General features: G+C 38.5%; 4 protein-coding genes across 6 annotated transcripts; 2 read left to right on the forward strand and 2 right to left on the reverse strand.

The window, feature by feature from the left end:
* Nucleotides 1-3055: 3055 nt before the first annotated feature.
* Nucleotides 3056-9613, reverse strand: LOC103695889 (protein DETOXIFICATION 18-like). Its single transcript, XM_008777331.5, has 7 exons — nucleotides 9227-9613; nucleotides 7078-7622; nucleotides 4720-4806; nucleotides 4559-4615; nucleotides 4233-4471; nucleotides 4039-4157; nucleotides 3056-3465 (listed from the first exon to the last, which is right to left on the reverse strand). Exons 1-7 carry the CDS (start codon nucleotides 9473-9475, stop codon nucleotides 3337-3339), a joined length of 1425 nt encoding a protein of 474 aa, XP_008775553.4. The 5' UTR covers nucleotides 9476-9613; the 3' UTR covers nucleotides 3056-3336.
* Nucleotides 9614-23557: 13944 nt separating this feature from the next.
* LOC148702482 (MLO-like protein 4) lies at nucleotides 23558-24453 on the forward strand. The gene is made up of 4 exons (XM_088705209.2): nucleotides 23558-23671; nucleotides 23874-24115; nucleotides 24202-24307; nucleotides 24388-24453. Exons 1-4 carry the CDS (start codon nucleotides 23558-23560, stop codon nucleotides 24451-24453), a joined length of 528 nt encoding a protein of 175 aa, XP_088561335.2.
* Nucleotides 24454-26426: 1973 nt separating this feature from the next.
* Nucleotides 26427-27982, forward strand: LOC103695892 (protein MIZU-KUSSEI 1-like). Its single transcript, XM_008777336.4, has one exon. The coding sequence runs from the start codon at nucleotides 26606-26608 to the stop codon at nucleotides 27479-27481; it is 876 nt and encodes a 291-aa protein (XP_008775558.4). The 5' UTR covers nucleotides 26427-26605; the 3' UTR covers nucleotides 27482-27982.
* Nucleotides 27983-40380: 12398 nt separating this feature from the next.
* LOC103696415 (Transducin/WD40 repeat-like superfamily protein) lies at nucleotides 40381-59817 on the reverse strand. Of its 3 annotated transcripts, XM_088704337.2 has the most exons (13): nucleotides 59678-59817; nucleotides 59473-59606; nucleotides 57081-57233; nucleotides 56504-56634; nucleotides 50769-50976; nucleotides 50430-50610; nucleotides 48167-48267; nucleotides 43123-43305; nucleotides 42667-42722; nucleotides 42473-42530; nucleotides 41153-41273; nucleotides 40944-41066; nucleotides 40381-40866 (listed from the first exon to the last, which is right to left on the reverse strand). In XM_088704337.2, the coding sequence occupies exons 1-13, from the start codon at nucleotides 59793-59795 to the stop codon at nucleotides 40748-40750; spliced, it is 1686 nt and encodes a 561-aa protein (XP_088560463.2). In that variant the 5' UTR covers nucleotides 59796-59817; the 3' UTR covers nucleotides 40381-40747. The 3 variants fall into 3 exon arrangements, with proteins under 3 accessions (XP_088560463.2, XP_088560464.2, XP_088560465.2); XM_088704338.2 differs by lacking the exons at nucleotides 40381-40866; nucleotides 40944-41066 and having other exon boundaries at nucleotides 41150-41273; nucleotides 42396-42530; XM_088704339.2 differs by lacking the exons at nucleotides 40381-40866; nucleotides 40944-41066 and having other exon boundaries at nucleotides 41152-41273; nucleotides 42420-42530.
* Nucleotides 59818-60948: the final 1131 nt, after the last annotated feature.

Raw genomic sequence — 60948 nt, forward strand, 5'->3', positions numbered from 1 at the left:
CTGTTTCTCTCTGTCTGTTGCTTGCTTTTTTTTAAGTTTCTTCTTTATGTTTTTTAGTTATGCTTCATTTAAAATTGGTAGGCTAATCCTTGGAAAAAGAAAGAAAAATCTGGAGATGTACCTTATTAAAAGAAAGTGTTAAAGGTATGTTGGGTTTAGAGGAACAGGCAATAGAGAAGTGGGGTACCAAGGGAAGTTGCCACAAAACTGAAGCTCCAACTGCCAAAGTTAAGCTTTGATTTTCATACAAGTATCAAAATGACTTTAGCAACTAAGATATCTATAACAATCGAGGACCTCGGGCTAGTAAAAAGGTATTATTTATATTTTTGATCCTACATAAATATCTAAGATCTACCCAATATATAATTGTTGTGAGACTAAACACACGATCCTCACAACATCTAAATTTTTGAAGCATTTCAAAAGAAGTAAATGGATACCGACAATTGCGAGCACATATATTGAATCAAAGTTGTCCATAGTGGGACTCGCAAATAACTTGATGATGCAGTTTGAGGATCTTGCAGTAGGATTGCAGAGATAAGCTTTTTTTTTTCTTTCTTTCTTTCTCTTTTTTTTCTGATTGATACAGAGATAAGGTTGTAACTAGGCCTCATTGTTCATCTTCCTAGTATTTTTCATGGTGTAGGTTACATTACAAAATGTATAAAACTAATTGAGGAAGGAGCTTATAACTTAGCTAGAAGATACATGCATTATAAATGACACTACATATAAATACAGTGTCATGAAACTGTGGTTTGCTAAAAACTGAGTGATGCATGTAATGCTTGCGCTTATTGATAACTTGGGCTTAATCTAACATTAACTTTTGGGTAATTTGGATATGACCCAAATAATGGAAGGCATATGTAGTTGAAGCTGAAAAAATGTTATGAAGCTTTGCTTTTATCTAAAAAAAAGAATGAAATATGATTTTAATCCCAGACTGAACTGGGAGAGCATGTGCTTGGCACAATGGATGGGTCATACATCCAAGAATATTAATCAAGGCTTGCAACCTCACTATGGCAAACACAAAACGGAAACATAAACAGACCAACCCAACCGAGTCTGGTTTGGGTTTAACTGGGTTTTTTGCAGTAGATGCATTGATGCTCTTTAAGATATACAACATGTCTTGCTTTATTGTCCTCTTTCTGAGGAAGTCCGCGCTGAATTAAGCATTGTTTTGAGTATTTCATTTCATTGGTATTCTTGGAAGGAGTTCTCATCACCACTTCAATTTGGCCCAGCAGGTTATAAATAGTGGATATTAAACCAAACTTAGTAGTTGTCTCAATTGAGTCAATCTATATGGCTTCCTACAAGACATCCTATGTGGCCTGGTCAAAGCATCAAGAAGTCAATAGTTTAAGTGAAATGTCATGACAAGTAAAAAGTCATATGAGTTGAGTCATTTAATAAAGTGATAATCATGAATATTTTTGAAGTTTCCATGTAGTCATGTCTCTTTAATATTCTACATGGTGTCTGCTAGAGTCTATAAACAATTTAATGCTAGTTTTAATGATGTCTCTTTAGTGTTCCCAAGGGGTGTTTTGCAGAGTTCCATTGCAAGTATTAATAATTGTCTCTTAGGGCTTGTTTGGTTAGAGATAATCTGGCATAAAAGAAATAAAAATCCTATATCAGATTAGTATGTTTGGTATGAAAACTGGATGAGAGAGATAGTAAAATAAATTGCGGATCCTATATGTATTTTTCTGATGAGAGAGAGAAGATAAAACAAATACCATAGAGGGGTAATATTTGTTTTTCCATGCTAGATTACCGAGTAGAGATAATATGAAAATATTATTTTTTGACAAAAATACCCTCACTTATATTATATTAATATTATATTAATTATATTATATAATTAATAGTAATTATATTACTATATAATATATTGATATATTATAAAATATATTGATTAATCATATTTATAAATAATAGTATATTTAATATATTAATATATTTATTAATAATTGACATATTTACTTATATACTAAAACATACTAAATTTTATTTATAACAAGAAATACTTTTTCTAATATATGTATAATTAATTTAAAAATATTTACTAATTTATCTAAATATATTCCAATATTGAAATAGCAATATTGATAACGTTTATGTAAGTGAGCAATAAATGGCAAACAAATAGACCAAAAAAAATTATTACTTAAATTTTTTATACAAGGGTTTTATTGAAAATTTGACAACATTCCTCTATAAGATTGCCTCTAACCAAATATAGTAATATTTTTCGATGCCATTTTTCAGAGTAATTTTTTCCTCAATCAAATATGGTCAAATTTATTTTCCTCTATAATCGCTTTTTTAGATAAATAATTCCACAAATCATTATATTATCTCACAATTTGACATACCCCAACTAAACGAATCCTTAGATGTTCTACTACATTTATGTAAAGAGTGTATCAAGAGTCACCATGTAACTATATAAAGCCATGTAATGGTTTATCTTGTGAGCAAGTAAGAAGAGCTTAAGGACTATACTCCATCTACCCTCTCGTACTCTCTCCCACCATATCAACTCGAGTGATATTAGAACATTGATGCTGCCGTTGCCTGCAATATAGTGGGATCAGAGCTAAAGTGTGTGAACCCACCATACATCCAGACCCAACCATAAGAACTTTCTTTGTTATGCAATGTCACCTGCAACATTTGGATGGCTATGAATGAAGTCTTTGAGGGTAATCCTCCTCTCAGCCAAATTATGAACAAGCTCTGGCGGTCACCAATGAACTTCACCAACTGAAACGAAGTCATTCTACTGCCAGTTCTTCTAAACATACCTTGGCTCACTCGGGACACATCGCTGCGTCCCTCAATCATTGTTTGCATTCCCTGCAGCCAGTTATATTAAAAATTAATTTTGATGGAGTATTAATTGTGCTGGGGCAAGCTTCATCAGGCAAGACGATCATTGATCTGTTGTTGTGACTGCTGGTTTCTATTTCTCTGAAGTCTGATCAGTTATAGTGGCTGAGCATGGGAAGGAATTATAATGCAAGCAAGGTAGTTAAATGCTGCTGCAGTTTGGCTGGAAGAAGATTCAAGCACTGTGTGGTGCTATTGTTTGCATACATATAGTAAACCAAAGAACACATTTGCCTTTTGGCGCTAACAGCCTTGCTAATTGATAAACACTTGATTTTACACGTTCGCTGCTCTATCATAAAGCGCGATCATATTCTGAAATTGAAAATGCTCAATCCTTAAAAGAATAGGCATTCATTGGCTTATTATTAGATGATGCAAATCTCTAGCATCATTTCATGAGTTCTATAATGCCTCTAGCTAAACAAGCACATAATTTTGTTCATCCTTCGCTAGGAGGTCCAATCTTGTCCATTTAGTGCGCAGAGTGATCACTAAGAGGGAGCAAGCCTGACAGAAGAGACCACAGATCAAACCCATCCACAATCCCTGCACCAAGAAAACTTACTTCAGAAGCCTTCCAACATTTTAAGCTTAACTGGAAACCTAGAGATCATGTCGACTGATCATGAAAAGAAAAGGATGCATTTTTGCAATATTACGCATCGCAAAAGGATGTGGAATGTTATGCAAGTCTTATTAGCTTCATGAAAGTCCATATAGGTTATCAATGGTACGTATAAATATGTGCATGTAGTATAAGCAACAGGCTGATCAGGTAGACCTAGAAACTGCCAGCTTGCTTACTGGTGAAGTTTCTTCCTATCAAAGCCCTGGAATTGACTCCAGCCTTTTTTTTGTGCGGAGGCTTTAATTAGTGGTATCATAGGAGGGGCACCCTCTAGCCTCTTCTATATCCTTTGAAATGCTGACCCTTATCCGAGGTTTTACTTACACAGCATGGTTGTGAATGCGAGAATATGACCAATCAGATGTGGAGTTGCAGCATTGCAAGGGTTAAAATTTGAGAAGTGAAAAAGAAAATACAAGAACACAATGTATATCATCCTCACAAATGTATATCTATTGACCAAGTTCGGATAATAAACAAAGTCTACTCACCTTATCATAAAATCCCAACTTGAATCCAAAAAGAAGAGCCAATGTCATGCCAATTACATAAAATGCTACTAAGTTGGTCCAGGCTGCCAAGTGCTGCCAACCACAGCCTCTAGATACTCCTGCAAAACATTGCATAAGAGAAATCCTGAAACTTCACAGCTATGACAAACAAAAAATAATTGCACAGTAGTTACCAGATAAAACTCCTTGAGCTGAGTCCAATACTATAGACACTGTGAGTAGTGGAGTCATGTAAGCAAATGCCCTTATAATATCATGACTGCTGCTGAACAAGCTTGCCCATATATTATGACCAAAAACTAGTAGAAGAACAACTGTCAAAGCTAGAAGGATCGAGAGTTTCAGTGTCACAGCAACAGCATTTTTAGCCTTCTCTGTATTTCCAGCGCCTATCTCATTTGACACACGCGTGCTGGAACAAAATTTACGCATTCAATAAATAGGTAAACATTGTAAAAGAAAACTATCTAATGTAACTGAAGAGAGTTGCTTGATGTACCTTACAACTGCACTGAATCCGTATGTGATCATGTACGAGATTGCTTCTGTGTTCACGCTGGATCACACGTGCCACTTAGTTCCGACTGTCTATTGTTGGATTTGCCCTATAATCGTATTCAGAAAGATGACTTCAAAATTTAGAGGGATAAGAAATCATACCACATTGCTATTACTGAAGTACTCAACTCTGAGTTTGGCATCAATCCAGCAAGCAAAACAAGGATCTCGAAAGCGCAATATTCAAGGCTGAAAAAAGAAGAAAAACAAGAGTTTGCTGTTTGAACCATAAGCAAAGGAGCCATGGAAAACCAAATAGCTAAAAATGGAGAGAAGAAGAAGCAATGGATAAAGTAGTGCATATAGGGTATTCCGGTTGTTATGAGTTATGTATTTCTGCACTATGCCTTCTTTTTTGTACTATGCCTCTTTTTGGTTCTATGCCTTTTATTTTTCTTTTTGTGGGAGCAATATGCAGAATTTGATCCTAGACCTCCTCTGCGAAAACCCTTAGAGGAGAGGTGCCAACCAATAGCTGTTGACGCCATAAAGGTTATTCCATTTAACTGCAGTGTACATGCTGTAGTAGCCATAATTTTGCCTTTGTTTCCCGAGCAGATGTTAGAATTAAAGGATGTAAAATGTCAGCTTAAGCTGCTGAATAAAGAACAACAATCCCATTTTCAATCTTCAACTCCTTCCCTTACTTCATTCAAAATGGATCATAATGGTATTGTTTCAATCTGGCTGAGAAACGAGATGGCCAAAATGTTGCAAATCTTGGAATAAGTTTAAAATAACTCCTCTAACCTAGGAAAATTTACGTATTGTTCATCCTGAAGTTCAGAACCAGTTGGTAGCAAAATCTTACAAAAGCTTTAATGTTCTTTATCGAAGAAGAATCTTTTGAAGCGATCTCTCCACAAGACGAGTTGATAGATATCAAGAAAGAAATCATCAGTTTTAGATTCTCTGCATCACATCGTTGTCCCAAAGAAGGAAACTCATCCATTATAGTACTTGGTCCTCTCTGAACCCACAATAAGATTTAAGCATGAGTGACAAAATTCCATCCAAGAAAAGATGGAAATTGATGAAGATTTTTGAGTCCATTGGTTACATAAAAAAGAAAGCAGACATACAGATATTTGAAGTATATAATGAGCTTGAAACGAGAATTCGAACCATCATTTGTAAAACATTTTTTCCTTCAAGTAAAATTTATTAGTAACTCATGTTAGCCGAATTCTATTCCACTATTTTTATGTCCTTAGTAAATTTATGTTCTATTTTCACTCATAAGAGATAAGCATACCCTCTTTATCCTGGAATTGAGAGAATATCTAACATTTTTTATGTCAGTTGCAGTTAATCATGTATCATGTTCTACATTTATAAGAGAACTAGATAGTTAGGAGCTCTATGTGGATTTGAATGCATTTTTTCATATTTTTTAGCTTGTTCTTTTTTTCATGATCATCTAGCAGAACTGAAGAAAGAAACCTGATCTATCCTCTGTAATAACACAAAATCTGTCCAATTCTCTCTTGGGAAAGATTCAGGAGTGGGTCATGGAAAGTGATGCAAAGTCTTCTATGGAGTATAACCATAAATTTCCGTTCCCATGCCACTGCAAGCTAGTTTAAATCCTGTCAGCAAATTTGTTAGGTGATTAATAAATATTTTGCCTCCTGCTAGCAAGCTTTTTGCAGCTTTTTACTGACTTCAATATTTCAGCAACAATCTATATTCTCTTAAAATTTCCATTTGTGATCTATCATAGAGATAGAGCCTTCAAACTTGCTTGAATATTCTATTTCTACTCTTCTTACTTTTCCAGTGGAGCTCTGCTATTCACACAATCTCATGATGACCATGATGTTTGTGCATTGAAATAAATTATTCAACTACCCATTACCTCAACATTGGCTTAGCATATTTAATCTTTTCTTTTCTTTTTAAGTAAAAAGCTTACCTTGTTACTCAACTAGAGGTCTTGTCTTTAGCACAACAGCAGATGCTATAGATTGCATTTGTCATACTAAACTACATAATTTTAATTAATGACATCTCTACATAAATGAATCATTATATGCTACAGGTAAAAGATTAGATACAGAGATCATGATTCATTTATAGTTGATCACAGTATCCGAAATGTTCAGATATCAGAAGATACCAATAGACAAGACTCATGACTTCATATCCTAAACAAGAAGAACTATGTTATCTTCATAAGCCCTCATTGTCCAAAGTTCAGAATTTAGTCCCGGGTAAAATCAATTTTTCTTCACATTACTTTTCTGTGCACTAATCATGCCATCTGATCTAAATGATCCCTAAACAGTTCAAGCTCCTAATCTATATACTAAAAGTCTACCAACTGATTTGGAACAGACCACAAGATTGTATATAATTTTCTTTTGCAAAAAAAAAAAGGTCCAATCCAAGAAATTTACATAACATTTAAATATAAAGTGATGCTGATCTAACATATGCAAGACAGTTCTGCTAACTAACCAGACCATCACTGCCGAGGGAACAGCCAACCTCAAGCTAGAAATTACATACTGAAAAGATTCCATCGAGAGCCCTTCCCAAGTGCGCTTGAACTTCTCTGAGTAATTGATATAGGGTGCCAGCATCAACAATGATAACCATAATGATATGGAGCCAGCAAGCGAAGCTCCTTTGAATCCAAGGCCCAGGACATGGATCAGTAAATATGTTATCCCAACATGGAAAATTAGTGGGAGTACTGAACACACAACCAGAGCCATCACTACTGTTTGAGTCTGGAGAAACCTCATAACGCATTGCAAGAAGCCATAGGCAAAAAGACCTGGAATCAGATATCTCAGATAGAGGCCAGCCATTTTTGATACTTCTGGTTCTTGATGCAGCCAGATCAATAAGGTCTCTGAATAGTACCATAAGATGGATACTAAGATCGAAAAGAATGTAGCTATAAGAACTGATGATTGTAGGTATATTCCTAGCATCCGATACATCTTTGCACCATATGCTTGACCACAAAGTGTCTCGAGAGACCCACTTAAACCAGTCTGAAACAGAACATCACAGATGAGCAAAGAGGTAGTCAGCCAAGAAAGCAGTAATATTATTTTCTTTCAAACCATGTGATTCACTTTTGCAAAAATTTGGCAACTTGTATAAAGAACCAATCCAATAAATCTACAAAGGGACAGTAATTTGAAGCAGCTGCACTTGAACAGAATATGTAAGCAGCAAAGCAGCAAAGTGAAAAATTACAAACCACTTGAAAAGAAAGTTATGGGTTCTAAGAAAGTCACAATATCATCAAGTATATTATATCTTGTGCCTTGCATTATAATGATTACTATCAATAGTGTCAATTGTCACACCAACTTATTATGCCAGTATTATTTTGTAGATGTACAGTAGGGTCCACCTAGTAATTAGCTTTGCTGAGGCTTGATGAAAGGATTAAATGTGTTTGACCTTTTCTATTGTGAAGGAAGAGAAGAGACGTTTAATTGCTTGATGTCAAAACATTTGTTTAATCTTTAATTGTGTAAACTGAAATCTAAAGTCAATTATATAAACTCTAAAGCAGTTATTGTTGACTTGTTTGGACTCCTTAAGCTAAACACAGTAGTTGGAATCTGTGACCAAATTTCCATATTCTTATGTTGCTAATCCAAGACGAGTTGCTTCAGGTTCGCATTTTATGCAGGATTATCTATTCATAACAGTATGTGGCTAGCTATTTTATCGAATTATGTCATTAGCTTCTGCTGTCATTTTCCATTTTTTTCATTATTCCAGCTAATTACATCTGTTATAGCAGTCAATTATCTTAATGTAGAAAAAACCAACAACTGCAGTGCACAGCATATACCGGGATTCGTTCTCTGTCCCGAGATATACTGAGATTTTGGCAGCTGCTACGGGAACTGAGATACTCAAAATTAACTATTATTTTAGAATCTCATTTGAATATTTATTATTGAAGCAATAGTTTAAGATTGTAAGAAACTTGATTAAAAAAAAAAAGTCTGCCCATATTTGAATATTATATCTGCTGATATATTGGAACATTACCGGTTTATATCTGCCTGATATCAATACAAATGGATATCAATGTTGCTCGCTTGTATCCACACAACTTAAAATTATAAGCATATCTAAAAACTCTCCGAGATAAATTATATTTATATCTAATAATTTGAAAAACTTAAGCTTACCCTCTCTTCCGAGGTTCATTTTTATTCAATACTTTGACTCATAACTCAATAGAATGTTAGCCAAACCATTAAACTTAAATAAAACCTAAATACCATTTAATTTTTTTAAAAAAATAGCCAAAATAATCTTAAATGAGATTAATAGCCACCAAGAATATAAAAAAATGTGTGTATCCTCCTTTCCACTCAAGAACAGCTTCGACTTTTATATGAAACAAATGATTTCTAGATGTAAATATAGGTTTTAAATACTATTAGATGTAAGTCTAATAAATGTAAACCACTGGAAAGATTTTGTAATTTATCTAAAATTACTTTTTTTAAAAAATTAAAAAAAACGAGTTAAACTATCAAAGAAATAAACCAATATACATGGAAGCATTAAATTCTTGAGTTAACTCATGGCCGTCAGTGAAAAGGCTGGAAGAAGAGGTGGGTACCATGAGAGCTATGCCGGTGACGGTACCCCAGGAATTGCCGAGGGTGGCGCCGGCCAGCTCGAGGTCGCCGAGATGGCCGGCGAACATGACCGAGACAAGCGTGACGGCGTAGTAGGACATGCTGGTGATTATCATGGGCAAGGCGAACAGCAGCTGATTCTTGGCCTCCTCCTCGTCCAAAATTCTTCTCCACCATCCCTCTCTTCTCCTCTCTCCTCCACCAGACTCCAATAAGGGAGACGAAGACATGGCCCAGATCGTCCTCTCCTCTCCTCTCCTGGAAGGGGAGTAAGAGATAGCTATGAGATGGAGATGGGTAGGAGAAGGACGCCAGACAAATGGGATGAGAAACAAAACTGGAAGACTTAACGCTCAGTGATGACTAGGAGACTGGTTCTAACACTTCTCTTGCAGCCTTTCCTTGTGGACCTTGTGGTGTTTTTTTTTTAGAGAAAAAACAAAAAACAAAAACCTTTTCTCTCTCCTCCACCTACCCCTCTCTCTCTCTTTCTAAAAGGTACGTGCCAATGCGCGGCGATTCATGGTTAGCACGACAACGATGCTGCGAAGCTCCAATTCGTAACGCAAGAAATTCCTACGGCCACGTTTGGGACACGTGATGCCGCTAAGAGAAAACAATTAATGCGAAAACTCTCGTGGGCGCTGCGGCACGGTGGTTGCCTTCATTTTTCATGCACGTGCATAATAATTGAACTGACTATTGGCACGTGCTTCGGAAGATCTCCTCGCTGCCTTATCCCATTCGATCCGATCTAATATCCTGATTTATTTTTTAATTTATTCAGATTTATTCTTTTCTTTCGGAACCGGAGCGTTCGAATTTTTGTTTTTTATCTCAGATGTTTTTGCTGATTTCCTCTCCTGGGTAAAGAGTCCATGCTTTTTGACATTTTTTGGCCTTTGTTCCTCTGATTTTCATCTTACGCACTGAGGTTGTACGCCCACTTTCGTGATTGATCATTTGTATCAAAACAAGTAATTTAAAATTTAAATTAAACAAATTTTAGAAAAATATTTATAAGATTAATTGCTTACCCTAGACAAAGTTCATAGATAGCAAAAGAATTCCTAATTGAAATAGGTATGGGACACTCACTTGAAGAGGGTTACTCCTATATATACGTACATACGCATGCACAGGCATATATATTGAAAATATAAATTTCAAATCTAGGAATTTTCCTTCTAGATTTTGCCATCAAAAATCCCTTTTCTCTAAATTACCTATATAATCCTAGCTATATACAAATTAAAAATAAAATTATAATTATAATTTTATATAAATAAAAGATTTTTTCTAATTACAAGAGTTGTAGTAAATATATTATAAAATCTCAGCTTCTGATATAAAAAAATAAAAACTGATTACTAATATTTAAGGAAAGGATCACAAAAATTACAATAGAAAGTAAATAGAGAAAAATAAAAATATCAACTATAAACAAATATAGCAAAATATAATAAAATATTTACTTTTTTATGAGATTATACTAAAAAAATCATTTCTGTTTGTTGTTCTCTACCACCATTTTGTGATGAGATATAAATTAAAAAAAAAATGTAAAACATGCGTATCACATGCTAGGGTGCAACGAGAGTAAAAGTCATTTTATGTTTTGTCGTTCTTTTTATAATTTTCAATATCTTTCTCTCTCACTCACCAATCCATGATTCATAGTATTATATTTAATTTTTTTACCATATTATTAATTAATATTTATTTTAATGCAATATAAATGATAGAATTCAAGTTGTTATTATAAAAAAAAAGTTATTAATAATTTATATTATGTAAACTAGGGCTTGGCATAAGAGTTACACCTTTTGCTTAGCAACTAGATATTCAGGATAAAAAATTTTGATGGTGCATCCCATAAGATCCGGACATGGGAAATTATAGTTTAGGTTGGTCTCTAATCCTTACTCTTATTACAACAACAACAACAACAACAATCTAAAATAGATGATGTAATTTATGATGTAAGTTGACCTATAATTAGATTTTGACACATCATTTAAGACTATCAAGGGCACTCTTTCTAACAAACAACCAGAGAGTGTAATAGGATTCTAAATGATTTCTAGCTAAGCAAAAAATTCTATATAACATAATCAAGAAATTGTATAACTAAAATGCAATATATAGTCTTGCTCTTCATGGAAAGCATTATGTATGGTCATGAAAACCAATAATTGAATTTTAAAAATAAAAAGCTAAAACAATGCTTGATGGAACCATTTTATGGGATGATTTTCATGGGATAATCAAATTGTGATCTTTCATCAACATAATATTATATTCAAATATCTTTCAAATTTTCATAGTTTTAATAAACTATAATATAATTATTATATTATTATATTATAAAATAATTACTATAATAATTATATCATTATAAAATAATTTGCTATTATATAGTTATAAATATTATTATCATAAATATATATTTTTAATGCATAATAATTATTATGTAATATATATTTAAGTATAATTATGATTTGAATTATATTTTTACATAAAGATTATAATAAGAATCTTCAAGATAAAACTATAAAAATAATAATTAATCATGTGTATTATGGGCATAATAATAGTTATATTATTAATATTATAGTTATAATTATCATAGTAATATAATATTATAAAATTTATTTGATGATATGATAATATGTATTTTTAACAGTAATCTATATTTTATCATGTATATACTAAAATAATTAATACATATAGAAGATGTTAAAATTATATAAATATTAAACTTTAACATGGGGAGAGTGATGAGGGTTGAGGACTTCTCCCAATTGCAACCAATCCTATAATTGGAACGGTAACCAATCTTGCCTACAATTCAAAATTACATAATTTGGATTCATGTTTTGTAATTTAAATATAGTTTGCAGCTATAATTGTAAGCATCCCAACAGTTGTTTTGGACATGTATCTGTCATTCACTTGACGCATCTGCAATTGCAAGTAGTCCAATTGCAAGCAAACAAATATATAACATCGTATTGACACGTGAGGAACACAAGGGATGAAACAATTTTAATGTATTGTTGAATCTTTATGTAACTCATGGAAGTCATAAGCTGCAAGACCAGATGCATACAAAATTGATCAAATAACAAAATTAATTAGTTGTGACACCGATCACTAGGTTATATCTTTGTGCCTTTTTATCCAATGGCAAGTTGTCGCTTATCCTTCAAAGATAAGTCCAGTTTTGTCCACTTACACCCAAGAGTAATCACTAGAAGGATGCAAGCTTAATAGAAGGGAACCACGTAGCAACCAATCCATAATCCCTTTACCAAGAACTTATATACTTTGAATAAACAAAAAAAATTGCATGGCTCATCCCATCATCTCTTAACATAATAAACAAATTTACCAAGTTCTACTTTAATAAAAATCAGTAGACACCAAGAAACACTTGAATCTAATTATGAAAAGATATTATGCTCCTTACACAATATTACAAGTTTTAAGAATGATATAAAACAATATAGAAGACAAATTACTTGATTGGAATTCAGTGAATATTTATGGCAGTATAGGATATGTTAATCAACTCAATCTAACATTATTTGTAAAAAGAAAAAGTGCAACTAGACAAAATGATTTGTATGCCACAAGGACACATCTCAATTTGAAACCTTAGATGTCAAAATAGGAGCATCCATGTGATGGAAAGAAGAAAATGCTGCAAACTTTAGCATGAAGTCCAAACTTGAATCAAAAGAGAGCCAATTGCATAAAAGGTTGCAAAATTAATCAGTTGTGACACCGATCACCAAGTTAAATCTTTGTGCCCTTTTATTCAATGGCAAGTCATTGCTTATCCTTCAAAGATAGGTCCAACTTTGTCCACTTGCATCCAAGAGTAATCACTAGAAGGGTGCAAGCTTGACAGAAGGGGACCACGTAGCAATCCAATCCATAATCCCTTTACCAAGAACTTATATACTTTGAATAAAGAGAAAAAAATTGCATGGCTCATCCCATCATCTCTTAACATAATAAGCAAATTTACCAAGTTCTACTTTAATAAAAATCAGTAGACACCAAAAAAACACTTGAATCTAAATATGAAAAGATATTATGCTCCTTATGCAATATCACAAGTTTTAAGAATGATATAAAACAATATAGAAGACAAATTACTTGATTGGAATTCAATGAATATTTATGGCAGTATAGGAAATGTTAATTAACTCAATCTAACATTGTTTGTAAAAAGAAAAAAGTGCAACTAGACAAAATAATTTGTATGCCACAAGTACACATCTCAATTATGAAATCTTAGATGTCAAAATAGGAGCATCCATATGATGGAAAGAAGAAAATGCTGCAAACCTTAGCATGAAGTCCAAACTTGAATCAAAAGAGAGCCAATTGGATAAAAGGTTGAAAAATTAATCAGTTGTGACACCGATCACTAGGTTAAATCTTTGTGCCATTTGTTCCAATGGCAAGTCGTTGCTTATCCTTCAAAGATAGGTCCAACTTTGTCCACTTGTGTAATGTCCGGGCCCAGAACCTACTAGGCCCAATAAGAAATGGGCCCAGTTAAGGGTTGGGCCCAAATTTCACTGTGGGCAGTGCTGTTATCATATTTAAAAAAAAAAAAAAGAAATAAAAACGAAGGGATAAGACCGACAGGGAGGGGTGACCCTCACCCCTGCTGACAGCCGCTGCCGGCGCGCCGGAGACAAGGGGAGGCGGCGGCCAGTCCCGGAGCAGGAGGGAATGGAGAGGATGGGACCTCTTAGAGGGGGGTCTCATCCTCTAAATAATCAATTAAGCCTCTGCCGGCAACCCCAAATCACAGACCCCCCTAAACACCGAACGAGAGAAAGAGAGAGAGGGTTTGCCAACCTACTTCCGTCGCCGGAGGAGAGGCTCGTGACTTCTTCCAAAAGCTAGGTAAGCCCCCTGCCTTCTCTCCTCCTGATTTATTCAAGATAATAAAGAAAGAAACAAAGACAGAAAGGAAGGGGAAGAAACAGGGCTCACCGCGTGCGGCCGCTCCCTTGGTCTGCCAGCAGCCGACGCCCGCGCCGACGGGATCAGCCGCAGGCGCGGCCGTGGGCTCAGCCGCAGGCGCGGCTGTGGACGCCGCGAGCTCGGCGGTGGCACTGCCGACTGTGGCTCGGCCTTCCCAAACCCCCCTTCTTCCTTCACAGGGGAAAATGGAGAGAGGAAGAGAGAGGGTTTGGGAGTAAGAGAGAGAGAGAATATGGGGTGGTGCCGGAGGGGAAGGACCAAAGAAAAGAAAGAAAGAAAGAAAGAGAGAGGAGGAAGAGGCCGTAGATCCGGCCGGAGGAGAAGAAGAAGACCGGGGAAGCCGAGAGCTCGGCCGCGGGCTCGGCCGGGGATGCCATGGGGCTTGGCCGCGGACGCCGCCGGTCGTGGCCCGTCCCCCTCCGCTCGCCATCCTCCCCTCCGCTCGCCGTCCGGCCATCGTCGGAGAAGAGAGGAAGGGGGAGATCGGGAGAGAAGGAAGGAAAGAGAGGAGGAGGGGAGGAAGCTTCGGGAAGGAGAAGAAAAGAAAAAGGAGAAGAGAAGAGAAGAAAAGAAAAAGAAAAAGAAAAGAAAAGAAAGAAAATGAGAAGAGAAAAGAAAAGAGTGGGTTAACGGGCCGGAATCGGGTTCGGATCCGAAACACGTTAAGCCCAAATTAAATTGGGTCTGAATCCAATTAAGCTGAGTTGGTCTCAGCATACCTAATTGATTGTAAATCAGGCCCAATTCAAGCCCAATTTAACTGACAGAAGGTCGAATTGACCTTGGGCTAATCCTGACTCAGACCCAAATGAGCCACGTTGACCAAATCAGAGGACCCAATTGGCTAGAAAAGGTTGGACCCAATTATAAACGAGGCCCAATCCTTTAATTAAAAACCCAATCAACCCAGGTGGACCCAATCTGGTTTTAAATCGAATCCCAAAGGCTTCAACTTGGACTTGGGCTAAATCCTTGGATAGGACCCAAGCAAGTAAGTTCATAGTATGATGAACTAAGAAATTTTATAATAAATGAAGGGGGAATAATGTAATCCCTATGATGTTGTTTTAGGTGATTGAGGATTAGTCACCTGGACTTGAGCAATTTGGAAAGCGAATTGAGGTAAGTAATCTGTCTTAATCCTATCGTAGATCTTGTAATACGTTTTATAAGATGAACCAGTGTTTTTTTATACAATTTGAATTGTATGCATGATTAGTGAAGAATGTAAGTAACCTGTCCTAATCCTGTTATGGATCATATTATGTTATTAATGTTTCCTAAGCATTTATTTTAAGTATATATGTTTCATGCCTGATATGTTACAATGCATAAGTAACTTGCATGATCCCAGAAGCTATGGCTATGTATGCGACATGATGATACTGATATTTTAATCATGCATGTAAGTTTATAAAGTCTTAGTTAGCCAAGAGGCACTGTAACGGGCTCAAAGATGCTACTGATCGAATGCAACTGAGCTGGCCTTGCTAGTGGCCGAGAATAACTTCGCTGGCCTTGCTAGTGGCCGAGAATGACTAGCTGGCCCCGCCAGTGGCCGAATGGACTTCGTAGTAGCATCCGAGAGAAAAAGGACCACGGCATGCCGGGGGGCACGGTTTCATATGCATATATTATGAAAATTGTTGTGATTTGCACTACTGCTTTGTTTAAATCGCATACTTATTATGCCATGATGATTATTAGATAAACATGCATGTCAGCTTCTCAAAACCCTGATTTACATGTTTAGTCTACTGGTTGATCCGGTAGGATTATGCAGGATTACTTACTGAGCCGTGTAGCTTATATCCATTTATTTACTTTTTTCTTTCAGATCCTCACCACTGATAGCTGCCAGAGACACGTTAATTTGGTATTAGCGCTTCTTTCTTTTGGGGTAAAGCAAGTATATACTTTTGTGTATATAAACTACGTAGAAGCTCTGTATTTGGGTACTGACCAGCATGTTGTACTAGATGAATACACATGAAAAGATTTGGTTGGTTTGACTACCCTATTTCCCAGGTATGAGGCTGCGTGCTATTGTGGGCGGTAGTCGGCAATAGCACGGCCGTGTCACGGATCCGGATCCGGGGCGTGACAACTTGCATCCAAGAGTAATCACTAGAAGGGTGCAAGCTTGACAGAAGAGGACCACGTAGCAATCCAATCTATAATCCCTTTACCAAGAACTTATATACTTTGAATAAAGAGAAAAAATTACGTGGCTTATCCCATCATCTCTTACAATAATAAGCAAATTTACCAATTTCTACTTTAATAAAAATCAGTAGACACCAAGAAACACTTGAATCTAATTATGAAAAGATATTATGCTCCTTACGCAATATCACAAGTTTTAAGAATGATATAAAAAAATATAGAAGACAAATTACTTGATTGGAATTCAATGAATATTTATGGCAGTATAGGAGATGTTAATTTACTCAATCTAATATTGTTTGTAAAAAGAAAAAGTGCAACTAGACCAAATGATTTGTATGCCGCAAGGACACATCTCAATTTACCAAGAACTTATATACTTTTAATAAAGAGAAAAAAATGCATGGCTCATCCCATCAGCTCTTAACATAATAAGCAAGTTTACCAAGTTCTACTTTAACAAAAATCAGTGGATACCAAGAAACACTTGAATCTAATTATAAAAAGATATTATGCTCCTTATGCAATATCAAAAGTTTTAAGAATCATATAAAACAATATAGAAGATAAATTACTTGATTGGAATTCAATGGATATTTATGGCAGTATAGGAGATGTTAATTAACTCAATCTAACATTGTTTGTAAAAAGAAAAAGTGCAACTAGACAAAATGATTTGCGTGCCACAATGACACATCTCAATTTTGAAAGCTTAGATGTCAAAATAAGAGCATCCATGTGATGGAAAGAAGAAAATGCTGCAAACCTTAGCATGAAGTCCAAACTTGAATCAAAAGATAGCCAATTGCATAAAAGGTTGCAAAATTAGATCTACTCTAAAGCTTAAGCTAGTGGGTAAATTGGCCCATAAGCATATAAGCACCACTAGAGTTCTTAACCTATCCAATGTGGGGCTATTTTTCAACACATGTAAGTATGGGAGAAACTAGATCACTATATTCACCTAAAAAAACTCCCACTACTGAGTGAAGTAATATAGAGATTGTGAGTAGGGAAGTCATATATGCAAAAGTCTCATGATTGTAGGACTATTGATGAAAAAGTTTGCCCCAATATCATGACCAAAGGCAAGTAGAAGTCCTATTGCAAAAGCTAGAAGCTAAGAGTTGTAGAGACATGGTAACAACATATTTCTAGAACAAATCTCATTTCACATGGGTTGCTGCTATGAACTTTTTAGTTCAGTAACTAGGGGGAGGATAAAAAGAATCTTTTATATTTATGAACTTAGGGCTATAATAAGTCACACCTTACAGTTGCATTGAATCCATAAATGATTATGTATATGTGACATCTTCTGTATTTACTCTATATTTCCAAAAATACTGAATCATCATTAACTACTACTAGCATTATATCTCTAACTTGAGCCAAAGCAGTAGTTCAAAAGAAGGTGAATAACCTATACTACATTGCAATAAGTGATGCATTCCTCTCTGAATTGTGCATTACTCTAGCTAGATAAAATCAAAAGCTCAAATGCCCAGTATTCTAAGCTATATTCTGAGCATCATGAATTTGGTTTATAATTCACTAGGTAGTAAGGCCGACTATGACAGAGATTAGTAATACTGGAGGGGTACAATAAAGGACCAGATAATCAAAATATTAAGTTCTGCATTTTTTTTTATTTTTTATCATGACAAACTAAAGACCTACTTGTGAATCTTTCTCATAGATTAGGCTTTATCTACATGAACATAGATGTGCATTACGATGATCAATTTTTTGTTGGGTAATATCCTATGAAATAATCATAACACCATCCACATTTTTCAAGATATATGAAAGAAACTCCAAGAGTTTTGAAACTAAGCATAATTGCATTTTTCTTGAATAAGTTGGATATGCAGGGGATTGGACCTTGTATACTTGGCACAATTGTAATGCAATAGGTTATGAGCACAACGAGATTTCTAAAAAGAACTTGTCAAACATTAGATTGCTTTCATATTAGTTCAAGATCTTAGCATTTCTCAGATTCCTTTGCATTCTTTGACGTCACAAAGTAACAAGGCATGATGAAGTATATAGGAACTAATTGCTATCCAAATTACAATTTATTACAGCTTAGATGAGATATAGAAAATTATCAATAATGAGGAAAGCAATAATCACGAAGTTTAAGGATTACAAAAAGAATGCCATGTCAGGAGGTGTGTTTGCACTCGCCAAATATGATTATGGGTTTAAAAGACAGAATTTTGAGTGTTTGGCTACAACTGAAAAGTAATTTTGGACTGTATTAAAGACTCCTCAAAATGTGGTTTATGTAAAGCTAAACCTCTCTTGCTTCTCATAGATGCAGCCTCGAAAGCTGAATGTCGCATTTGTGGAAAGTTAGTTATCTTCTTTTCAAACAATCATGCTGCCCCTTGTTACCCCTCGCACATCCGGCTTTCTTCTCAACTCTCAAACATATTAGAACTCTTCCTAAACATTTCTTCTTGTGCTCTTAAAATATAAAAGAAGGAGAAGAGAGAGGAGAAAGAGGAGAAGAAGAGAGAAGGCCAATGTTGCATCTCAATCCCTTTTTAAATCATTTTCTCTACCTTTCCTCTTAGTTTCGGGTCATTACTAAGAGAGGTCCTAACTAGGAGGAAAGGATAGGTCATCTAGTCATCTTGATGGCTTGTAGAGGTGGCTAATGGCTAGATGTAGGATTTTCTTGAAGTGGAGAAAGGTTGAAGAAGGAAAGAGAAGGGGATTGTTTAGGATTTCTATTATGGCATATCCCTAAGGCTCTAATTTTTCCCCCTTTTAAGAGAAGAGATCTATTTATAGATGGAGAGGGGACAAATCGGGGGCTATGATCAATGGTTCTAGAGTATTCTTGAGATCTTAAGGGCTAGAAAAAGGTATGTGAGATGGAATGTTTTGACCAATGGAATAGAATTTACAAGGATTGATACTTTAGACCTAAGATGAATGGCAAGGATCATATAGAGAGGACAATTGTGTGTTTTCTAGATCTAATAGAGAATAGTGTAACTTGCAAAGATGTAAATTAAAACAGATCTAGATGCTAAAGTATACGATTTTAGAGGGCTTATGAACATATCTAGGACTAATAGGATAAATTAAGAGTAGGATGATAGGATTAGGGAGACCAAACACAAAACATAATTTCAAGCCAACAAATGTAATAGATCTTGACCTGGATGAAAATATAGGTCATTATGGAGAGGATTTTGCAAGTGTTATTAGAAGAAGGAAAAGAGTGAAGGGAGAACTTACAAAGAGGTATATATAAAGAAATTTTGCATGAGATGGGGGAGAAGGAATCTAGGTAGTTATGAGTGTAATTAAGTGATAGTTAGGAATATTTTTCTAGGAGATTAAGGAGAGGATACCATGTAACAAAGTATTGATGAGGAAGATTGGGGGCGTGGGTGGATGTAATTTAATAAGTTAATAGAGAATCGTGAGAGTTCTAGAGGAGGTTATGTGGGGAGAGGAGAGAAGGTTCTAAGTGTTATGATTGGTGTGGTCTTAAGATGAGAGGGTGTGATAACCAAGAGATGGAATTAGATTGAGTGACAATATCTTAGAATTCTCTCAGGATTTTTAGATTTTGATTGAAAATCATGATCAAAGTGTAGGCAAAAATAAGATGAGGGGTGATAGTAAAAAGTACCTCAGCCAAGTCTAAATAAAAATATATGAGAGGTCCAATTTTAGCAAGTGTTGACTTAAGGTACATGGTCAAACAATATTGTGCATAGCCTTAACATGTTATGCACCCAACAACTAGCTAGGCTGTGGTCATTTGGATAGGATAGAGTGGTATTTGGATAGAAAGTGAAAAGGGGTCAATTTAGGGAGTAATATGAGAAATTCTTCCAAAAATATTGTAAGAATGAGAAAAAAGATATTTTGGACTAATCATAATAAATTAGGCTTGGAAGGGTATGGGTTAGGCTTGATGGGGTTAAGAAATGCTTAGGCAAGATTGAGGAGAGGTTAGGCCTTTGATTTAAGATGTAGAACTTTATTTGAAGGTAAAAATAGAAAATTTCATCCTAAAAACAGTCAAATATTAGAAAATAAGATTTTTTTGCGAAGTTAGGATAAATTAAAGTATAAAGGGTGTGGTGAAGGTTTACGGATGGATAGATGGGAAGAGATTTAGCCATGAAGAATAATGGCACTTTATTAATTGCAACAATTTAGTTTTTTTTTTTTTTTTTTTTTTTTTTTTGTTGGGGGGGGGGGTGTCTAGACTAGATAAACTTGAAAGAAGAAAAGACATTCATGGCAAGGATAACATTTACATTTCCAAGCCGACCAAACAATTATCTAATTTTCTTCTCTAAAATTATATGGCACTTGATCTTGTGGTTGATGACTGATGAGCTTTCAAATATATGATAGATGAGAATGGCTATTGTCAGCTTGCTTTCATTAATGCAAAAAATAGCAATATTTAAATCATCTTCATCCCAAATACTAGCAGTTTGTAATTCCTTTAGAGCATAACTCAAATGGACATAAGCTGTGATGAGTATTTAGAAACAAACAAAATTATAATCTATAAAAGAATTGTCTGTTGTAAGTATTTTCTTTATTTATATCTTTTAAGGGTGTGTAAAAAAATTGGCGATCCGAACTAGTCTCTTTGGTTCCACTTATATCATTTTTTTTAAATCCAATTCGGTGTCGTTTTGATAAAAGCTTGAATTGGAAAAGTGTGATTTGATTTCGGTTTAGGTTTTGAAAAGACCAATTCAAACTGAACTAACCTGACCCATATATGTCTCCAATCTATTTTAATTTTCTTTATATTTTCTCTTATATGTAAATTGTATTTTTATATTTATAGTTAGCCTAGTCCGTTGAATATTAACTTGATAAATTGAACTAAATTGAACCAAATTTCTTGGGTTGGTTTCAAGTAGTTTTTGTATATGGTCAGTTCAATTTTGATTTTAGAAAATCAATTTAAATTAGTTTAGTTTTAAGTATATCTCCAAACCAACCCAACCCGACCCTTAATATTTTTATATTCTTTATTTGAAATTAGATTCTGTTATGCTCAGGCAAGGCAATTTTTAGCGAGGATCTAAGAGAATTACATATAATGGTCTATAACATTAGAATTTGAATGAGAGGAAAATTTTTTATTAATGGCATTTTTAACTGCTACTATAAGTAAAAAAATACTGTAAATATCTTTTTTGGTATTTTTGTGGCATTTTCTTATGTATGTGTTAAGATAGTGTCAGGAATTAATTATTGCATTTTCAGAAAATAGCGATAAAAATATCTTTTTTAACTGTATACATAAATGCTGTTAAAGTTTCAATCCCAGTATTTTATTAAAATATTTAGTAGTAATTATATATGTTGATACTAAACAATGATATCTGGATTAAAAAATCTCAAAAATAAATAGTATAACCCTGGATTCAAACTAGTGATAAAGTTTTCTGGTAGGAAACAAAGAGCATTGCATTACTATAAAGTATATGCAGAAATGGAGCCAGAAAACAAAAACAGAGCCGCAGAAAACAGCAATCTAATGATGGATAACAACAGTAGCTACATCAGAAATTAGAATTCTCTACAAATAAGCCATCCTATTAAAGAAAAATCAGCCTTTCAATACACATGTAGCAGCCCAGTTTGCTGCTTGATTCCCCATTCTGCGTGTATGAGAATCCTTGTGTACCAAATAAGAATGCTTCGAACATAAAATAGCCTGCAGTAGAGAAGAAGCTAAACATAAAGCATTATTAGACCCATTAATCGTGGAAATAATAACAGCTGAGTCGCCCTCAACCCAAATTTGTGAAGCTTGAACCTAGTGATATAGTTTGAATGGCAAGCTCTTAGCCACCAAGCTACAATATATATTATTGTATGAGAAATATTTATTTAACTTATCCATATACATTCAAGTCATTAAATAATTATTTATATACATTATGATATTTCATATTTTAATTATTATTTTATACAAAAATCCTATTCTATTCTATAAAACTAAAAAATAAGCTTATTTTATTTTATTCTTTATGAGATTTTCAAAGTTTTGCTGTTTAAATTATTTAAAAATTAATTTCTATGTATATCGATATTCATATATAACTTTTCTTACAAGCTTTCCAAGAGCAGATAATTCATGGTTACTTTTATTTCTACCGTAAAAAAACAGTAATAATGATATTTGATGCAAAAAATATTAATTTTTTTATTATATTTTTATCTTTAATATTTTTATCTTTGATATTTTAATACAAGTTCGGTCAAACCATGATTCATATGTAGTAATGCTAAGAAAGTATAATAACTTGCTATAAATTTCTTTATCGCAGATTCGGGTTGTACCTTTTGCACGAAAGAGTGCGTCCGCCTTTTCTTCATGATGTCACTCGTTGGATCACACAATAGCCGCATTAAGATCTGTGCAGATGATGGAAGAAAATATTGGAGTGCTTTGAGATTTGTACAATCCGTGGTCCAACGGTTGATGTCGTAAAATAAGAACAATCATTCTTTTGCATGAAAAATACAACCTAGACCCCTTCGTCACCACGTGAAATTAGACGAGCACCACAATAAATACTATTGCATATCTGATGGCCTGGGGTGACCAAACCCAAGGCCCTTCTCTAGGCTAATTCATAACCTAATAGTAATAACGTTTGTACCAAGAAGCATTTTCCATCACGTAGGCTATAGTCCCACTAACATCAGACCAAGCAAAATGGACCAATACAAAAACCTGGACTAAGTACACTGCAGAAAAAACAAGATTTTCCGCCATTTTTTTCCGATGCTAGGGAGAAACATCGAAAAATTTTGGTTCAGCGCCAAACTTTGCCGACGCTTCTAAAAAGCGTCGGGAAAGCTTCAGAATCGACGATGCTTAAAAAGCGTCGTCGGAGGCCAAATCCATTCTAATATCAGCCCCCTCTAATTGATGCTCTAGCTTTTATAAACGTCTCCTCTCCTCTCCTCCTCCCTCCGACGCCGACATCAATCCACCGCCTCCCCCTGCTCTCTCACCTCCATCCCGAGCTCCGATCCGGCGGTGCTCTTGGATCCTATGACTCCACTGCATTGAGGATGCTGAAGAAAAAGAACCACCGACGTGGTCGGTGTTCACCGTCATGGGCGAAGGACGGTCTCTAGCGGAGACCCCGACGTGGTCGGTGGCCACCGTCACCACCGCCATGATCGTCGTCTGCTTCTTGGTCGAGTGCTGCATCTACCGCTTCGCCAAAGTATCTCCTCTCTCTCCCCACCTCCCTCTCAATATCCTCCAACTCGTGCTCTATTTCTTGATTTCTTGTCATCCCCCGAATGCCGTGGTTGAAGAAGACAAAGAGGAAGGCGATGCTCGCCGCTCTCGAGAAGATTCGTGAAGGTTTTTATTTTTTCTTGGAGTTCTTGAATTCCTTCTTAGTTTTGTTTACTGATGCCTAGGTGTTTGTCCTTGTCTTTGGAAAAAACAAATTCAAAGAGTTGATGTTGCTGGGGCTGATATCGTCGATGCTGAGCCAAACGGCTATGTGGATCTTCGACATCTGCATTCCCTCGTCTTTTTTCAACAGCCGATTCCATACCTGCACGGATAGTGACTTCCAAAAACTGGACGAGGGTTCTGATTCAGTTCCTTCGATTCGGACGAAGGTTGCGAGAAGGCTTCTTGAGGCCTCCTCATCACTGTGCTGAGGTGAGAAGGGAATAGTAATGTAGGTCGTTGTTGTGCCGGATTTCTTTGTATCTTGGTGTTGATGGTCTGTGGCATCAGGATCATGAGCCATTTGTGTCCTTCAAAGGGCTTGAGCAGCTCCACTGCTTCGTTTTTATTCTTGGGATTGTACAGCTTCGCCACGGTTGTTTTGTCTATCATCAAGGTATAGATTATTTATTCACCTACAAATAAGACATATATGTTCCATATCATATTGTTCTTGTTGGTTCTTTTTCTTGGCAGATCTACATCCGGCGGAAATGGGAAAACCAAGCGCACCCACCACCTACCGAGGATTTGCAAGGTTAGACTCTCTAATGTAAGGAGGAATACGGATGCTGAAAAAAATATTATTTAAAAAATATTGAAGGCTAAGCGTAGGCTTTGAGTCTTTTAGCTATGCTTAAAATCGATCTTTTACAACACTTTCCAAAAGCGTCGGAAAAATTTTTTGCTACTTATAAGTGTCGGTAAAGATCATAAAAATACTGAAAAAAATGTATTTTTCTGTAGTGTACCTTGGGATGTGTGGCTCATTACTAGTCTGAATTAGATCCACAGATAAAAAAAGGTAGAAAAAAACACAAGCCAATTCCACAACAGTTTGCCCAGCTTGTAGACTTAAAAGACTTGGAAAATTAAATACATCAGCTGAAGATGCTAAAGTGCCCAACCCAATCTCATCGTTAAACATGATCAGACCAATCCAATCCCCATTATTTGGTGGTCATCAGAAGTCAAAATGACTTGATTACTACTAGATAATATGCACTCTGTAGGGCAAGATACGCACTTGTGAATTGCTTTGTTTGATGGATATCCATCTCCTAATTACTGCATAGCACTCTGCAGCGTAGCCCGTGCACCATAGAGGATCGGTGCTCATTAAGCCCGAGCTTGGGCCAAATTTTCACCATGGGATGTCCCATCTCTGGGATGAAGCCGATCCCTCCGGCCGGCTCTTTAGGCATCCTTGAAAATTATACACGCTGATCTAACACCGTGCACAACTCATTGCACCTGCCTGCACATGCTAGATTTAGCAATAGTCTATTGTTTTTTTTCTTACAAAAAAAACAAAATGGTCCCAAAGAAAAGGATGCAACCCAATTCTGGAACGGAAGGGGGGCGGTCCACAGCCCCGGTTACTTGAATGGACTGGTCAACTGTGCATGCATGCATGCACCATATATCCGAGAGAAGGTATTATATAGAAAATTAGCTTTCACTTATTAAATAACAGATTCTTCTTGAAGTTTATTACATACATCTTATGGTTGCGCTCCTAAGAGGTCAACTATTTCGACTAAATGTCCTATTTAATATTACAATGACACGTATTGACACTAAATAGTTTACCTACCCAGCACTACAAGACACACCAGTCCCTTAAAAAAAACAAAAAAAAAAAAGAGAGTAGGGGGAGGGGCAGAACCCCACCCACATAGCAGCCCCTACTGGGCCCCCCTTCCACCAGAGAATTTTCGATGTGGGTCGCAAGTTTTTGCGTACCCTCCCCAATTCGTGGAAAACCCTACTGGGCCATCCACGTGTGAGTACGTCACCCCAGCGCCACCTCAGTACTAGTGAAAGGAAAGCATATCCACACAGAGCCATATTTCTGCGTGCCCTCTTCAACCTGTGGAAAACCCCACTGGGCCATCCACGTGTGAGTACGTCGCCCCAGCGCCATCTCAGTACTGATGAAAGAAAAACATATCCACACAAAGCCATCCGGACGTGGGGGATGCATGCGCGTTTCGAACCTGAGCAACATGGGTGGAGTCCAAGCCTCCTTACCACCAGGCTACCACCTTGGTGGCAGCACCAGTCCCTTCCATCAAACCCGTCTTGCATTTGAAACCATCAAAGATTATTATTAAAAAAAAAAAAAAAACTGCTACTAACCGAAGAACAAATACTAAAGGCTCACGTCATCCCCTGCGCCATCCCACCTAGGCTTCGGGAAGCTCTGGTTGGCTCGCTACGCCTCCCCTCCACGCACCCTCTTCCTCTTTCCCCTCGACAGCATCATATCATGGACTTGTGTTACCTAAACTACAACAAACAATTGGACAAACCTTTTAAAATTAGTTATCTCCTGGCTCTTCCTCGCTCTCTCTCTCTCTCTCTCTCTCTCTCTCTCTCTCTCTCTCTCTCTCTATCTATATATATATATATAAATCATACTGAAAAGTATTACTAGCAGATGGACGGTGCCAGCTCAGAAGAGATCAATGAGAAAATTCCACGTAAACTTTGTTTTTTTTTTCCTAATGTGTGTGACATCTCTGTGTTAACAGTAGCAAGCACTCGCCCTTAAATTGTAGGTTTAATGGAGAATGCGGTCTTGTGAAGCCCATTTGCTCCGCTCCGTTTCGTTGGCTGCTGGTAATCTTCAAAGCATTACCGCCACCACCAACAGTCCTTATTGCTATCTCCACCAACCGAGCAAAAACCGATGACGACGGGGAGCACAGATGCAGCACACATCATGGACCTCTCCTTCTCCTCTTCCGACGAACGCGATGAGGCTTTATCCCCTCTCGGCCTGCCGCTCCTTCACCGGAGGAGGACCAAAAAGTTCACCATAACGATGTTCGCCGCATCGATCTTCCGCTCCATCTTCCCCACCTTCCTGACGCCAACGTGCCACTGGCCGGCCTTGCCGGCCATTGCACCCCTCAAGCCTACGCCTTCAGCTCGCAGGAAGGTCATCGGAACGTTCTTCGGCCTTAAGAGGGGGCGGGTGAGCTTTACGGTGCAGACGGATCCCCGGTCCGAGCCCGCCTTGCTTCTGGAGCTGGGCATCCCAATGAATCAGCTAGTCAAGGAGATGGCGACCGGTATGCCGAGGATACTACTCGAATGCGACCGGATTGCTACAACCAACACAGCCGACGCGAGCAAGAAGAAAAGCAAGAGTAGTTCTCCGCGGCGCTCGCTGTGGGAGGAGCCGGTGTGGAGCATGTACTGCAATGGGCAGCAGCGCGGGTACGCCGTGTCTCGCCGGTGCAACGGGGCCGACCTCCATGTGCTGAAAGCAGTGCAGGCGGTGTCGGTAGGCGCCGGGATGCTTCCACCTCCACCAGTTGCTCCTCCCCTTCCACCACCTCATCCTCTGAAGATGGGGAAGTGTGAGAATGAAGGGTTATCGTGTGGAGGTGGTGGTGGGGCTCATTGTGAGCTGATGTACATGCGAGCCAAGTTTCAGAGGGTCGTGGGGAGCGTGGACTCGGAAGCGCTCTACATGATAAGCCCGGACGGCGGTGAGCGTGGAGGCAGCGGTTTCAAATATGACGCTCCTGAGCTCAGCATCTTTTTATTAAGGATGTAGAATATAGTGTAAGGTTAAATTATTTCCGACCCCCTCAGTTCGTTCTAATTGCTTGCTTACTGAAGCGTGGACTGAATTCTATGTACATTCATCATAGGGATATCATCCGTAGGTAAGTTTTTAGTTTTCTAAGTAATAGTAATGTAAACGTTAGTTTTTTTTTTTTTTTGATACAAAAGTAAACGTTAGTTGAACTTTACGTCCATCATGTCATGTATAAAAGCCATGAGACATGGACGGCACAACTTTGGTGGTTGCAGTATTAAAGATCTTTGATTAATCCTACCGTCCAGGGCTTCGTGTTCTTAAATTGAGCACATGTATTGCACATGCGAAATGTAACTCTGCCTCACTTCGTACCAAGAAAAAAAAGACAACAAAAGCAATGGCCGGTCATATATAAATGATGACCATAGCTTATGAAATGTTGTTTTATGACTGCTGTTGAAAGTGTGTGTAAGCTTTCCAAGATTGCAAATTCAGGAGTCGCGATTCTTTTTTGGTTATAGGAAATAATAATAAATAAATGAGTTCACTGTTCACTAATGATAATGTCATTTTTAGATTGTTACTTATACATAGATGGTGGAGCCATATTAGTCTCATCAATGGCTCATAAAATTCATCTACAAAGTTCTTTCCAACAGACTAGCAAAGAGGATAGACACCGGCCCTTGTCTCCAATTCCCAATCCGCTTTCATAAAAGGATGCCAGATTCTTGAAGATTATGTAACTGCTACAGAAATCATATCATACTGCAAGAAAATCAAGGCCAAAGTCATTCTTTGCAAATTGGTTCAAGTACGTGGTTGAAAATGTCAAGTGGAATTTCTGCTCACTCTTCTGGAGAAGAGAGGTTTTTGGCTTGAGCTCTATGGTGTTCTTGGATTAGAAACATTCTTTATACTAGCAAATCTGCCTTCGTTGTCGATCAAGAGCCAAGCAGATGGTTTATCAACAAACAAGGACTCAAACAAGGTGATCTGTATCGCCATTGCTGTTCATAGTAGTCGCTGATGTATTGAACCGCAAGAACTAGCTGCCAATATGAAGTTGATAGCTGTACATATATATTAACTCTGTTTTCATTTAAGAAAAAATGACAGTTAAAAAGGAGTCAGAAAACAAAATGGAAGCAAAAGCGAAGCCCACAAAAAGGAGATCAGATAGAGTACCCAACAGATGACCCACTTTGAGACAGAAATGAGATTGCAGGAATCCTCCAGACAGCAACAACAATGCATTTAAAGGCATCGTAATAATCTTCTCCTCTGTGTGAAAGCTGTAACTGAAATCAGACATCAATTAAGATTATGTTTATCTTCTTCATTTTTGTCCAGACGGGGGTGAACGTCCGGAGATGCTTGTTATGGCAAAGGATTTGACCAAGAGAAAATTTAGACCAATCTGAGCCATGGAAGCAGTTGATGCAAATTTGTTTGGGACTATCCTTTAATTTGTTTGACCAAGACTCTTTCCAGTATTAGATCTAGTAGATGTTGTCGCATTGATGTGTGTCTTGAGTTCCTCAATTCTCCGAAAGGTTTTGGATTCTTTAATCTTGTATAAGTACTCAAGATCTATCCAACGAATAACCGATGTAGGACTAAATACATGTCCGCATGGGTCTTCACATACTCCCCATGTTTAAACCCCATCATTTTCGTTAAGTTAAGGATTCAAATCCATTCAAATCTAATTACAAGCACCACGCTCGGCCCATGGTCAACCCTAATAAATTCTTGCTGCAGTGTCCCCTAGTTCATATAGATTATGGACCAGATCCGCTTTGATATCATTTGTAATAATCCAGGATCTCACTCAAAAAGGCTAGTCGGAAGGTATTATTTGGGTTTCTTGATCTTGTATAAGTACCCAAGATTTATCTAGAGAAAAACCAATGTAGAACTAAACACACGCTTGCACGAGCCCTCGTACATATTCTACCCCATGCTCTTAAGAAAAGTCATGCTCTTCCATACATTAGGGTATGAAGGAACCTTTGACTATGCTGAATCAGCATATGAAGACTTAGAAGACTGTGGAACGAAGGATGTATGTAAACATTCTGGATCAGAAGTTTTCAGGAAAGTATATTGCTTAATATGGCTCTGCCCGCTTTGTGAATTAAAGAGAAAACTCTGGTGATCATAAATTCCCTTTTGAAGCTTCAATTGTGAAATATTGTCGTTGTCTATTATAGCAGCAGATGACAAGCTTATGCCTGATAATACAGCTGATCATCATATTCATCTATACCAAATGAGACATCATTGAAAGAAGAACGAGCCATTGTTATGTTTCTTCTCATTGGCATTCAGCGTCACACCACTGGTGGAAGGCAAGGACTGGGGCCTTTGTCACCACAAGAGGATTGGGAGGGATGCTTCTTGCCATGGATGAACTAGATTATTTCCCATCTAGATATACAATTTCTTTATGTAGAGAAAGATGAGACTCAGCAGCTCCTAATGCATTACAACTTACTGGGCAAGATGAATACCCTAACATGGAAGTCCCACAGCTAAGGTCATCCTTACTCTGGGAAGTGCATTTAGTGTGGACGATTTTGTAGCCTAGCCAATCTTTTTCATCCACCACCACAGGTGCATTCAGGCTGAGGCGGACCACCAAGGCTTCACCTTGATTGGCATGCACTACTTCTTCCTTGCTTGAGCCTTCTTCATCCTACTTGACGGGCTAATCTTCTTACTCCTTTTATGCATACGATTCTTCCTCTATCAAAGTGTTGACCTTTCTATTTGGGCAAGTGACTGCAATATATCTGTTGCTGGAAATTGGACCCGGAGACAACCACTGGCTGAGAAGGGGGAGCTCCGGGTGGTGGTACGCCGGCGGGCTACGTCCTCCGGGGGATCTGCAAGAAGCCGGTGGCCGGGATTTCCGGCGCCGGCCCTCCGATGGTTAAGTCAAAGGGGGCTCTATTTTTGAGAAGGAAATGGACTGTATGTAGAAGTCCGAAACCTCCTTTTTAGAGGAAGAAGTTTTTCTTTTATAGGAGGATACAGGGTTACCTGTGATGTGACCGGACGAATTAAATGAGTTACCGTCATGTTGAGTGTGGTCATTTGAATTAATGCGTTGCCGTGGAGGATGGGATTGGAGCCAATGAGTTGTTGTGGGTGACCAGACGTAGTTGAGTGAGTCGATGAGTTGCCGTGGATGGCCTGAGATTTTGAGTAAGCCGGAGATCCGTGGAGACCATGCGCATTAATTGTTGACAGTCGTAGCAGGGCATGGTCCCTAGTTGATGTGTCATGGCGTGGCTGGGAAGCAAAGCATGGTACGGTGAGACTGCTGCAGGGCATGGCCGCAGCATGTGGACGACGAGCTCGGCCTGCATGAGCTCGGCCTTTTGGGCTCGGCCTGCATGAGCTCGGTCTTCTGAGCTCGGCCTTCGGAGCTCGGCCTGCATGAGCTCGGTCTTCTGAGCTCGGCCTTCGGAGCTCGGCCTGCATGAGCTCGGTCTTCTAGGCGTGAGCTCGGCCTGCATGAGATCAGGTTTACTGTCGGATTTGGGTACTTTAATTATACTTGTGGGGTGGTCCATTTTTTCCCTCAACACTACCTTCCGACTTTCGAATTCGAGCTGCTTTTTGGCTCGGGCGAAAGAAGTAGTCCAGTCGTCGATCGTCCTGTAATATAGCCAAATGTCTATGGAGATGTATGTGCTAAGTAGGGTGTACCTCTCGTGCAGTCGGAGCTAACGGCCTTAAGCCGAGCTGTCCAAGCGGAGCTAAGCGACTTTGCTCTGAGATCGACTTCAGCAGCCTTTTTTGGCTTGTGGTCGACTCAGCAGGGTGCCCCTACTCAGATCGGGGCGTGTTGTCGTAGGAGGCGTCGAAGGGCGTCGAATGGCGTTGAATGACATGGAATGGCATTGAAATGGCATCGAATGTCGTCGAAATGGCGTCGAATGTCGTCGAATGGCGTCGAATGTAGTCGAATAGCGTCGAAGGATGTCGAATGCCGTCGAAGGGCGTCGAATGGCATCGAATGTCGTCGAATGGTGTCGAATGTAATCGAAGGGCGTCGAATGGCGTCGAATGTCGTTGAAGGGCGTCGAATGTCGTTGAAGGATGTCGAATATCGTCGAAGGGCGTCGAATGACGTTGAATATCATCGAAGGGCGTTGAATGTCATCGAATGGCGTCGAATGTCGTCGAAGGGTGTCGAAATGGCGTCTCGAGCTTGGTTAGGGCATCATTGGAAATACATACAGGAGACGGACTTCGTCTGTTGGCGATCGTGCGCCCTTATTCGGAGCGGGGCGACGTTGGAGATAAAGATACCCGTAGGTCATTTTTTGGATTCTCCGACCTGAAAACAGATAAAATATTGAAATTATTGGAAGCCAAAGTGGCGTCCTGTACCTTTTGGAGATATTTTGATGGCTCTCGAGCTTCGAAGTCCCTCAGGACTTGGCTCAGCACCGGCCTTTTGAGGTTGGCCTTTGGAGCTCGTTCTTCTGAGCTCGGTCTGCATGAGCTTAGCCTGCATGAGCTTGGCCTTCTGAGCTCGGCTGCATGAGCTCGGTCTGCATGAGCTCGGCTCGGCCTGCATGAGCTCGATCTTCTGAGCTCGGCTACATGAGCTCGGCTCGGCCTGCATGAGCTCAGACTTCTGAGCTCGGCTGCATGAGCTCGGCTCGGCCTGCATGAGCTCGGTTTTCTGGACCATGAGAGGATTTAACTTCATAGTACTTTCTTGGGATGGAATCTCCTGTGAATCTAGCTAGAGGAGTGCTGATCATTTGGAAGGCATTACAAAATAAGGCATCAGTCGAGCTTTCATTATGTACTAAAATTCCTTTTAAAGCCTTGCAATGATGAAGGACATAGCTACAATGTCGTCATAAAGAAGGCTCAACACCCTTTTGGTCTTCATCAGAAAAGGAAATGACTTTCGCAGTGCACGGATGCTTTGAGGAAGCTCCTTCTTCCGAGCTCGATGCTTCAGGCACCTCTACTCGCCCGTCCTCTGATGATATTGTTGATGCCCGCGAGAGGTCAGTTGTCGTCCCGCTCCTCACGCGGCACTAGATTTTGTTCCTCAGGCTTTCTCCTGTAGGCATGATCACGGATAAAACAACTCAACCGACCTTGGCGGACAAGTGCTTCGATCTCATCACAGAGCTCGTAGCAATCCTCCGTATCATGGCCGCGATCTCGGTGGAAGTGGCAGTACTTTTTTGAGTGCTTCCGCGACTCTGTCGATCGCATGCTCAATAGAGGTCGGAGGTAGCCCTGACCCTCAATCTCCATGAGGATCTCTGCTCGGGTGGATGTGAGGGGAGTGTATGTCTGAAACTTTTGGAGGGAGACCTCGAGTGAGCTAGGCTCTTAGGCCAAGGAGGCTCTTTTTCATACCAGGAGGATCTGCTGCTTGGTTGGGAGCGCTCCTCGTGGCATGTCTTCTGCATCTTGGCAGGTCGTTCGGCTGCCTCCCTCCGAGAGGCCATGGCTTCCTCAGCCTTGGCGTACTTGCGACTTGGGCCAACATTTGAACAAAGTCGGCGGGAAAGCTCTTCTCGATGGACAAGAGAAATTTGTAGAACCGAGATCCATTCTTCAATGCCGATATGGCGATTTACTGGTCGAGATCACGAACCTCCCATGTGGCCGAGATAAAGCGACTGATGTAGTCTTTTAAGGATTCTTCCTCCTTCTGCTTGATGGCTAAGAGGAAGTCTGAGGTCCGGCGCTGACGCCGGCTAGCGGCAAAATGGGTGGCGAGCTGCCGCCCAGCTGTTCAAAGGAGAGAATCGAGCTGAGCTTTAGTCTGGAGAACCAAAGACGAGCTGCCTTGCGGAGAGTCGCTGGGAATGCTTTGCAGAGTAGAGCGTCTGTGGCTCCTTGGAGTGTCATAAGGGCCTTTTAGCTCTCCAAATGGTTCAGAGGATCGGATGAGCCATCATATGGCTCAATCTGTGGCATCTTGAACCTCTGGAGGATTGACTCATCCATGATCCATTGAGGGAATGGAGACTCTGTTGTAAAGTCAAGGTCGGCGTCTCGCTTTGGGTCTCGGTCTCGAAGCATCTGTATCTACCGCTCCAAGTCCTCAACTTTTCTGCCGAGCTTGGGTGGGTCTCCTGTTGCAGCTTGGCATGGGGCAGACCCCGCCTCAGATGGGTGCTCCCGTACTTAAGGTGTCAAGCTTCGGCGCGAGCTCTCAGGATAATGGATGCGTGACAAGCCCTCCCGACTTGGGGGTCGAGCTCAATGGGAGCTTCGGTAGTGGCGACGCTCTATAGAGAAATGACGTCGCAAGCGGCATCCTGAGGACTCATGCTCGTGAGGAGGGAGTAGAGGTTGGTCTTCTACTTGTTGTAGGCCTTGAACGGCCGCAATGAGTGCTTGGACTTGTTGAACAAACTGGTTGAACTGCTCTAATTGAACTTGGGGGACTGGATCCGCCGGAGGTCTTCGTGATGGGTTCTAGACTGAGTGTCCAGGACTTGGTACGCGATGCCGGAAGGCGTTAGAGGCTCCCTTACTCCTTAGCTTCATGGCCATGGCTCGGGCCCTTTCTCTAGCACCAACTATTGCTGGAAATTGGACCCGGGGGCGACCACTGGCTGAGAAGGAGGAGCTCCGGCAAGTGTGGTGGGTGGCGATATGTCGGCGGGCTGCGTCCTCCGGGGTACTGCAAGAAGCCGGTGGTCAGGGTTTTCGGGCCGGCCCTCCGATGGTTAAGTCAAAGGGGGCTCTACTTTTGAGAAGAAGATGGACTGTATGTAGAAGTCCGAAGCCCTCTTTTTAGAGAAAGAAGTTTTTCTTTTATAGGAGGGATACAGGGTTACCTGTGATGTGACCGGACGAATTAAATGAGTTACCATCATGATTGAGTGTGGTCATCTGAATTAATGCGTTGCCGTGGAGGACGGGATTGGAGCCAATGAGTTGTTGTGGGTGACCGGACGTAGTTGAGTGAGTCGTTGAGTTGTCGTGGATGGCCTGAGATTTTGAGTAAGCCGGAGATCCGTGGAGACCATGCGCATTAATTGTTGACAGTCATAGCAGGGTATGGTCCCTAGTTGATGTGTCGTGGCGTGGCCGGCAAGCAAAGCATGGTACAGTGAGACTGCTGCAGGGCGTGGCCGTAGCATGTGGACGACGAGCTCGGTCTTCTGAGCTCGGCCTGCATGAGCTCGGTCTGCATGAGCTTGGCTCGGCTTGCATGAGCTCGGTCTTCTGAGCTCGGCCTGCATGAGCTCGGTCTTCTGAGCTCGGCCTGCATGAGCTCGGCTCGGCCTGCGTGAGCTTGGCCTGCATGAGCTTGGTCTGCATGAGCTCGGCCTGCATGAGGTCAGGCTTGCTGTCAGATTTGGGTACTTTAATTGTACTTGTGGGGTGGTCCATTTTTTCCCCCAACAATACCCAAACCCTTGGCACTGGAAATACTTGCGATGGTTGGAGGCGACAATGTTGGAATGGCTGGGAATTGCTGAGGATGCCTTTGTCCTTCTTCTGAGGTGGTTGGGACATATTTAGCTTTGGAGGGTGCCAACGTCTTCAATATGGAACTTTCCTGATCGGATACTCTAACTTTATACATTGGAAAGCATGAATTATGTGTTTTTGGTTGCTGCTTCTCATCTTTTGTTGCAAATCGTATCATGTTGCTCATCATCCAATATGGTTGGAGTTGCATAGCTTGCTCAATTTCAGACTTTAGTCCTCTAAGATCTCATGCTATAGTTTACTCTTCGGGCTTCTTGATATCGTATACATCTAAGGAGTTGCTCAAATTCCATTATGTGCTCTTCTACCGTCATGTCATGTGGTCGAAGATTGAGTTTACGACGTATCTTGTCCCATGTTCTGATCTTGCTACATCTTTCATGCTGACATCATCATTTTAAACTTTCTCACCAAATTGATGCATATTTCTTAAACTTGATGGCAACTAAGTTCACACATCGATCGTCAAGAACTTCATTAAGCTCAAAGACTCATTCAACAATATGGAGCCAATCGACAAACTTATCATATTGTAGGCATTCTTCAAAGTTAGAGATGTCAATTTTGATACCGAAGTCACGATGGTTATGATGTGGTCTTCGTTTGCATTGGCGACGGGTCTCTTCTTCACTCAATCAAGATATTTTTTAGTTGTAGAGCGATTTGAAATCTTCACTTCTTCATTGGAATACTTGCTTTCGTTATCAGAGGTTCTCTATCAAAGTCATGATTGTAACTTTGACAATGTCAGAATTCATGTTGCCCTTCATGTTGTCGAAGTTGTTGAAGCCAGCAATACAATTCATCCAATTCAATGTCATGTAAATCTCCTACATGTTCAACACGCTCTTCGATGTTGCAATGGTGAGGCAATATCTTGAAACTGTACTTTAATACCAATTGATGCTGGAGAGGTAATAAAGTTGGACTGAAAACTCAAAGGAGGAAGGGTATGTCGGTGCAACGGATTGTGACGAGGTAGAAACTCCACTACGGCACGCATAATATAGAGGCAGACAGTAGTTAGAAGAGGCACAGGGGTGTGGATCAATCTCTTTTAAGGCTAAAACACCATTTTGGCTAGCCACACTAAGTTCAACACCTCCCCAGCATCATAATTGCATTGTCTAATTGAGAAAGAAAGCTTCAAACTTGGTACGAGTGGAAGTATATTTAAGCTTGAACTGATGACATTCCAGATTTCCATGGAAAACGGGCAGCTGATAAATAAATAGTCTATCAATTCCCTAGCTGCATTGCCAAAAACACATCCTCCAAGATCGCTGCCCATTCTCTTGCTAAGGTTGTTTCTAGTTCTGAGCATATTTTTAAGACAAAGTGAAGAAGCATTTGAGTTTTAGCGGCACATAAAACCTCCAAAAAGATTTGAAAAAGGCATAATTGAAACCTCTTTTTCTAATAAATTGATAAAGAGATTTAGCCCTTGACATCATTTTGTGTCATTCTCAACACTCAAAGAAGACGAAGAGAAGATGCCCTTGTCTTATAGAAGTACAACCCAACTTGTTAACTTAGTCAAATAAAAAAAAAAGGCTTGATTTGTTTTTTTCCGATTGATTACTTTAGTTGTTTTGGACTCTAAAAAAGAAGAGCCCTATTCTTAGGGTGGAAGCTATCTTTGATTATTGCTAGAAGTCTATATACTTGGACTCTTTTTCTATTGAACGGGAAGGAAGGGGGCTTGCAAAAAAATAAAAGCAATTATCCTCTTTGGATAGAAAAATAATAATAATATTCTTTCTTCCAAGCCTTCTTGTTCTTACTCCCTTACCTGCACCTTTCAAGACGCTTGCAAAATTCAATCAAAAAACCTACAAGTGCGGTATTTCTAATCAAAAAACCTACAAGAGTGAGTAATACTGAAAGTATTTCTAATCAATTTATTCCAATCTTTAAAAGGGAAAAAAGGCATGGAAAATATTAAAAAGTGAGTTCAGAGGATCAGACAAGATAATTGCAGTAACATTTCAAACTCTTTGCTGTGAATTTGAAACTCTGGTGATGAAAAATTCTGAACCTATTACTTATTTTTTCTCAAGAATTACATCTATTGTGAGTCAAATTAAATTTCTTAGTGAAGATATAAAAGATCAAAAAGCAGTGGAAAATTTTTTAACAACCTTAATATCAAACTTTGATTTTGTTGCCACAGCTGTTGAGAAGTCCAAGGACCTACCTACCTACCTTGTCTGTTATCTCAGCCATCAGTTGCCATGCGGTCATATATTAAAAGATGGGTTAAACATTATCCAAGTCCTCTTTTTCAAAATAAGAGTTGCCGATAAATCGTTATTCTAAATCAACAAGGTTTCAGTGTTTATAATCGGCTGCCAAATCACGTTAACTCTTGCAAGCAGCAAGATTTGATATATGAAACTCCATTATTAATCTTTGAAATCGCTAGCATCTTTCACGTCTCGATATCACAAGCTGTTATTGGATCAATCTATTCTTTCTTGAATAGTGAAAAGGGAAGAAAAAGGAATAGAAATAACATCTAATACCTAGTTAACGTGGGATTTGCCAGGGAGCAAAGGATCAAAGGCTCATGTTATGCCCCCGACCTCGAATTAGGGGTCACGGCAACCACTACATACTCATAAAAAACTCTCTCCACAAGCATGTAAGGCATCTCAACATGATATCATAAACAAGCAACGGAATAAATTTAAATAATCAATATTTGAATTTTAATTTAAATAACTAGAATTAAATTTTAATGTCTCACGGAACCAAAAATATTTAAAAGATTGTTCATCAAACTCTAGTTAAATTCTAATCTAAATTAAAGATATTAAATTTGGTTTTAAGTCCATCTCCCGATCATAATTTCGTACCATCTTAGTTCTAAAAAATCTGAATAGAAAAGGGTAATGGGCTCGATAACTCAGTAAGTAATTAATACCATAATTAAATAATTTATGTAATAACATAAGATACAATAGTAATATACAAATTTATCATGAATCGGCATAAAGACATAACCAATTTTGTTTCAAAATATAAATCCATTAAAATTCATATTTTTTTAATATTTATATACATAATCATAAATTCGATCTGAAATAAATTATACTCAACACAATAGTCTTTAACTATGGCCACATTTATACCTTGTGTCTAGACCAGAATAGAGCCGCGCTTATATCCTACGGGGTGGGCCGGTCGCCCTCAACCCCCTTACCTTTGTCCCCCCTGCTCCTCCGGTTCTCCTCAGCCATCTCCTTGCAGACCTGCACCTTGAGTATACTCATCTCTGTGAGCAGGTAGTTGTTTGCAGAAATGTCACTAAGATCGCATAGATATTAAAGCAACAAGCCCTCTGGTCGCACCAGGCGCGTTCTAGTCAAGGGGCTCTTTATTTTGAAGAAAGCACGGAGTATTATTGTTGCCAATTCGTCAAAGCTCGGAAAGAATGTTAGATTCATGCCAATCACATCCATGCACCATATTATGAGTTTCACACTATATTAACACCTTGCCCTTTCACAGCTTGGGGAATAGATGCAGCTGGAAAAACTTATTCCAACGCATCCCATGGGCATGAATATTTTCTAGTAGTTGATTATTTTACTAAACAGGTAGAATTAGCTGTATATAAAAGTCATAGCTGCTGTCATAGCCAAGTTTAATCAAGGATTAGTTTGCCGCTTTAGTGTACCACATGAAATTGATGATCTGCGCCAACCAAGATACGTCGTACTAGCCCAAACTGGACGGTACAGAACATACCGACTCTCGGTACGCAAAAAAAGAACTCGTTTCGTACCATACTGATATTATGCTAGTGTGGCACAAATATAGGCTCCGATACTAAGATGGCGAACTTTGATGCCAATAGAATCATATCAAGCATCATTTCTCTTTTTTTTTTGGTTAAAAATAGGAGGGGAGGGGGAGGGACCAGCCCACCCGCGTAGCAGCCCCATTACTGAGCCCCCCTTCCACTAGGGAATGTTCGATACAGGTCGCAGGTTTCGCGTGCCTTCCCCGACCCGTGGGCTCACCCCACTGGGTTCACCGCCTCACGTGTGGGTATGTCACCCCAGTGCCACCTTGGTACAAGTGGAAGGAAAGCATAACCGCCAACAAGCCAGCCGAGCGTGGGGCATCCGGTCCCCTAATTTAATCGACGCCCGTGCGTTTCGAACCCGGACAACTTGGGCGGAATTATCGCCCCCTTACCACCAGGCTACTACCTTGGTGGCAGCATCATTTCTCTTTACCCACTAGCCTCAAACAAATAGGGCAATCAAAGTGGTATTATTGAGAATTTGGTTGTTATCCATGAAGACTTGGGCAGAATTATTGAGAATATAGTTGTTATTCATGAAGACTTGTTTGGCAAGCTCTTTTTGCATTTTGGACTTACAGAACATCAGTCAGGACTTTGACCAATATGGGACTATACTCGCTCACTTGCAGGTCAGACGTTGCGTTGCCAATCGAATCAAAGATAACCTCACTCCATGTCTATCAGAACCCAAAATTGAAATGGAAACAATGCAGATACGACCAATCGAACCCATTGGGAGGGTTCCTACATCATTAAAAGAAAAAAAAAATCTATTTTGAAAATGCCCCGTGTCTTGCTGATATAGAAGGAAGTGAGCGACCAAACCCAAACGAATGCTGATCATATTAAAGAAATAGATTTTACTTAAAGTATGGAAATGATTATAGATTATCTTTTCTTAAACATGAGGTATTTTCTTGATTAAGTCCACTTTCCCAAGCCAATCAAAACCCAAAGATATCGTACCCGTGCAAACTCCTTTGAGCTTGTACATATGAACCTTTCTTTGGCACCACCTACCACCCATATAAGAAAATCCAAAATTAGATGCTCCATGGAAGAAGAAAAAAAAGGAAACTCAAAAAAAGATGGTCCTTCCAACCCCAAAGTCCATACGCCAGCGGTGCTGGCATCAAAAACTAGAACTCATGCTAAGGACACCACACAAGTTCGAGCTCTTGTGCTATGAGCTCCGACGATGGCCTCCACCCCAGGAGCTAGCCTAAGAGATAGAGAGCTTCCAAGGCAAAAAGGCTCCCCTTAGCAGCTCGCACTGCATCTCCAGCGGTTGAGGTCATTTTTGGCGAAAGAGGGACATCTTAAGAAAGCAACATCTAGGAGCCTAGCTCCAACATTATTATGGAAATCCATACCCAATCACAATACTTGTTTTAACTTCACAGAAGCAATAAGAACAGCAGCGCTATGATAATTGGTATCTGCAACTACAAATGAAAAGTGAAGGAGAATGAACCGCATTAGAATGCCCACCCAAGTAATTTGTCATTCTACGATGACGAAATACATGAGCGAGTTACTTGCTACAAGGCATGGCAATAATATCTACCACTCTGAACTTGCATGGCCAGCAACATCAAGAAAAGCATTTCTTTCGTTGTTACTTTCAATTAGAATAAAAAAACATACACTGCATAAATATTTTGAGTTAGAGCATAATGAGACTGCTGACTAGAATGCAAATTTTGGCAGTAGGTAGCCAACATTCGAGGCAAAACTGGCTATTTACAGACGCATCACAACACAGCAGTGCCATTTGAGAGCAATAGTTGTAATCCTGAACTTTTGGAGAGGAGCAGACCTGAACCAACAGGGAAAAGGAAGAAGGTGAGCTTCAGAGGATGCAAAATATCTTCATCCAACTTTCTTAATTTGTGTGTAATCCGCGACGTTCCCTTTCTTCAATCAGCACTTCTCAGATGTGAATATGTTTTGGGGACAGATCAAGTGCCATGCGCATAAAGCAGCGCATCACCTGATCCTAACCATGCCCCCCAACTATGGGTTAGCTCGTATGAACCTTCTGAGTAGCATTCTGGTTGTTTAAGTGATCCTCGAACCCCTGCAACAAAGAAAAGTCCATGAACAGGAAACAAATGAATACTGCAAGCCAGAAACTTGACTAGTTGAGTGAGGGACCATATGAGTTGCTTCCGCTCCGTGGCCAGCAAATAGTTGCAAGAACAGAGTTTGAGAATTTTTCTTCAAAAACTAGTTCACTGGTCTTGATGCTCCAAGTACGCAAAAAGTGGTCCTCTCCACCTAACATGAGACATTTTGGAACTCTAATTTAGCTGATTGAATTAATATTGAAGGAGGTGCAGGACAAACTTGAAACAGAGGTGCACCTGACATAACGAGCGTTTCGGATGGGTTAACTCCAAGCTGCAGGCGGCTGTGGCTGTTTACATGCCCCTCATATGATTGGACAGCTCCTCTTTGAAGAAGACGGCAGTCAAATAGTTTTATCTGTATTGGCACCAAAAAAGAATGCTCAAAAAATGAATAGTTGATTGATAAACATGATCGATTAGATGCATAGATGAAAAAAATCTGAACACTAAAGAATATAACTTGGGAAAGTGAATCTTGTTGGGTTCTTGAATTAAATGCCACATCAAATAGACACACCACTCTTCTCATCTCCTGCTCTACAGTCGACAGGAAACAAAGAAATGATCCAAGGATGACACAGAAAGACTAATATCAATATTAGCAGCCATCATCAGTTTTGTCCAAGATTGATCGAAACCACTAAAACAATTGAAATTGGATAGACCTAGCCAGGTTCAACTGAAACTGGCTGAATCTGGCTGTAATTCATGACCAGATGAGCTCAAGCCTGTTCAAAAATGATCTGTTTTAACTGCAACACAGAACCTTGATGAATATAGGTTCATTAACGTTAAGGACCTCTTCTGATCCTTCTCCTAACTAAAGTTAAACTGCTATAGAAGTAGAGATTAAATCATGAAAAAAAAAACAAAAATGAATAACTGATTTTAATGAATTATGCATATTTATATCCCAGGATAAAAGGAGCATGATGTTGTGTGTCAATTTAAAACTAGCATTGAGTATATGATAGGATTCCTTACACTGGGATTAAGATTGGTTGCCTTTGTCACCTAAACTCACACCTATTTGTCAAACAGTCAAATAATGCAGCTCTGTGCTCTAATAGCAAGAGTGCTGTCCCTAAATGGACTACACAAAAGGAGATAAAGCTTCACTTCATCTGTCAATACAGCATTATCACCATTACAGTTCATTACAACCACTCTAATACTGTAAATTATTGCACATGCCAACTATCATATATTAACCAGCCAGTAGACTTAATATGATGATTGATATTACTGCATGCCTTCATGATTAATAAGGCAAAACCATTGTGCGTGCTCTGGTTGTTGTCACAATATTGGTTGCATATAGTTGCTTTCTGAATTTCAGCAGCAAGGAAGTTGTATGCCTTTCTCAAGGATAGAAAGCTGGTTTATCATATTCAACATGTCTTGAACACTTCCATGGCAACTACCATGATCAAAGAACATCATCTCATAACAGACAAAATGCAAATTTATAATGTACCTCGATTAGGAATAAATAGCATACTTGCACAGTTCTTTCACATATAACTAGTCAAAAGAGTTCAAATGAGAACTCACAGATCCATCCATGGAGCTCCCTAAGAAGTACTGATCATATGATTGAAGTGCTACCAAACTGCAATGTAAAATGTGTACTTCTTGGTTAAACATAAAACGTTCGACACAGCATTGCAGGCAAAACATCTACCAAATAAAAGTGAAAATATAAGAAGACGACAGAAGTAGAAGAAGATGAAAAGGGGAAAAAGTACCTGCAAATGGCTGAGGACATGAAGACAGCATTTGAGGAATTGGAGGTTTCTCTATGCTGTACGAAACACCAAAATTTGTGTTAATAAAGATCGTTTTACGCAACCAAATCTTTTTATATTATAAAGCGATATTTTGCAAAATATCACCTCAGATTGGAATATTCTACAGAGTACAGACTATGAATATCCATATATTACAATAAGATGTCCACTAGAAATTACTTGTGCACATTTCAAAGAGTACCATAAAGAGAGTAATTAGAAGCAAAATCAACTTTTAATATTATAGATGACAAAAAAACTCAAGCCTGACAACATGTTTGTGATACTTCCCTTTAGCTTTTTGACAATTAGAACTTCGAAATTTAAATGCGTGACAATCTTTTTCTCAGAAGCAGAAACAGGTTACAGATGCGAATGAAAAACAAAGATTGCAGAATAGAACTTGAAATGTACCTGAAGTGCCTGAAACTTTGTAGACCTTTTGTCATTCCTAGCTAGATGAGCATGAGCTGTTCTGTGAGTATCTGGTATTCTAGGTGAAGGTCCAGCTGAAAGGTCAGAGTAACCTCTTTGTCTCTCACGAATGTCAACTGCAATGACTGCTCCATTTCTATGACCACATAAAACAACATTTCCCTACAGTGGGCAAAATTCAAAAACTTTAGGTATTCATAATTTAACAAAGCACATTTTATAGCCAAAAAAATTTACATAGTCAGACGAGTCTAATGACAGAGCTAAACTTGAGGGGTGGAAACCTGGAAAAAAAATGCAGCATCATGAGCAAGATCTGGTATTTCTTATACCAATTCTGATCTGAAGCCCCTCGCTTTAGACAAGCCGGTTTGAAAGGCAAAATGGTGGAATGCTTGTAATACTTTATTTTGACCCAAGGGAGTGTGAAAACTAAAGAAAAAGAATCAATTAGACTTATGGCCAGAGTCGACGGAACTATCCCGAACCGGGTGGTTCCGGCTGTTTCGAGCTATACTGGCGGCTCACCGTACGGTTTCGGCAACAGAAATGAAACCCGTTGCCGAAGCCGAAGAAGGAGAAGGAAAGAGAGAGCGAGCAGAAAAAGGAGGGAGGGCCGGCGGAGGCCGGGGGAGCAAGGCTGCGGCCGGTTTCTCTGTTCGGAACGGCCTCCGCCGGCCCTCCACTGGTGTCCGCCACCCTCCACCGGCCTCCCACTCTCTCCCCCCTCTCCCCCTCCTCTTCTCTTCCATAGTCTGTATGTCGTCACCTCCGTCAGTACGCATGACCCGTACTGACACGCTGCCGGAAAACTAGTACTGTGCCCGGTACTGGTTCCACTGACCTTGCTAATGGCACTGAGATACATCATATTCTAATAGCTAGGGCCAGCATTTTATAATATGACCCACCATCCAGACCTGCAATGAACTAAGATAAGCCAATTTTGGATTTGGCATAAACAGGACCCAATAACTAAGGTTTTTACTCTTATCCAAAAAACCAAGAATATGCAATGTCTTCAGCCAAGAAAGTTTCACATCTCATCTCCAAAAGGCACGATAAACATGCATTCTCCACTGAGTCTACTCAATTTATTATCATATGTGAAAAAAAGAGTAATGTGAGGAGCTAAAAGCCCTTCATGACAAAATTGTACGACCATGTGGACCTACCTTATGCAATGGATATCAATGACAGTAGTAAACATACATTATGAACATCAGCCAGATGCTCCTATGGAAAGTGTGGATGCTCTCATGGTAGAAATATATGTTGAAGCATACAAAGTAGATCAATTTTGATCCCATAACAACTAACTTACTTGAGGGAGATAATATCAATTGCAGCTAATCAATTTTGCCACGATACCACCTAGGTGTGTAGAGTGCATTCTGACATGGAGATATTACAAAAGAGGTTTATCTGAAGCAACCACCAGTGTTATAGTTGAGTACGACCTAAATAATCACCTAGAGCTTGGTCCAACAACCTCTTTGGTGGATTCAACATATGGTTGATTAGCCTTGACATGGATCAAGTGTAGATGACACTCTTATGCAAGATCAAGATCCATGTAACGTCAAGCTGGACAATCAAAAACAAGCGCATTATCCTAAATAACATTTTATATTTTATTAAACTTCAAACTATAATAAGGCTTCCCATGACCCAAAGAAGAAAAAAATGATGACGATCGATTTATGAATCCTCTTCCAATAAAAGCCCTTTCCTTGTCAATGTCAAAGGTACAATAAAGTTTTTCACATGGTTTTAATCAAGGTTCGCCGTACCGGTACCGGTAGGCGTACGGGTCGTCTACCGAACCGGTACGGTTCAGGTTTGTACCGGAATAGGCCGGTACTAATCGGCCAACTCTTTCCAACCGGAGCTGGGAAAGAAGAAGAGAACGAGAGAGAGCGCAGGAAAGAGGAGGGAGGAGACCTGTGGTCGTCATCGGAAAGACGCGGAGGAGCGGCGGAGGCCGAGGGGGCGGGGGAACCCGCGGGGGTGCGGCGAAGGCCTAGGCCGCGGCCCCGTCCCCTGTTTTGCCTCCCCTATTTTGAAACAGGGGACGCGGCTGCGGCCTCGGCCTCTGCCACGCCCCCGTGGGTTCTCCTGGCCTCCGCCGCCCCTCCGTGGCTCTCCGATGGCGGCCATAGGTCTCCTCCCTTTCTCTCTTCCCCGCGCTCTCTCTCCTTCTCTTCATCTTCTTCGTCTCCGGCACAGAACCGGCCCGGACTGGTTTCCACGGCTCTGCCGTACCGGTAGCTGGTCGGACCGATCCAATACAGCCCGAACTAGTACAGGCCGGTTCGGCAAACCATGATTTTAATCATGGTCTGCCGTACCGGTCCGTACCGGCCGGTACGTACCGGTCCCAGGCCAGACCGGTACCGGATCAACGTGAAATCCGGTACCGCTAGTTTATTGTTGAAGAACCGGTACAGGACCGGTTCGGACCGGTACGGGACCGGTCGGACCGATTCGGACCAGTACGCCACCGGTACGGGACCGGTCCGGGCCGCCACCGGTACGCCGACCGGTACCGGTACGGCGGACCTTGGTTTTAATAGATGGCTGCATTGATTGCCTAAATAGTCTGTGTAGGGATGCCGCTTAGGCAACTTCCCTAGCAAGGTCCCCAAAACCAGCATTAGAAACTTTACCGATACATTACCGGTTCTATACAATAAGGTACACACGCAAGTCTTAGTACTTTTTTCTCACTCCTAGTCCTAATACCGCCTGAAACCAGGCAATATAGGGTGGTTCAGCTCAGTTTGGACTGATACAGACCAATTCAACTCATATACCAAACCTCGGAACCACATACATTATGGTCGAAATAGGCGGTACAGGTTAATATGGAAGGCCTTGCACCCTAATATTTTGCATCATGTTTGAGCATGAGGGACAAGATAGATGTATAAATTAGCATGGTCTGCCGTACCGGTCCGTACCGGCCGGTATGGGCCGGTACGTACCGGTCCGGCCTGGGACCGGTACCGGATCAGCGTAAAATCCGGTACCGGTAATTTATTGTTGAAAAACCGGTACGGGACCGGTACGGACCGGTACGGGACCGGTACGGGACCGGTACGGGACCGGTTCGGGACCGGTACGGGACCGGTTCGGGACCGGTTTCGTACCGGTTCGGGACCGGTTTCGTACCGGTTCGGGACCGGTTTCGTACCGGTCCGGGCCGCCACCGGTACGCCGACCGGTACCGGTACGGCGGACCTTGTAAATTAGTATCGGACGTTGGTCTGGTTTATAATTCCTATTGACTTGCTACATCTTATTTGATAAGTTATCTTCATTTATTAGATCATAACAATCTTTCAAATTTCTCCTTTTATTTATTTTTTATCTAGAAATTATCATTTTTGGGCCTCCTTGACATATATGCACCTGCCTAGCATCTAGGCACTAGCAGCACCCTAGCTATCTATCTGCCACTGTCCTTCAAAACATTGGTTTTCCAATGAGATAATGACATCAAGGAGGGCACTTAGGATTTCAATATTGAATCCAATTTGATGAGTTTGCTGTCACCTTAGTGCAGTTATAGGGAATAAACATGTTTTAACAAACGAAAAGTAAAAACCTATGCTATAAAATTGAATGGACATGCTTCCATTTTGGTGGAGCAACTCAAAGGACAATTGTTGCATGGACGTAGACATGATAATCAAATCAAGACACGTATACAAGTGTCAGATTGGCAAGTAGGAAAAAGGGAAAATGAGATATAAGGGCATGGGAAATAATTAATTTTAGCCACGTACATATATTTATATTCTTCAATGTGTACAAATAATATTTTAATATATTATTTGTTGAAGTTCTTCCATTATACAGTTTCAGTATACATGTTTCTCCTCCAAATTCCTTAATTCAACTTTCAAAAAAATGATATTTTATATAGTTATTATAATATCTACATTCTTGGCCAACCTCTGAAAGAAATCCTAGCTCTAGCATCATCATGGTGAGTCAAACTAATTGTTGGCAGTCAAACTATCCACCAATCTCTAAGATGTGCAACAAAAGAATTTGATAGTATCTAAGCATCCAACATTCAGCCAATTGAAAATACATTTCCAAACATGGATTCTTTGAGCTAGATGAACATGTCCAAGTAACACAAATTGTATCACTTGTTGGAAAAGATGAATAAAATAGTGAAAGGGATTCATGTTATGAAGCATGTCGGGTTTGTTTACCTCTAAACTATTTTAATCATGAGAAGCATTTCATATAAGAATATATTGAACAGCTCATTAACTTTAAGGTGGGGTAGCATCTGTGAGTTGGATCAAAGAACTATCACTATCCTAACATTGCAATAATTAAGGGATACACCTAACATGGATGAGCGCAGATAAGATTCATAAAATATCTGCTAAACAGAACTATGTAATTTTCATTCAGAAATGGGCAGCTTCACCCCTTACAAAGATTATTGACACAGGAGGGATAGCCATGAAACAAGCCTTTGACTATGAATGCCATTCTTAAAGAAGAAAACAAATATGATAAGTTTTTCCAAGCTCTTTCTAGAGTATCAAAAAAATAACTTGAATGCCCACTAACATAACTCAAAGAATACAACCCACAAGTAGTAAGTTCATAGCTCCTGAGTTTGAGTTTTTGGGCGAAACTGGCCCCTATTTGCTTTTCTTTCTTCCTAAATGTGGCATTTACATGCGGGGAGAAAACCCAACAATTTTTTTTTCAGAAATTAATTTTATTAAATCACAATCAAACCAATACACCATGAATCTCCAATGAGCACACACTATCTCCCAGAGAAGAAAAGTAAACAGTTTTTCAAGTATGATGCTCTTGGATTAAAAAAAGATGCTAAAATATATGTTACTTTTTCATTCAAACAATAGGTGATCTGTATGATTCACCTATTAGTAACTTTTACCCATGCAAAACGACATTCATGTAATGAATGATACAACAACCATGAGAAGGAAAATAAATTTATTGCAACAATTGATTGTATTACCGATTGATCAAATTGTAGTGACAATATGTTGCTTTTACTACGGTACATCCATGACAACCCTCTGGTTTCTAAATCTATCAAAGCAGCTCCAAGATTAGTGCCTAGAAAAGGAAAACAGAATGAATGATGAGAAATTATACAATGTGTTCACTTAATTGAATATGATACATATGTATAATAATAATAGGGCAACTGAAAAGAAAGCTCCATGCAAGGTGTGCAAAGCATAGACAACAAAAACCAACTCAAAATCATGAACTAGTAGGGCATATTCTCTTCTGTTGATCGAAGGATTGATAATCACAAAGTAGATGACTAAAGAAGTATTAGAATTCATAATATGATCAAGAACAAGTTGTAGAAATATCGGTAGAAGAATCTGAGGCAAATCTCTGATGGAGTTACATCACCAAGGGAACAGGATCACAACAACCAAATTAACAGAATCAACAAGAACTCTAGACAAAGAACATCTTCGCTCTACGGTATAACTTCTCTTTCCAATGAACTGGCATTGTTACATTACTTAGTCTGGCTTGAATAATGTAATTTAAGTTTGTTAGTCAATGATGTTCTTCAATGTAGCTGGTCGTTTAAAAGTTTTCAGGGCCTACATGCATATTTGCACAAGCTACACTCTCTCATGAAACAACCTTACAAACACACAAATGTTCATGCATACATGAACATGTAATAGGTTACTGTACCACTTCCAAGAAGCTTCTCGTTGATAATTTCTTAATCAACTCAAACAAGAAAAATGTCTCTTTGTGTCTCTCTCTCCCTCTCCTTTTTCTGCAACAAAACACAAAGATATGGTAGCAAAGATTGAGTTGTAATTGGATGTCCCCAGGTTAGGTCAGAAAAGCTAGATCCAGTACTAGAGATTGTAGTCTAAATTCAGTATGCAAGACAGAAAGAGCAAAGGGAAATTGTTTTAGGGGAAAAAAATGCTATAGAGGCCTGAAGCAAGGTTCAAGTTAAAGGATGAAAGAGTAAGGTATAAGAAAAGGTTTAAAGTCAGGAGGACTCTAAGTAGCTAATCTAATGAGGCGATGAAATTTAAAGTTGTTAGACAAACAAGAAATGTTTTAGGAGATGAAATTTAAGCTTGCTAAGCAAACAAGAAATGTTTCAAAAGAATATCAACAGTAGACAGGTGGCTAGGCTATCCAGGGCAGACACGCTAGGCAGGCACCCATAAGTCAAGGCAGCCAAAAAATGATAAAATCAAAAGTCTAATTAAACATAAAAAATCTAAGAGAATAAACTAAAAGGAAAACATGACATATGAAATAAGATGTAGAAAGTACATAGGAAGTACCACCTTCGAAACATATAATACTAGTTCCTGAAGTCTTCCTCCATACTCAAAAAGGTGCAAAACATTAAAGCATACCTCAGTGGCACCACTTAGGGAGTCACAGCAGCCATCTTTTAAAACATTACAAACACACTATTAAAGAACAATTATGCTGAGGACTAGGATAGGATTAACAAAAAAAAATGTCATGGAAATTTTTGGCAATAAATATAGCAAAATAGATGGAAAATTCAACAAACTACATACAATAGCTATGGAAGGATTCAAATGGGGTATACTTGATATTATCAATCACTAATAACCCCGAGTGCAAAGAATAATTGTCCAAATTTTAACCATGGAATTTTTTCTTCCAAGATCTGACCAAATGCTCAAATTTGACACCACAGCCAACTACACTCATTATATTGCCATATGCAACTTCCACCCCACTACAAATGTCCAGCTTATTGAAGCATCTATGAATGTGCGAGCCACCTCATCAATCTAGATATACATTGTCCTGTATAAAGGTTCCAGAACCATTCTTAGCCACTTCTAACATAACCTCAAAGGAAACAGCAGACAAGCTCTATCTCAGCATCTTCATCTATTTCTCAGTGGGAATCAGGTAAATTGATGGAGAAGCACCTTAGTTTAAGTATCACTTTACCGTCAATAGTGCCACCAAACATGATAGATATGGACCTAACTCCATGGCAATAGTCCAATTAAGTAAAAGCCACAAGTATCAACTCCTTCAAGACTATGGTATGCCCCACCAGGAACCAGTCAACCTAGGAATGCTTTACCAAATCAAGATGGCATTAACTGCTATCCAATGTTGTGAAGTAGATTTTACCACCACACTATTCTCCCTTTTACTCTAGAAAAAATAATAAACAGTGCATAGATTGGCAAAAAAAATAATAATAAAATCTGCAGCCTGCAAAGACTCACCAATAACTGCTTGTTTCCGGTTCGAATTGCAATCAGCAGTCCATATCGTGCTCTCAAATGAAGCAATCCTTGAAATTCTGCTAGCTAGACTGGAAGAAACTAGACTAAGATCTAGAGGTTCACTGAGATTTAGAATGCAGACCGAACCACGAGACAGTCCTGACCCGAGAGCAGTCACCATGTTCATATTGTCAAGTGATCCAAAATTCCAAATTTAGTAATATGAGATAAACCAGTCAAAATATTCTGCTAGGAAAGAAATATGCAGTTAAACATGTCAACTAACTGCAAAAGAACATGTTAAATTCATGAAGGCATCAAAATGCATTTTGGATACAGTGCTTGCTGGTCATCTGAATGCGTGGCAATCTTCCTTATGCAAGATATACCAGAGTCAAAACTTGAGAAGGTTTCTGTTAAATGCCAAATACTCCGAATTGCATAATCACACCCTGCTTCGTGTTTGCTTGAGGGAGGCCAAACAGCACCAGGTTTGCACTCAAGCCCATAATCAAAGTAACGCCCAACATTTCCAATCTCAAAGAGCCTGTGAAAGGAAATTCAGTTACAAAATAACTCTTCACCCTAGAGAATGCAGACTTGGAAACAATTGCAAAATGAGCTGATAGGTCATGCACACTCGAAAATTAGATTGAAATTGGACAAGTGCGGGGAGGGAGGGGGAATGGGGGAAGGCAAATGATAGAAAGATTTTTTTTTTCTTTTTTTAAGTAAAGATAACCACATCTCATAGTGTGACAATAAACAATACATCCCAAGTGCACAGCAAAAACGCAATAAAGATAATATATGCACAAGCAAGGTTGGAGGAACCAGTACCGGGCACCGTACCGGTTTTCTAGCGGCACGACTCAGTACGAGCCGTGTCGGGCAAGTACCAACAAAGGGCACGGTACCGTGGGAGAGAGAAAAAGAGAGAGAGAAGGGTCAGAGTGGAAGCGACGCTGGCAGAGGCCGGCCGAGTCCGTGGGAAGCGAGAGGCCATGGCCGCTTTCTTTGTTTCGAACGAAACAAGGGTCTAGCCGCGACCTTAAAAAATTTTGAATTTTTAAGTGAAGTCGGCAAATCGCTTGCCGACTTCACTTAAAAATCAAAAAAAAAAAAATTAAAGTCGCGGTTAGACCTCTGTTTCGTTCGAAACAAGAGAACCGGCAGAGGCCTCGCCTATCGCGGCCTCCGCCGGCCCTCTGTCGGCGTCCCGACCTCTCCCTCTCCCTTCCTCCCCCGCTCGCTCTCTCTTTCCTTCTCCTTCACCAGCTCTGACAACAGGTCTTATTTCCATTGCCGGAACCGGACCAGTGAACCACCGGTACAGCTCGAAACGGCCAGAACCATCTGGTTCAGGACGGTCCCGCCGACCTTGTGCACAAGGCTTCCAAGATGTACTATAAAGAAGGAAATAATCATGTGATATCACTATGCTACAAATTCTTTCTCGGTATTTTGTTAATTCCAAGATGGCACCTCTGACTACAAAGTATGGTTGCTCCCAACTGTTCATCATAGTATAACATCATTGTATAGACCTGCAAATATTTATGGTCAAATTACAGTGAATATATTATAAGAACAATTAAATGGAATTAAATGGCATTAATAACCGTAAATTAATATCCTGAAATTGATACGCATGGATCAAACAGTCTATAGTTCACTTTGTAACAAGTGATAGTTATCAGAGCTAATTTATCAGCTTTACTAGTAATTATTTTAGGCCCTGTTTGGGGGAGCTGTTAGTAGTAGAGCTTTTGGAAGTAGAGCTGTTGGAAGTAGAGTTGTCTGAAGCAGAGCGTTTATAAAAAGCTGTTTGCTGTTTGGTAACCACATTTCTAAAGTGTTGTGGCACTTTAACATGTGTTTGATAAACAAATTGAGAAAGTACTTTTGTGTGACAAAATGACCATAAAGGACATTACCAGTATTATACAATAGAGCAAAATAAAATATAATATGTATTAATACATAAATATATAATATAGTATAATATTAATGTAATGTAATATAATATTATTATAATATAGTACTATAACATTATGTATTATAAAATAATAATTTAATATAATATTAAATTATTTAACATAACATATCAATGTATTATGATATAATGTAATATAATATTATATTTATAGTATAATACAATAATAAATATATAAAATATTATAATTATTAGTGTAAATTAATTTTTCATCCTTCTAATGACCATTTATCTCTCTAATAAATTTTCTAGCTAGGTGATAAAATTGGTTAAATAATTACTAATATTATTTATTTATTTATTTAGATCAGATTATTTGCCACTCACTCATTATTTTTCTTTTTATTTATTTTATTTAGTTATTTATTTATTTATTATTTTATTTCATTGAAATATAGATGGGTCGCCGGTCATGGGTGGTGGCCGGCATGGTGGCTGCCACCATGGGCAACCACGAGCTCCCAAAACAAAAAAAGAAAAGAAAAAAAAGAGGAAGAAGGAACAGTGACGGTGGCGTTGAGAGGAAGAAGAAGATAGAGAAGGAGAGGAAGGGGATGGGTGAGAAAGGAAGAGGCGGGATGAGGGTTTTGGAGAAAAAAGTGAGATTTAAATAGGGTATTTCGGTCCAAAAAACAGCTTCCCGATAAAGCTGAAAACAGCATTTTCAAAAAGCTCCAAATTGGAGCTTCTCCCCAAAAGCTGTTTTCAGCTTCCCGCAAAAGCTGAAACAGCTTTCCGAAAATTTTACCAAACACCATTTTTTTATCTGAAAGTGCTTTTGGAGGGCCAGAAAGTACTTTTTGGCCCTCCAAAAGCTCTCCCAAACAGGGCCTTAATCACAGGACAATGATAGATTATAGCTTTGAAGCAGATGGTAACTATGACAAATGCCTTCTGTTCTGTTGCTACTGTTGACAAAGACTAATACTGAGCATCAATTATGCAAGTGCAGCAAACATATGAAGTAGAAAGGCTATTTAACCGAGAGCTCAAATGTTACATGGGACTAGAAAAATATGTGATTTTGCAGCTATGAAGTGTAACGGAAATAGCAACTGGATGATGATTATGCATTTATGCCCTCACATGAAAATGGTTGGCATTTGTGATCTTTGACTATAACAAAGGCTGCGGTAATTATATTATTATCAAAAAATAAAACATAAAAAACCTCGGAACTGAGAGTTCGACAGTGTGAACATTGATAAGAAAGGAGTTTGATCTCATTATGACAAATAAGAAACTGAAATTTAAGTATGGCACAGTCCTTATGAGGCACAAGAGGAGTTAATATGACAAAAACAAGAAGTTGAAATTGAAGTAGGATGCAATCCTATAAGAGGCATGATTGGCAGAAGTAGTGAGATGACTGGATGGTATAGCAGAGACCTGCCACACTTACAACAGCTCTACAGGCAGTTGTGCAATTTACAGTGTAGAAAAGATCGATCAACAAAGAGCATTTAAAGTCATAATAAAATATCTCCAACTTTGTAATTGATCTTAATGTGATAGTTGAAGATGGATACATAAACCAAAACCTAAGTAACTGAGAAAGGGGTTGCGGTTATGGATTTTCGTAATATCAATCCGTAAAAGCAGAACTGGTATTTTTAATAAAAGTAAATGGATACTTCACATTGCTTACAATACGAAAAAATTCATGAATAAGGATGTATTTGGAGTTGCTCAACAAAAGCCCTTTGTAACTATTAAAGTAAAAAAAATACATAAAAAAATTAAATTTTTTTATAACATCATTTATGAGAAGCCAGAAAAGTGCTTTTGGAGGAAGCTGGAAAAGCGGGCTTCTAGCCTCGTTTACTGGTATTTTTAATAAAAGTATATTGCTAGTTCACATTGCTTACAATATGAAAAATTTATCACTAAAGGCCCATTTGGAGTTGCTCAACAAAAGCCCTTTGTAACTTCTAAAGTAAAAAATTACTTACTAAAAAAATTAAATGCTTTTATAACATCACTTATGAAAAGTCAGAAAAGTGCTTTTGGAATAAGCTAGTAAAGCAAGCTTCTAGCTTCTTGTTTTGTGAGATTGCTCTTTCTCTTTCAAATACGATAAAGCTCATGTATAAAAAATTAGTTTTACAATATTGGATAACCAGTACCAAATATACTAAAAGGTACTTCCTTATTTAAGAACTTATAAGAATTTAATTTTCGAGAATGACTTTTTAATAAGCAGAAGCAGCATCAAACATGCTAATAGTTTCTTATAGCACAGTCTATTTAGTTTGAAATATGAATTCTATGGAAAATACTTGCTGCATAACAACACTTGTAGCTTGAGGTTACCTCGACAGCCATTATAGCTAATACCATCCTAAATATAAGGGACTTGATATCAACTATCAGGAAAGCTTTCATTGTTGACCAAAAGTCAATACAGTTATTAGAGGTGTCACTCGTGTGATATGTACTTAATCTCAGTCAACAATTTTATATTGATGCCTTGACAATCAATGATGCATGCAAAATTAAATGGATTCAAGTAACCATAGTAAAATGAATTGTTTGAGCATGATTGGACCAGGCAGAAAAAAGAGCAGGATTTAGAAGAGTGAATTATGACAATCAGTGTGAATTATGACAATCAGTGTTACAGCAACTTCTAACGAGACAGACATAAGATTGTTTATCGCATAACTGCATGATTTTGACAAACTTGAGAATATAGTCATATTATTAACAAGTAAAACCAGAGGCTATCATAAAAATTGTCAAATCCAAAGAGCCAATGTATTATGTCATGAAAAAATGAATAAGATCAAATGAGTTGCACATAAGGAAATTGGCTGCCTGATGCATCGTATGATTGGTTCTCTCTTCCATCCAATTGAAGTCTGCTTAAGTTTGCTTTCTCGTGCCCTATCAAGAAGTCATGCGATTAACCACATTCTTAGCGTCATAGATGTTCTTAAAACAACGTAAATAATAGAATCAGAAAGATAGCTCTAAGCTCAAGGCATCCATATGTGAGCATTCTCAATCACTTTATTTCATCCAACAATTGCCAATATAGAGGTTCTCTTCATTAAATGCACTTCTCTTTATCCAATACATCACTATCTAATCAGGGAAAAAAAATACTATGCCCATCATTGCATTAAAAGCAGCAGGAATTGGAAAATCCAACGAATATGCCCTAAAATTCAGTCTCAAGACTAAGAATTTTCCTAAGGAAGTTCATGCTTTTAACCCTTTTTTTTTCAAAATAAACGATAGCTAAACTGTAATATTCTTAATCTTGTGATGGAAATTTCACATTTTGATTTCAAACTTGCAAAGGATAAAACAGTCTTAGAACTCACCTATGGAATGCTCATATGGATTAAGGCTGCTTAATATAGCTTTGATGGAAAATTATCCCATCTTTTAATCTTTTCTCAAATAAACAATAGCTAAACCATCATCTCCTTAATCTTGTGACGGAAAATTTGACAATTCTATCTAAAACTTGTAAGAGATACAACAGCCCTGAGAATACACCTACAGAATGCTCACATGGACTGAGGCTACTTAATATAGCTTTGGTGGAAGGCGATCTCATTCTTTTTCTAAAAAAAGGCTTTAATGAAAAAGAAAAAGAAAATCAAATCAATGAATTAGAGACAAAGCAGTAATTACAAGAAGGCAACAAAAGAACTCATGAAGAAGAATAAACATCTATTATGGACTCATGCATAGATCATCAAATAGATCTCACAGGCATTTGGGAGAAGAAGAGAATGGAGAATGTCATGAAGAAGAAGGTTTTCCATTCCATTATGTAAAGACATATATGGTTTCCATCATCTTCTTGTTGGCTTAATAAATTGGCAAAATCATCAAAACTAGCATATTGATATAAAATTTTGTTTATATCATTAAAGTCATCTCGAATTTTGGATTCACCCAACTTGTGAAATAGCTTCACCTAGTTGATTCATACGTTGAAAGACATTTTCTTATTTGGACTTAGTACCGTACACCAAAGAAAAATGCTAATTTGCCTCAAATTTGGTTATAGACATGCCAATGGCTATGAGAAGTGGATTTGAACTTTCAAACCATTTCACACCTGATTGTACCAATCATATTGCCCATTGTTAAAAACTTTGTTTCCTCTAAACCTCTTGGTGTTTGAACGACGCCATGCAATTGTTCGAGCGCACTAACAGCACTAGGAACCGCCCTCTGATATTTCCAAACCTGTTATATAATATTAACAGATAAATTACTGATATCAAACATTAAAGAAGATTAAAAGAGCAGAATTAAGACAATATATAAGAATTTGATGCCTTAAAATATGTGAATTGATGCCTTAAAATAAAGCTTGCTTTATCATTAATCTTTTCTTTTAATTATAACATCATCTGAAACTTTTGTTTTTTGCAGCAAAGTTTAATGTTGTAAAACATGGTCTTTGCAATCATTTTGTAAGTGAATAGCCGAGCTTAGTCAGTTTTCTACAGATATAGAATAGTTCCTCCTAAATTTTAAATCTAAAAATTTCATGCAAATATTGTGTGCCAAATATAGAGATTAAATAGCATTGCTACTAATTTGGATCATGGAAAAGGGGAAAATACTAATAATTGAAGAGTGGGAAATGATTCATAAACAATATGTTAATAAATGAGTAACATGCATACCACAGGAAAAGAAGCTTGACATTTTTGGTATTCTTGTTCGAAGTTGTGTCTACATTTTTTGGAGAAGAGAAGTCTACCATGTATCTCCCTAAGACGAAGCAATTCTGGAGGTTTTATCTGCTTTCTGTTGCCTGGCCGATGTGCTCGATGTTTCTGTAAACAACTAAACAGAGTTCATTTCTTCTTCCCCCAGCATCACTTAGTAATTGAATGTTCTAAAAATAAATCACATCATTTAGAATCTGAAGTCCACAAATCAATTTGAGGAATCAATGTATGCAGAGCTACTGTCAGCCTTGTAAACAATATTTATAGAACCACAAAATAAATAAATAATAAAACTTAATGGCAGTAACTACTGGGAAAGCAGAAGATGGAAGTCCTAGATAACTTCATTCACACATCCTATACTATAATTTTCATAAAAAGTTCAGATTCACTTGTTTCCTTAGTACTTATACCATGTCTGTTTATGCATCCGTTCAATAGCTTTTGTTGACAAAAGATATTGTCCCCCTTCCTCACATGCTATTCACCAACATTCTCCATGACCAACCATGTTTAATTCAACCAAGAAATTTTTTTCCTAAGACACTCCACTTATTCAGCCTACAAAACATAAAATTATACTTTCTTTGGCTTACTTCGTGTAGTTTCATTTAACATTTGTTTCCAGATTTCTGTCTGAAGCTAGAAATGGCACTAACAGTGATATAGCGCCAACATAAATGACAACTAGGTTAATAACTACAATATCTTTTAGCTATTACAACACTGGGTTTCCTCTGAAGCAAGAAATGGCACTAGTGGAGATATGAAGCATATATGCATGGTATGTTAGTTACTATCAAGAATTCAAGACCTTGCAAAAACTACTCAGTCCTATTTTCCATCTGAAGAAACATCATACATAAATATCAACTTACATATCATTATGCATTATAAAAGCACTAATTCCCAAATTAAGATATGATAAATAATCATAGACAATGACAGCAATAATATAGTAAAAAGATGTTGTTGAATTCCTACCATTGTTAAAAATTATTTTTGAGAAACTGTATGAAAGTTACAGAACCATATCATCTACTTTCTTTCAATTCATCAAAAGTTTCCTAAAGCACTTCAGAATTTTGATTAGTTGAACCAGCCCATTGTTTACACAAAGAAAGAAAAGTGCCAGGCAAGTAAGGTTTTCATCTCCCTTTCATCTTTAATACTTTTCCTCATCTTCTCCTTCTTTAGTTTGCAACCAAAGCTAATAATCTACGTAATCTTCCTTTCTTTACTTCATCTGTTATTCTATCTTCATCTTCTACTAATCCCTTACCTTAAGTTTGTAATAGATTTAGTCAGGAAGCAGATTGTAAACCACAACTTGTTCCAGCATATTATTGCCTAGCATTCCCCACAAAATGTCATCTGCTACCCCTTTTTCTTAACACATCAAAATTTAGGGATACCTGATCAACCGTAAAGAACCCTAAGACCATTTATATAGACTCGGAGTTGTTAAAGAACATATATCAAGGGAAAACCAGCAAAATCTTACAAACCTTGACCCTCTTCATCTATTAAAAATAATATAGCACTTATGTCTTGGATAGAAGTATACATCAGCGATCCAGCCCATCCATAAAATTGCAGAAAAACTTTAACCAACCATGCAAATTCTAAATTTAAACCATTTTCCCTTCAATATTTAGCAGAAACATACTCTTCCATTTTATTTTCTTATATCGAGAGTTCAATTCAATTGAATCTGAGAGCAAAATGGAAAACCGGAAATCCAACTAAGACATTAATGGCATCTCACAAAGACAAGACATGGCATAACAGAATAGTATTACAATATACGATAGGCCTCTTTAGTTTTCATTCAGAGTTCTAGCACAACTGAGTTGATTGACAAAGTAAACACTGTTCAAAAGACCTCAGATTTCTAATCAAGAACAAAATTTTGAAATAGAGCATACTCATGACAGTGTAGTAAACTGTGCGTCCAAGACAGAATTTTAGTAGGCCTGCTTAACCATGCATAAACAATATGAAATATTAACAAGCCATGCAAGTTCTAATATTCATGTGCTTATTTTTGGTTTTCCTTTCAATGTTAACAGTTCAATTTGATTGAATCAAAGAAAGACGGGAAAAAAAAAGACTCAAAATCCGACAGAGGCATGAATAACAGCACCGTAAAAATTATGATGCACGGCATAAAAGGAAGATACCACAACATAGGCTGACCAACAGAGTTGATCGCCAGGCAAGAACTAAGTTTTCATCAAAAATTTCAAAAATAGGTGATGTTCATTACAATAAAGAATTTGGGTTGCATAACAAGCAAAAGCAAAAAAAACATTTATTTCATTCAGAAACAGGCGAATTTTACCTGATTTCGGTCGGAGCGCTCACGGCAAGAAGCTTGCCCCAATGACGAAGAATAAGAACGCTTTGCTCCCGGTATTGGACCTTTGATAGGGAAGTAGCGATTCTTCTCCGGATCAAAGTAGAAGCCCGGGAGGTCTATTAAAACGTTCTGAATATTAGAGAGGGAGTCAGAGAAAGCGGAGGAGAGAAAGGGAGAGAGGTATTACCCTTGGGTGGAGGCATCTCCTTGCAGAAAGAAGCGGCCGGATTTTGTGAGGAGAGCGGGCAGGGGCACTTGACATATAAGCGGCGGCGGTGAGATGATGATAAACGGCTGTGATGCATCGGATTAAACAGTTTGCGATTGCAGCCTCCTCCTTGCGTCACGCAAATGTAGTATAAATATATTCCAAGACCTAAAAAGTAAAATATCCCAAAAATGGAGGTGGCAAAGCCATGCCATCCGTCCACAGGGCCCTTCTTTTGTTCATGGAATATAAAAAAAAGGGACAATAGAATGCCCTTATTTTTGCAATACTTTAATCTATAACTTACATAATAGCAGTCAAATAATTAATCTTAAATAGGATTAAAAACTACATCAAAAAAAATTAAAAAATATATGCATCCTTCTCTCTATCCAAAAATAATTCAAATTTTTCATATAAGATAAACGGTTTTAGCAACATCGTTAATTTAACTAAATATAAGTACAAATTTTACAAATATTTGGATATAAGTATAATAAATATAAATCTCAAAAAATATATAATTTATAATTTATTAAAAAATACAGCTCTTGTACGTGATTTTGATCCTTTCCGTTCCCTTCAGTACTTTTTTTTTTTGGCACTCTACAGTGAGATTCTTATTACAATGGTATATTTGTGAATTTTGATTGACAAAAATATTTAGTTGTCCTTCATTTATACATAGATGTAGAGACAAAATTGTTAAAAAAAAAAACCTTACACATATATCATTCTATTTTTTAAAAAATTAATAATTAAGTAAATGTATGCAGAAGAAAATTGAATGTATGTCAGAAGAGGGAATGGCTGCAACAACTCCTCTTGGTGTGGATTAGCAAAAGATCGACTAATGAGCATTTATATTTTCTTCTTGGCTCCTAACTCTTAAGATTGTCAAATTATTAAGATATCACCTAAAATGTAGAATGTCATTACTTTGACTCCAAGCACAATTACCCTCTTGGCTTGCCACCATATGTTACACACAACGAACAAAGGATGGCTTTGATTTTGGCATCCAATTCTCCATGTTGTCATTTTATTTGATTGAATAGTGATGCACCTCGAAATCAACATATGCTCACAAAGAGAACCAACCAATGAAAGCTCAACATTGGGATCACCGTCGATCGAGCACAGTGGCCGCCGAAACATTATTGCGGAGGTATGCAATAATCCCATCCAGTCTCTCCAATCTGGATGGCAGATGAGCCAAGATCTTCAGCAATTCCCACCAACTCAGCATC

The sequence above is a fragment of the Phoenix dactylifera genome, chromosome 9, assembly GCF_051530095.1.
Source record: "Phoenix dactylifera cultivar Ajwa chromosome 9, Ajwa_hap1_PhDact_Kaust_v1.1, whole genome shotgun sequence".
Classification (NCBI taxonomy): domain Eukaryota; kingdom Viridiplantae; phylum Streptophyta; class Magnoliopsida; order Arecales; family Arecaceae; genus Phoenix; species Phoenix dactylifera.

Bases quoted from the DNA above. Each gene is read 5' to 3' on its own strand.
- LOC103696415 (XM_088704337.2), bottom strand. From the start codon at position 59,795: ATGCATCACAGCCGTTTATCATCATCTCACCGCCGCCGCTTATATGTC. The intron at 50,611-50,768 runs CTGTATCCAAAA...GACAATATGAAC, and splicing joins ATTCAGATGACCAGCAAGCA to ATGGTGACTGCTCTCGGGTC. The intron at 41,067-41,152 runs GTGCACCTCTGT...GTCTCATGTTAG, and splicing joins CGAAACGCTCGTTATGTCAG to GTGGAGAGGACCACTTTTTG.
- LOC148702482 (XM_088705209.2), top strand. From the start codon at position 23,558: ATGGGCGAAGGACGGTCTCTAGCGGAGACCCCGACGTGGTCGGTGGCC. The intron at 23,672-23,873 runs GTATCTCCTCTC...ACTGATGCCTAG, and splicing joins GCATCTACCGCTTCGCCAAA to GTGTTTGTCCTTGTCTTTGG. The intron at 24,308-24,387 runs GTATAGATTATT...TTTTCTTGGCAG, and splicing joins TTGTTTTGTCTATCATCAAG to ATCTACATCCGGCGGAAATG.
- LOC103695892 (XM_008777336.4), top strand. From the start codon at position 26,606: ATGACGACGGGGAGCACAGATGCAGCACACATCATGGACCTCTCCTTC.
- LOC103695889 (XM_008777331.5), bottom strand. From the start codon at position 9,475: ATGTCTTCGTCTCCCTTATTGGAGTCTGGTGGAGGAGAGAGGAGAAGA. The intron at 4,807-7,077 runs GTTAGTTAGCAG...TTCTTTTTTCAG, and splicing joins CCCTCGGCAGTGATGGTCTG to CCTTGAATATTGCGCTTTCG. The intron at 4,472-4,558 runs GTACATCAAGCA...ATTTTGTTCCAG, and splicing joins GGATTCAGTGCAGTTGTAAG to CACGCGTGTGTCAAATGAGA.